This window comes from Bombina bombina, chromosome 6, assembly GCF_027579735.1.
Source record: "Bombina bombina isolate aBomBom1 chromosome 6, aBomBom1.pri, whole genome shotgun sequence".
In the NCBI taxonomy this organism is placed as follows: domain Eukaryota; kingdom Metazoa; phylum Chordata; class Amphibia; order Anura; family Bombinatoridae; genus Bombina; species Bombina bombina.
Genome location: NC_069504.1, coordinates 355619785 through 355691873, shown reverse-complemented (window position 1 = coordinate 355691873; position 72089 = coordinate 355619785). Strand labels below are relative to the sequence as shown.

Here is a 72089-nt window from a genome sequence, read left to right as displayed (position 1 = left end):
ATGGCTATATATAAACACAGAGATTATATTTATGCAGTAAATAGAATATTGATAATGACCATATGTATTAATTGATTATTACCATATTAAAATTATAATATAAAGCGAGGTATAAAAATATTTAGATTAATTAATATTTAATTAAATCGTCTGTATCCTGGATATGGTCACAATATTATTAGGAATTAACTTTAAATAAAATGAAATAACTATCAAATATCACAATTTAATGTTACTAGATAGAACAATTTATAATTAGCCTGTAACATTAACCAATTCGGCATATGACTTATTTAACAACGTTTAGCTAGCAAATATCAAACCTAATGAAATTTCCAGGCGGTATAATTTAGCTATCTAACCAAAATAGTCTTATATGACTTAAATAATCAATCAGAGCAATGTATACCTTATTAACAATTCAATATATCAACCAGTACAGCATTAATAAGTCTCTGGAGACCTGTTGGCTGTGTAAAAATCAGCCAGCTCGCCAGCTTCCAATGCTGTTATGGGCTTCCGATCCAAAACCCATTCTTGAACTCTGGCTGGGCACAGCTGCATAAATTGCTCCTTCACAATCAAATCTTCCAGCTCCTCCATAGTGGCCACTTTTAATCCTCTGACCCACTGTTTAAAGGCTGTCATCAAGTTCCCAACAGCTGCAGTATAGCTCTCTGACAAACCTTTCTGCAGAGAACGGAATTTCTTCCTGTACACCTCAGGAGTAAGATTATATCTCCTCTGCAGAGCAGCTTTAATGGAATCATAGTCCTGATCAAACTCTGGGGGTAGGTGAGCAAACGCCTTCAGTGCAGGACCTTTCATGCCAGGGGTAAGGTACTTGGCCCACTGCTCCCTTGGAAACTGGAACTGTCTGCAAACTTTCTCAAAGCTACGCAGGAATACATCCACATCTCCATCTTTTACCAGGGTGGGAAAATTCTGCTAGGTAACTCAATCTCTATATTTACATATCTAGAAACTTTTAGTTTCATTGGGAGAATCAGTTTGATATCATATATGCCATAGGTTGTCATATTTACCTTCATTTAAGGTTATAACAGTTTTAACACACATATGTACATAATATACCAATGTCCTTTCAGTGACCTGGTCAGTTTTCGTAATGAAGGGCCTGTTTTGCATCATGCATTCTATTGACAGCCTAAGCCATAAACCCTTTCCTGTGTATTTTCTGAAACTAAGAGCTTGAGTGGCTTTATGACTCAATGCATACACAATAACACTTGGTGGGGCTATTTAGGAGGCTTCTGGCACTTCAAAGAAAATACAAACACAATTCTTCTTGAAAACAAATAACTGTTTTGAGTTCAAGCTACACAAAGTTGACTCCTTAGCAGCTGAGTCCTGAGATATTCGTGACAAGGGGTGTTGGAAATAAAATGGAAACATTTTAGGAGAGATTTGGAAGATTATGATAGAGCTATAGATACTGATGAGGAAGATATAATGGATGTAAATTATAAAAATGTGAATGTATTCAGCAAGAAAATAATAACGGAGCAAAGTAACACACCTAATAGCTCTAATAGAATCGTAAAACAGAAAGATCAAGGTAAATATAAAGATGATCCAGCAACACATAAAAAAAAATAGAGATAGATATAATGATATACAATATGAAGACCACCATAGGAAAAAAGAGCACTATTTGAGAGATGAAAGATATGAGAATGATAACAGCAACACATATGATAATGAAAGAAGAAATTGGTACACACATGAAAATACTCACTACAATGGAAGAAGAGGTAGACACATAGATTATTTTGATAAGAATACAGATTATAGACATAGACACAATGGTATGAACACCAATAGAGAATTTCACGGGAGTAGTAATTATCAATATAGAAGAGATCACAAATATGGGTACGATAGAAACAAAAATAACTTTGGGAGAAACAGGAACCATCACACTCACTATAGTAATGGAAATTGGAATACACAAGAAAGGTGGACACAACATCACAAAAGTAATCAACAAACACGAAATGAGTGGAAAGATCCCTATTATCAGAGGGATGACCAATATGATTCACAATATAACAAAAATTCACAGAGGAGGAGACAACAATATAAACATAATTTTATGCTTGTCGGTTCCAGTAAACCCAATCTTCTTGACGGCACTCTTATTCTTTCTCTTCCCCTTCCGTTCACTATTTTCCTCTTTCCTTTCCTCCTTTTCTCCTCTTCAAGCATACGCAACGTTATTACATCACTAATTGCGAATACATCGCCTGAACCAGAGGCGTAACTAGAAACCACAGGGCCCAGGTGCAAGAATCTAAGAAGGGCCCCCCCCCCCCTAAAAAAAAAAGTGACTTTGATACATTTTTTTTTTTTTTTTTTTACATTTAACACAGAAAAAAAATGTGAATCAGATTACATGTCTGCAAAAGGAGGTACCCTGTGATAACAGTCTGTGAGATGGTCTGACCCCCTATTACTGAATATAGTGACACTGTTTAACCCACCAGTACTGTATATAGTGATCAGTGACACAGTCTGTAACACTGGAACCAATTAGCTCAGACAATAAGCAAAGTGATATTACTGTAACACTGGCACCAATTATCTCAGACAGACAATAAGCACTGTGATATTACTGTGACACTGGCACCAATTATCTCAGACAGACAATAAGCACTGTGATATTACTGTGACACTGGCACCAATTATCTCAGACAATAAGCACTGTGATATTACTGTGACACTGGCACCAATTATCTCAGACAATAAGCACTGTGATATTACTGTGACACTGGCACCAATTATCTGAGACAGACAATAAGCACTGTGATATTACTGTGACACTGGCACCAATTATCTCAGACAATAAGCACTGTGATATTACTTTGACACTGGCACCAATTATCTGAGACAGACAATAAGCACTGTGATATTACTGTGACACTGGCACCAATTATCTCAGACAATAAGCACTGTGATATTACTGTGACACTGGCACCAATTAGCTCAGACAATAAGCACTGTGATATTACTGTGACACTGGCACAAATTATCTGAGACAGACAATAAGCACTGTGATATTACTGTGACACTGGCACCAATTAGCTCAGACAATAAGCACTGTGATATTACTGTGACACTGGCACAAATTATCTGAGACAGACAATAAGCACTGTGATATTACTGTGACACTGGCACCAATTATCTGAGACAGACAATAAGCACTGTGATATTACTGTGACACTGGCACCAATTAGCTCAGACAATAAGCACTGTGATACTACTGTGACACTGGCACCAATTTACTCAGACAATAAGCACTGTGATATTACTGTGACACTGGCACCAATTTACTCAGACAATAAGCACTGTGATATTACTGTGACACTGGCACCAATTTACTCAGACAATAAGCACTGTGATATTACTGTGACACTGGCACCAATTTACTCAGACAATAAGCACTGTGATATTACTGTGACACTGGCACCAATTTACTCAGACAATAAGCACTGTGATATTACTGTGACACTGGCACCAATTTACTCAGACAATAAGCACTGTGATATTACTGTGACTCACAGTAATATCACAGTGCTTATTGTCTGAGATAATTGGTGCCAGTGTCACAGTAGTATCACAGTGCTTATTGTCTGAGATAATTAGTGCCAGCCCAGTGTCACAGGATATATTGTTTTAAATCACAATTATATATATATATATATATATATATATATATATATATATATATATATATATATATATATATATATATAAATATATATATAAAACATTTGTTTAGTTTAGTGCAGAGATACAGAAATGACTCATTCACCTTCCTTAGACCTACAGGCTCAGGTAAGAAAGATATAGGCCCCCTAGCCCCTGTCACAACTTCAAGCCTAACAGCCTTAATATATACACAAAGGTCAATACTCAGGCACTGCAATATTCATTACGGGGGCAATTTAAATGAGCAAAACCATATATTGCAATAAAAAAAATGAGAAATGTTTTATATATTTCACTATAATTAACTGGTATAACAATTCATTGGGAACACAGAAAAGGCAGTATTAGCAATACTGTATATATGACTTTAGCTTCATATAACAGAAAATTTAGTAAAACCCACAAAAAAAGCAAACAACAGACTATAGGAATGTATGTAAAGTTTTTCAAAGGACGTTTAAGAATTGATTTTCACAGACCTTCATGAAAGCGAACGATCTGTAGCCAAAGCAAAAAATAAAACATAACGGCTAATTAATTCTATATTGATGATGAGTGTCTGCAAAATTTATTTGAAAGTAACATTTTTTTTCTTTATCATATCAATTCATGTCTTGTGCAATTAAACAATATCACATTAGTCTGAGTAATTCTATAATTAAAGGGACATGAAAGCCAATTTTTTTCTTTCGTGCTTTAGAAAGAGCATGTCATTTTAAACAACTTTCTAATTTACTTCTATTATCTAATTTGCTTCATTCTCTTGATATCACTTGCTGAAAAGCATATCTAGATATGCTCAGTAGCTGCTGATTGGTTGCTGTACCTAGAGGCCTTGCGTGATTGGCTCACACATGTGCATTGCTATTTCTTCAACAAAGGATATCTAAAGAATTGAGCAAATTAGATAATAGAAGTAAATTGGAAAGTTGTTTAAAATTGCATGCCCTATCTGAATCATGAAAGTTTAATTTTGACTAGACTGTCCCTTTAAGATGTTTAAATTTTCATACACTGCATTCATAAGTGAACATTCTGATGATCATTTTTACTTTGACTATAAGTTTCTTAATTTAAAAAGTGTAACTTAAGCTACATATTTGTTACGTTTACAAAAAAAAAAATAATTGTGAATATTAACCCACTGCAGTGAGTATGGGCAGAAATATTAATTCTGAATGTATGTGCCATTCAAAAAAGTGTAAGGGCTCGATCATAATTCTATAAAATGTATTAGGGTTGCACCGATACCGATACTAGTATCGGTATCGGTACCGATACCAAGTATTTGCATGAGTACTTGTACTCGTGCAAATGCACCGATACTTAAACCGATACCTCCACTTCCTACCCATATGCTACCTTGTGGCGTTTTTTTCAAACTGCATGTTGCCATTTCATTTTAAACTGGAGTGGAGACTAAACTAAAAATTGTTTACTACTGTTCTGCCAATACAAATTGCTGTTATTTGTATTATTGTAGGAGAGATCACTGTACCTCGTTCAGACAAACCCCTGAAGTACTGGGCAGTTAATAAACAGATTTCCAGCTCTGGCTAAAATGGCCCAAAAAATATCTTTCTGCCCCATGCAGTATGGTGGAAAGTGAAAGACTGTTCAACTTAGAGTTGAACCTCCATACAAATGTCAGATTGATGTTATATTACAGCCCTACAACCCAATTGCATCACCCCTTTAAATTTAATATTTTATTGTAATATTTTGTATTTATAAACATGTTCAGTAAACTTTTGACAAATAAAACTGTTTTATTATTTCATAATGTCTTTTGAATTACAGTCCTTTATAATTATAAAGAAGGAATCTTAAATAATTAGTCTGTATTGTGCTTGGTAAACTGTCACATTACATTTAAAAAAAAAAGTATTGGTAATTGGTATCAGCGAGTATTTGAAAACAAGTATCGGTATTTGTACTCGGTCATAAAAAAATGGTATTGGTGCAACCCTAAAATGTATGTAATATTTTTCTACAGAAATTCACCAATGTCTATGCGGAATTTTTGTAGAAGAAAAATCATTTGATATTTTTTTTTCTAAAGTATAATAATCAACCCTACAATGGGTTGATGCTACTAAATTTAAAAAAGTGCAAAAATCTTGTGCTGTCCAATGATTGTTTGGAATACCTCTCTTGAAATGTCCCTGTGAAAATTATAGAACCATTATCCTACAACAAACATGAGGTTGATCGCAATCTTTTATAAAAACGCAGTCTGAGCCTGGACTGAGGTGCTCACTGCTCATCATCACAATGTCACCGTCCGTGCCCCCATGCCGCGGCATCCCTCCCTCAGACTGAGCAGCAGAGCAGGTGGCCAGGTGCACTCAGGCAGCTGAGGCAGCTAAGCATACGGACCGGACCCCGGACCCGGTGTGCTTACCTGAGAGGAGTCGGATTTCCAGGACCACCACAGACAGAAGTAGGTAGTACTTGTCCAGACCAGTGCCCAAGGAGGAGGGACTCCCACTACTGGAACCGCCAGGACAGTCACTCACAGGAGCAGGTCCCCAGATGTTTCCAGTCCCCACCGTCGACAGTCTCTCCTGCTACTGACTGCTGCCTGCACCGCACGTGCAGTCACGAGACTGCAGTGCCAATGTTGTTGAGATACACATGACGTGCGTGCAGTGCAGCTAGTCAATCAGGACTCAGGAGCAAGGAGGAGCCTGTAGGGAGAACTAGTCAGTCAGATTCAGTGCGCAGTCGCACCCGGCCCACCGCGCAGCAACACAACATGTCATGCCTGGTGATGGTGACAACAAACTGTCTGACAAACTAGAATTGTCTCACTCGCATCACTGGCATGTGCTGCTGTGCCTGGCTGCCCTAGTGCGGCAGTGTGCCCCCTATATTAAAAAAAAATATTAATAAAAAAAAAAAAAAAACACCTGCTTTGTTGGGCCCCCCCTGTTTGGGAGACCTGCTGGGCCCGGTCGCAATGGCGACCTTTGCATCAACGTTAGTTACGCCCCTGGCCTGAACACTAGTAGTATGCTTCTATGTTATTCACTGTTAATTCTGTAAAATTATGTTGACTATTGTTTCAGGAAGCTGCGACTTCCAGTTTGTACCTCATAATTTGACAATAAAGTCTATATTTAAAAAAAAAAAAAAGGCAACACCCCAATCAATGGGAAATTAGTACACATAATAGATTTAGTTCACTGACTGAAGACAACACAACCACTGACAAACCATTACAAATGACAAAAGCAAGCACATCAAAAGTTTTTTTAGAAGAAGGCCCAATCCAGTCACACGACCCTCCAAAAGGAAAAAGAAGACTAGAGGAGGTAGAGGAACGGGAACCAGAAAGTGCAAAGAAGGCAATAAAGAAGTCAAAGTAAAACAAGGGGTATCTTCGATCTTAGTAAAATAGAATTAAACCAAGAACAAACATCAATATTAAGCAAGGGTTTGTAATTTGCTCCTGCTAACAAACTAAATAGGTTTGAGACTTTAATTAATGTGAACCAACTGACCAGAAAACTAGCCCTAAAAAAATATTTCATAAAAAACCCAATTATGGATTCTTTAAACCATAACTCCACGTTTATACACACCAATTTAAAACAGAAATCGAGTTTTTTTCCAACTCAGGAAAAAGGGAGTGCGATAGAGATGTTTGAGAGAAAAGTGAAGGAAGACATAGACAAAATAGATACGAATAGGGAAATTAAATGGAATATGACTAAAAAAGAAAAGTCGACCCTTAAAGGACTCAAAGAGAACAAAAACATCATCATAAAACAGGCAGATAAGGGAGGAGGGGTTGTCATTATGGACACTGACAAATATCTTATAGAAGCATACAGACTACTAGATGATACAGTAACATATAAAAAAATTAAAAACAACCCGATAAATAAAATGAAAAATAACCTTGACAGTATGCTGTCAGAAGCAAAAGAAAAAGGAATAATTAACAACCAAGAACTAAAATTCCGAACCATAGAACACCCTAGAACACCTGTGTTCTATTTTTTGCCAAAAATACATAAAGATATTTTAAATCCACCAGGACGCCCAATAATATCGGGGATAGACTCACTAACCTCCAACCTTTCACAGTATGTGGATTTCTTTCTTCAGAAATACATAAGAAATATTACATCACACTTAAAAGACATGAAACATTTCCTAAATATAATAAAAGATATTGAATGGTGTGAAAATTATATACTGGCAACTTGTGACGTCAGTTCCCTATACACCTGCATAGAGCACACTCAAGGGTTAGAAGCTACGGAAAAATATTTAAAACAAGATCAAGATATGAATTCTACACAAAAAAAATTCATTTTAGATTGTATGGCCTTTATTCTATGTAATAATTATTTCAAATTTGATGGAAAATACTATCTGCAACAAAGAGGTACTGCAATGGGCACGAGATTCGCACCCAGCTACGCCAATTTATTTGTGGGACTGTTTGAAGAAGATTTTTTAACTACAACTCCCTGGGGTGCGAATCTCGTGCTCTATAAACACTTCATAGATGATGTATTTATCATCTGGAAGGGTGACCAATAGTTATTTTCCCAATTCATAGAAGATCTAAATAGCAATAACCTAGGACTAAAATTCAGTCATGAATCTAGTAAAGAACAAATCAGTTTCCTAGACATAGAGATATCTATATTAGACAATAAGATTAACACCACCACATTCTTTAAAAAAGTTGATGCCAATAACTACATTGAATATAACAGCAGTCACCACGAAATGTGGAAAAGAAACATACCAAAAGGGCAATTTTCACGAATTAGACGAAACTGCACAGACATCGTAGACTATGACAGACAAGCACTAATTCTACAAGAAAGGTTTTTAGAGAAAGGTTATAATGAAACAAAAATTGTGGACACTAAAAATAAAGTCAGAGACATAGACAGAGAGAAACTACTGGAAGACAAGAAGCAAGGACATATAGAGGAAGGGGAATCTGATACATTCAACATACCATTTATAACAACATACTCAGCACAACATAAACAAACACAAAGCATCATAAAAAAACACTGGCATTTAGCCAGAAGTGATCCAGTTATAGGGAAAAGACTCAAATTTACACCAGATATAATATTCAGGAAAGCCACAAATTTAAAAAATATACTTTCACCAAGTGAATACAAACCTAAAACAACCAATAATCTAGTAAATTTAAAAGGGGTAAGGATAACAGGTTTTTTCCCTTGTCATGATTGCAAATCTTGTCAATACAGTTCCAAAACAAACTCAATAAAATCAACAAGTAACAACATGGCATATAAAATTAATGAAATCATAAGATGCACAGACAATAACATTATATATATATATTACAGTGCTCGTGTAAGTTACAATATTTGGGTCAAACGAGCAGATGTCTCAAAGAGCGAATTAGGGAACACATTCAATGCATAGAACTGGGAAAAGATAATACTAGATTGTATGCACATTTCAAAGAACATCATAATAGCAATCCAAAGGAATTAATATACTGGGGGATAAAAAAAGTAAGAGAGGAAGATAGAGGAGGGAATATGGAGAAGAAGTTACTCCATAAGGAAGCTGAACTGATTTTTAAAATGGGAACTTTGTTCCCAAAAGGATTGAATAGTGAACTGGACCTCAATTCTATCATATAGATACATAACACAATAGAGATCTTTATAAAGAACAGCAAAAAGAAATGCAATACAAAATGTATTAGGCCCATTAAAAGTCCAAGCCCATGTATCATGGAAGTTAGGGATAGACACTAACAAAAGACATTCAGTATAAGAGTAGGACCGGCACCTTATTTAAAGGCATGTATAAATGTATTCATAGACCAATACAAACATCAATAAATTCTATACTCAAACTATACATTCCCATTTAAGAGTTTTTGTTCAAGCTCAGTATTATACTAAGTTAGGACATTGAGACACTAAATATATCATTTAGAGAAACATGGTTGCCATTGAATCAATTTAGAATAATAAATTTAGATCTAGTCCCTTTATGTGGAAAACATTGATACAACTAAACATTTCAATATAACCACAACAGTATGGAATTTTCTAAGACATTTCTTATGATAAATAAGGAACAGACAAGCATGTCATAAGATCCCTAAGGAATGATACAAGTGTTAACATAATTTATGATAAACCATATAGACATATGCAAAAATTCAGATGAATTTCCATAAAACGTCAATATTATTGGTTAACCAATACACACATAGAAATGAAAGGACATTAGGTTTAGATCTGATAATATTAAACACAACACATTGGTCATATAGTTTTTTATATATTTTTTATATATTTTTTATATATTTTTATATTTTATACGTATACTCTATGTATGTAATCAATTAACTTAATCAACTATGAAGTAAAAAAAAAATTAACAAATAAATAATAAATAAAATATGGTTACATCAACTTTGCTGTATACAAAATAAGTTCTTTATGTACATTTGACTCAGGCGTAAACTCATTTATATGGGTAATAAAGAAAAAGTCCAAGTTTTTTATGACATTTTAAAAAATAGGCTATTAAAATAATCCAAGTTGATATGATATTATTTATAACAGTGGTTTTAACAATCGAAATTAAGAGTCTATATATACTTTTTCAAAAAATTGTAATTATGAGTCTATATATTATTTTATAAATTGGCAAAACAAAGGATAACGAAAGAACAAAGATTGTGACAAAACAACCATCAGGCAAAGAAAGAAAGGCATCTAAGGGGTTAAGCAAAAAAAACATGGAAGACGCTTCAAAAAGGCCAAAAGCCGTCCAATCAGGTATCTTGAGAAAGGCGCAATGCCGAAACGCGTAGAAACCTGATTACGATTTGAATTTTGAAAGAGTGAGCAGTGAGTAAAGCCACAAAACAGCCAAGCTCCAGAGGAGTTCAGTGTCGGTTGGGATACGTCTGAATACCCAGTGAGACGACCGGTTAGCACAGAGACTCCCAAAGACACAAGCGGTGTGGATCGAGAGGCTCACAGCACCCAGAGGAAGTCCCGCTATCGGGAAACCGACCACCAACAAAGATCAGAACCCATCAGTACAGCCGGTAAACGGGGGCTGGGAGACACAGCACTCCACTGGTTTTTCTGTACAACGGGGAAACAGCTCGACAACAGTGCACTGTTCAACAGGAGGAGCCCATACATGCAGCGGGAAAACGTATGTAATAAACTGAAAGTTTAACTGCTCAAATTTTATAGAACAGAGGATGCAAAGTAAAAGATACAATATTGCATAATAGTATGAACAGCAAGGCGAATAATCGCTAATATTGTCACAACAGAAGTATCAGTTTGCCTGTCTGTTTTTTCAAAAGAAAAGAGACTTAACCTATGGGAAGTGATTAACCCCATTTTGCCTCAATCCAGACACATAGGAAAATGGACATTACTGTGTCATTACTATCTAAGCCTATTCTAGGGCTGTGTATACTCTTGCTTAGACAAGTTTAATATTGTATAGGAAGATTTGTTCATCTGTTTAATCGTTTATTGCCACTGTTTTTATATAGTATAGACTCATTCAAACTTTTAAGCATCAAGATTATTGATTTTTTACTGGCCTAATTGTAGCATCAATTTATCAACACCGGTGTTTAGCATTTTTAGTTTGAGGATGTTATATACAGGGAGTGCAGAATTATTAGGCAAATGAGTATTTTGACCACATCATCCTCTTTATGCATGTTGTCTTACTCCAAGCTGAATAGGCTCAAAAGCCTACTACCAATTAAGCATATTAGGTGATGTGCATCTCTGTAATGAGAAGGGGTGTGGTCTAATGACATCAACACCCTATATCAGGTGTGCATAATTATTAGGCAACTTCCTTTCCTTTGGCAAAATGGGTCAAAAGAAGGACTTGACAGGCTCAGAAAAGTCAAAAATAGTGAGATATCTTGCAGAGGGATGCAGCACTCTTAAAATTGCAAAGCTTCTGAAGCGTGATCACCGAACAATCAAGCGTTTCATTCAAAATAGTCAACAGGGTCGCAAGAAGCATGTGGAAAAACCAAGGTGCAAAATAACTGCCCATGAACAGAGAAAAGTCAAGCGTGCAGCTGCCAAGATGCCACTTGCCACCAGTTTGGCCATATTTCAGAGCTGCAACATCACTGGAGTGCCGAAAAGCACAAGGTGTGCAATACTCAGAGACATGGCTAAGGTAAGAAAGGCTGAAAGACGACCACCACTGAACAAGACACACAAGCTGAAACGTCAAGACTGGGCCAAGAAATATCTCAAGACTGATTTTTCTAAGGTTTTATGGACTGATGAAATGAGAGTGAGTCTTGATGGGCCAGATGGATGGGCCCGTGGCTGGATTGGTAAAGGGCAGAGAGCTCCAGTCCGACTCAGACGCCAGCAAGGTGGAGGTGGAGTACTGGTTTGGGCTGGTATCATCAAAGATGAGCTTGTGGGGCCTTTTCGGGTTGAGGATGGAGTCAAGCTCAACTCCCAGTCCTACTGCCAGTTTCTGGAAGACACCTTCTTCAAGCAGCGGTACAGGAAGAAGTCTGCATCCTTCAAGAAAAACATGATTTTCATGCAGGACAATGCTCCATCCTACATGTCCAAGTACTCCACAGCGTGGCTGGCAAGAAAGGGTATAAAAGAAGAAAATCTAATGACATGGCCTCCTTGTTCACCTGATCTGAACCCCATTGAGAACCTGTGGTCCATCATCAAATGTGAGATTTACAAGGAGGGAAAACAGTACACCTCTCTGAACAGTGTCTGGGAGGCTGTGGTTGCTGCTGCACGCAATGTTGATGGTGAACAGATCAAAACACTGACAGAATCCATGTATGGCAGGCTTTTGAGTGTCCTTGCAAAGAAAGGTGGCTATATTGGTCACTGATTTGTTTTTGTTTTGTTTTTGAATGTCAGAAATGTATATTTGTGAATGTTGAGATGTTATATTGGTTTCACTGGTAAAAATAAATAATTGAAATGGGTATATATTTGTTTTTTGTTAAGTTGCCTAATAATTATGCACAGTAATAGTCACCTGCACACACAGATATCCCCCTAAAATAGCTAAAACTAAAAACAAACTAAAAACTACTTCCAAAAATATTCAGCTTTGATATTAATGAGTTTTTTGGGTTCATTGAGAACATGGTTGTTGTTCAATAATAAAATTAATCCTCAAAAATACAACTTGCCTAATAATTCTGCACTCCCTGTATGAGATTTGGTTTTATCTACGTATTTACCTTAGATTATTAATAAATTGTTTTTTAACTACTTTACAACAACCATTGTTTTTTATACTACAGATCTAATTTTGTGAATAAGGTTTGTCCTGTTTTTTTGCATATAACAATCAGCACTCACTAGGAGGACACCTCCATTTTTATTATATACCACTAAAGTCGGAACGGCATTTATTTCCACCACCTTATGCAAATTCAAGTTACATTCAAACTTTGAGAAAGTTTTAAAGGTGAGCAGAGTTCCGCACAGACCAGGTTAGATAATCACTCTTCTACATATCTCTAGAGGTAAAGGAATGTTGGTCTTTTAATGAGAAAAGGTGTGACAGGGGGAATACGTGCAAATATAAACATGTATGCAGATATTGTGGGGGAACGCACGCTGGGGTAGATTGTAGATGGAATGGTAATGGAAATTTTGGCAGAATGCCTCTTCCTGGGCGCGGTGGCGCCAACAGTGGCACAACAATGGAGCATGGCCAAAACCCCGCTGAAAGTAGGTAAATTGATAAAGGAACTAGCAGAATACCCCCTAGAGGAGGAAAGAATTATATTAATAGAAGGATTGAGCAAGGGGTTTATGGTACCAGTTAAGGGGATGGTTAAGGCAGCTGCTCAAGCTAGGAATTTGAAATCAACAGAATTCCCAGAAATTTTGGGGAAAAAATAGAAAAAGAAATAGACTGGGGTAGAATGGCGGGACCCTTTAGAGAAAAACCCTTTGTAGATTTGGTAGTGTCCCCTTTAGGTGTGGTTCCCAAAAAAAGAGAAGGGAAAATATAGAATGATACATCTGTCATACCCTAAAGGAAGCTCAGTAAGTTACGTAATCAATAGAGGGGATGCATCAGTACAGTACCAGTCGTTTGACAGCCCTTTTAAGATAGTAAAAAAATCGGGAAAGGGGGCCCTTATGGCCAAAATTGACGTGGAATCTGCTTTTAGACTGCTGCCGTTAAACCCGGATAGCTTCAAGCTAATGGGGTGTAAATTTAAGGGGTCCTACTATATAGACAAATGCCTCCCAATGGGGTGTTCTATATCATGCGCAATTTTGGAGAAATTCAGTTCCTTCCTCCACTAGCTGTTTGTAAAACGATTTGGGCACAAAGCAGTGGCCCATTATCTAGATGATTTTCTGGTAGTGGGTAGGGCAGAAACTGCCGAGGGCAAAAAGATGAAGAGGGGATTGGAATTAATGTTACAAGAATGTGGGGTTTCAGTAGCTGAGGAGAAATCGGAAGGGCCGGGGACGCGATTGTCATTCCTAGGGATACTATTAGATTCAGTAAAAGGGCAATGCGAGCTCCCAAACAATCAAGTCAAGAAGGCTAGACGAATGATTGCGGAAGCGTTAAAAAGGAAAAAAGTGTCACTAAGGGAATTACAGAAACTATTGTGAACACTAAATTTTGTGTGTAGGGTAATCCCGGTGGGTAGGATATTTAAGAGGAGACTCAAATTGGGTACAAAGGGGGCTAAGCGAACAGAACACCTGATTAGGATTAGCGCAGAAATGAAGGAAGATCTCAGGATATGGGATTCATTTATGTTAGAATTCAATGGAGTAAGGATATGGGAGGAAAAATCGGTAAATGAATTGGATGCGGTGGGTAGTAAGGGATTCGGGGGCTTACCTCCAAGGCAGATGGTGCGCAGGGGAATGGCCTGTGGCATGGAAGGAGATGGGTTGGACAAAGAATCTAGCGCTGCTGGAGATATTCCCAATTATAGTCGCAATAGAACTGTGGGGCGGCCTATTGGCAAATAAGCGAATAATATGCTGGTCTGATAATATGGCAGTAGTGGAAATAATTCACAACCTATCATCATCCTGTGGCCCAATTATCAAATATCTTAGGTACTTTGTACTGAGGTGCCTTAAGCACAACATATGCTTCAAAGTGAAGCATATACCGGGATATAAGAATGTAGTAGCAGACGCACTGTCACGTTTCAAATGGGAGACATTCAGGAAACTAGCTCCTGGCACGAGACAGAAGGTTGAATGCTGCCCTGTTTTTCTCTGACAGATTGGCAGCGGATAGATGGAATCAGAGAGTTGGTCGAGAAATCAGTGGTGCCGAAAACCTGGGCTACATACAAAAAGTGTTGGATGCAATGGCAGGAATTTAAGAAAGAAAATCAGGCTAGAATTGAGAGCGCATTTTTGGAATGGTTATGGGTGTTAAAACAAGGGGGGCATGAAGAAAGGACAGCTAGGTACAGTCATAGCAGGCATATCGTATTTCACAAAGTTATACGAGGTGGTAGATCTAAGCGGTTTGTGGTAAAAAAGATAATGAAGGGCTGGAACACAGGGGGAAAGAGTGGTAAAGGATTGCAGGGAACCAATAATGGAGGATAGATTGGGAACTATGGTATGGGTGTTACATGAGGTTTGTTTTAACAATGATGAGGTCCTAGCATTCAGAGTTGCATTTTCATTGGCTTACCATGGAGCGTTAAGAATAGGAGAACTGTTAGCCAAAAACAAAAAGCATAGCGAGGGGGGCCTGAGGCTGGAAGACATAAGATTGAGCGAGAATGGGGTATTAATTTTAATTAGGAAATCAAAGACGGACAGTGCTGGGAAAGGAGCATGGGTGTCAATGCAGGCAACAGGGGGGATAGCGTGCCCAGTTGCATTCGTAAGGGAATATACGGCATCAATAAGGAGGGTCGTGTTTGATTAGGCACAAAGATGGTGCTAACGTTACAATTCCAATTCAGGAAGGTGCTGGAGCATGTAGTGAGGAAGTTAGGTTGGGAAAGAGCTTACTTCGCCCCACACTCATTTAAAATAGGGGCAGCAACTAGCGCGGCAAGCAAAGGATGGTCAGGTGAACAAATTAAGAAAATGGCAGATGGAGGTCTGCAGCGTACAAATCTTACATAAGATTGGAAAAGAGTGGGGAATAAAAAAGGGTGGATTGCGAAGGAGCATATGTATGTGTATGTTCATATACAGATATATGAGGGTTTGTATGTCTATGGGTATATAGAGCCAACAAAATGTGTCACTTATGGTTATTGAATGGTTTTGGTTATATGTTCAATGTTGTTTTCTTTATTCAATTGCAGGAACAGCACTAAGAGTTTGGGTTGTAGGGCATTCATACATACATTGGGCACACATAAGAGCAGAGAAAGTAAGGCAAGGAACACACTTAGGCTTTACACATAAGGAGGCCAGTATTAGGTGGATTGAGAAAAGAGGGATGAAATGGAACAAGTTAGTCGGTACTATACAGCAAGCAAGACAGAGATGGGGTCGGCCAGATGTACTAATTATTCATCTGGGGGGTCACGACATAGGATCATTCCCTCTGAGAGAGCTAGAAGAAAAGGTAAAGGAGGTAATGAGCTGGTTAGGCATAGCATGGCAAGGCGTAAAAATAATTTGGTCAAATATGATCTCAAGGATGTTTTGGAGAAACACAGACACACAAAGAGCAGGATACGGGTCCAGAAGAAAGATAAATCAAATAGCAGCCAAGGCACTGAGAAGTATTGGGGGTCTAGTAATGGAACACCCGTTGATAGCGGCAAAGAGGGAGGAGTTATTTAGACCAGACGGAGTGCATCTCAATGACACAGGTAACGATCAGTTCCTACAGGACATCAGAGCGATGCTGGAGGATATGATGAAGGTATGGAAAGATTAATAAGGGTAGCTAGTAGGTATTGGCGAATAGAGGGTCTCTTTGTTGGCGGTGAAATTGGGGTCTGGCACGCGGGCGGGGTATCTGAGGGGTGGGGGATCCTGTGGCATACCTCATCCTAAGTCGTGATTCGGTGGTCTAACTAGGGGGTGTTCTATGCTGCGGGTTCTCTCCTCCCCTCTCTTACTCCGCCACAGGGGGCTATTGTGGTCTGACCCCTGTTGCGTGGGCCCAAGTTCAAGTCTGGTGCATTGTTTGTTATGGAAAATTGATTCAGATTTAGGGATATGTTATTATCCCATTTATTAATATACAAATATTAAAGTGACCTTTCCAAATTTCGCCAAAACCAAGTTGTCAGTGTCTTTATTCAAGGGTGGCCAATATGGCAAGGTATGGTTAAAGCGTAAGACGCATGGTGGTGTTCATTGAAGTAATAGTTTATAATTATGGAAGCTACATGGAGCCTATAAGACCTTAAGCAAATGTGTATATATGTATCCATATGTTTTGCATAGTCTTTATTTAACCTAGTCCTGAACTATCATGCGAATACCATTCTTTTCTATATGATAAGCTTTTCTGCTTTTCTAGTCATCCAACAATATATACTATAGGGTTAATCTGTTCACTCATTGGCCTTAACCAATGAGGTTGTTTTTAGCCTATTTTAAGTATGGTACACACCTGTTTAAATTATTTTCTATGATTACGGTCTGATACGACCGAAACTGGTCAGACTTTTTCTGTCCTCAGATTTTACCCTACATAGCAGCATGTTGATGCATAAAGTTTGTTAGTTTTAACTTTGATCCGGACTAAGCCTCTTTGGATTACCTTTTTTTTTTATACTTTACGGAGTACAGGGACTCCGATCCGCCCCTTCTCCTTAGTCCAGGATCCTGGGTCTGTGATAGGAGAGCCAGAGCCTCGTTTTGGAGCTGTTGATGAAGGGATTCTGCTGCACGCTGCACCAATGCTTCTGGATGAGGATGTCAGCTTGTGAGCTGGGAGAGGAGAATAGGAGACAGAGTACACCGGTCGAATCCAGAAGGTTTGTGTAAACCACACCTTCATCTACCTCCCTCCCTCCTTACAAGCTGGTAAGAGCTTTATGCATCTTTGTGGAAGTTGTGGTTCTATGCACATGCAGAGGCAAGCTGTTATTGTATTCCCTACATCTCAATACACACTTGGACTGTGACATCACCAAACAGTACATATTCTTGGTATAAGAGAGGCACTCGCATCAGTTCCTGTTTATGTTACATTTAAGAGGCAGTTGTTTTTATATTATTTGCCTGGATTTTTACACCAGATTGAGTTTTGTAAATTACGTTACCAATTACCAGTAAACCACTAACTCTTTTCTCTGCCTTTATTAAGTCATTTTCCCTGACATTAGTGGTTTGCGTATTACAGCCGGCACCCTCCTTAAATCTATTATATAGACCTAGAATAATCTCTCTCAATATCTCTCCTGATAGCGGATACAGAAGCTTTCTTCTCTATCAAAGAGACAGATGACGATGACTTTGAAACATTGGAATTGCAGGATGTTTTTGACCAGGGCACACCCAATACCAAACTTGGAGACTTGTTCCAAGATATGGAAAATCTTAAAATAAAGGAACAGAAATTAAAAAGGGATAAATGGACTTTTTCTGTCCTCAGATTGTACCCTACATAGCAGCATGTTGCTGCATTTTTGTTTTATGGATTACCAAAAAAAATTGTTGTTTTAAGCCTCCTTGGATTACCTCTTTTTTGATGTTGGGAGGTATAATAGGAAATGTAGGATATTTAAACATGTATGGTGCATATCAGATGTTTAGAATGGCTTAAATTTGCTATCTGAATGCTTTTCCTCCACTTCTTGTAGACCAGGTCTTCCCTTTTTACTCAATACATTTTTACGTGACCCTGGGCATATAAAATAGGTATACAAATCAAATATTTACTGATAATGAATCATACTCATACTTGCCCCTTCCATGCTCACTTTCCTGCCCCTTCCATACTTCCCCATTCACACTCATACTCCCCCCTTCCATGCTCATACTCCCCCCTACCATGCTCACTGCCTCTTCCATGCTCCCCCTTCATATTCATACCCCCTTCCATAGTCATACTCCCCCTTCATACTCATCTTTCCATGCTCATATCCCCCTTTCATGCTCACTGCCCCTGCTCCTTCCATAATCCTCCTTCATATTCATCATACCCCCATTCCATGCTCATACCCTCCATTCCATACTCATACGCCCCATTTTCATGCTCATACTCCCCTCTCCTAACATGCTCAATGCCCCTTCCATACTCCCCCTTCATATTCATACCCTCCCTTCCATACTCATACTCCCCCATTCCATGCTCACTGCTCCTTCTATACTCCCCCTTCATATTTACACCCCCTTTCATTCTCATACCCTGCCTCCCATGCTTATACCCCCCATCCACCTTTCAGTGCTCAGACTAACCCCCCCCTATCCTTTCAGATCCTTCCTCCCCTTGTATGACCATACCTGCCTTAAGCAATGTCTCTCAGCTTATCATGTCGGACAGACATTAATAAATTGGCCCCTGAGTGTTAAAGACCCAAAAGCAAAAGCAGATAGTGAGACCCAGTTTAAGAAGATGTGTTCTAGACCACTGGTTTTCAAACCTGTCCTCAGGCCTCCCGAAAAGGTCAGGTTTTCTGGATTACCTTGGATGAGGGCAGGTAAAATAACCACGTTTACTAAGCAGCTGATTATTTCACCTGTGCTCTAATTCAGATATCCTCAAAATGTTGCCTGTTAGGGTGGCCTGAAAACCAGTGTTCTAGACTGACTGCTGACATGTTTACCTTTTGTTACATGTAAAGCATACTGCAGTGGCCTATTTAAATTGGAAGATGAAATGCTAAAGCTTCTGTAAAGGGGAGTAATACCACAAACTCAACAAGACAACTGCAGACCACAGGTGACAACTAGAGGTTTTTGGTCAACTTCTGCAAGTTCCCAGGTAGAGAAATAAAAAAATATAAATATAAATGCAGTAACTATATTGCTGGAAAGCAGAATAATACCGCTAAAAGAAAATAGTAGGAAAAAACCGTACTGTATAAAACCACAGGCACTGGCCTATATTCAGTAAGTGAAACAATTGTTTCATAATGCAAAAACTCTCCAATATTTATCTGTCAACAGTCTTGGTAAATCAAGTCCATGGGCTTATGTAGGAATTGGATAGATATTGCACTATAAGGTTAGTATCATTGTTTGTGTATTTATTGTAAGGAATTCTTCAGACACACCTTTTGTTACTACTGTTTGACTCGTTTAAAACTCTCTTAAAGTGAATGTAAATTTTGATGTGAAAGTGCCCGGTTTTTAAAGATTCCATTAAAAACAGGGGCACTTTAATTCATCATAATTTACATTTCACTTGTTGTGAAAAAAAAAAACCTTTTAAACTTGACAGCCCTTCCAGCTTCCCCCGGTCGTCGCAAGCCATTTCTGATTTTAGAACTGATGGATCGGTCATCCTCCAATCACGGCTTCCCATCCCGGGGAATCAGTGTCTGATTCAACGCTGTGATTGGAGGAAGCCGGATTCCTCATTTTAGACCCAGGAAGAGGCTTTGCGACGGGTGGAGGAAGCTGGAGCTTCTGTCAACATTAAAAGGTAAGTATTTTTTTTTACAACACAAGTGAAATGTAAATTTTGATGAATTAAAGTGCCCCGGTTTTTAATCGAATTTTTAGCACTTTATCATCAAAATTTACATTCACTTTAAGTCCTGTAACTATCAATGTTTAGTGCATAACAGATGAGTGTGTAGAAAGTGCAAGATTTTTTCATAAACTGAACATTAAAGGGACAGTCTACAACAGAATTGTTATTGTTTAAAAAGATAGATTATCCCTTTATTACCCATTCCCCAGTTTTGCATAACCAACAGTTATATTAATACACTTTTTACCTCTGTGATTACATTATATATAAGCCTCTGTAGACTTATCTAAGTTCTTTTGACAGACTAGCATTTTAGCCAACCAGTGCTGACACCTAAGTAACTCCACATACGTGAGCACAATGTTATCTTTATAGCACACATGAACTAACGTCAGATAAGAGGCGACCTTCAAGGGCTAATAAATTAGCATATGAGCCTACCTAGGTTTAGCGTTCAACTAAGAATACCAAAAGAACAAAGCAAAATTGGTGATAAAAGTAAATTGGAAAGTTGTTTAAAATTACATGCCCTATCTGAATCATGAAAGTTTATTTTTGACTAGACTGTCCCTTTAAAGGGACTTTCTAGATAAAACTGAAATGCATTTTATTATGCTTTAGTTTTGAGTAGAAGCATTTTTGCAATACACGTTTAGCAAAAGTGTTCCTTGTAAAAGCTTTCACATTCAGCATATTTATCATTTTAAACAGCGTGTCTGCTAAGATAGCCAGTGGTGTCTTGTATCATGTAAGCTTTATCGGACACTGTTTAAAATTCTGATGATGATGCATTTTAACCTCTTCAGATCCTGGAATTTCAGAGAAAAATGTTCGCAGAGAACCAGAGAATTTTTAGCATTTTTGCTATCACTTCATTTAAACAGAAATAGAGCCTTGGTTTTTTGATTTACCTATCAAAGCTATATATTTTTTAATAGACAACACAGCATATTGATCTAGGCCCATTTTGGTATTATCCATGCACCCTTTTGCCGCCAAATGTGATCATATAAAAAAAAAATTAACAAACTTTTGGGTTTCTCACTGAAACTATTTACATACCAATTGTGCGTTCATAACACAAATGGTTGTAAAAGCTTCTCTGGGATCCCCTTTGTTCAGAAACAGCAGAAATGCATGGCTTTGACATTGCTTTTTGATAATTAAAAGGCCGCTAACAGCAGCTGTGCACCACACTTCTGAAATTTCCAGCAGTGAAGGTGTTAATTAGTTAGCTGGCAAAAGTAATAGTATTCTAGTGTAAAGATTACCCTCTTATCTTACACCTCTTACACCAGCTCCTCCCACACACACACACACTTTTCACCACCATTTTAGGTACTGGCAGACAGTATTAAGTTTTAGGACTTTTTCATTTTTTATTATTATATAAATTTTCTGCAGTGTAGGACCTTCCCTTACCCTACCACCTCCCTGATCCCTCCCAAACATTTTTCTAACCACTCCCCCCTCCCAATGGTCTCCATCATCTGGGTTTCTGCCAGTACCCAGTTTATATACATTTTTAAAATGATTTTTTGTATATATTTATTAATAAAATAAAATGTTTTCTGTAGTGTAACGAACCCCCCTCCCCCTCCTTACCTCTCTCTCAAAGCTATGGCTGTGACACACTGCAAGCGGTGCAGCGTAAGGCAAACCAGCTGCTTCGCGCCGTGTCGCATCGCTTCTGAAGTTCAAATATTTTTAACTAAGCGCTCAGCTATGCAACCTAGCGCGGCTGAGTGTGCAGAGATGAAAAGGCAGGACACACTAAGCACGCACAGCCGCATTATCACGCTGTGCGCTGCACTGCTCTCAGTGTGTCATAGCTTTTATACTGTAAGGCTCATATCTCCTTTGCTGCAGTGTAGTGGACCAATTCCTTCCTTTCTCTTAGTAAAATATTTTCTGTAGCGAAGGGAACCTTCCCCTTCCTCCCCTCTGGCAATGGGCCTCCCTCATTTCTACAGCAGATACAGACAGTGTCACTGTCTGTCTCTGCGATCTGGCTTCATATGGTAAAGGGAGCACTATCAGTACACCATACATATGAAGGCAGATGCCTTCTGCACCCGGCTGCAGTCTAAGCTAATAGTCAGGACTACAGCATGCGCTACTGTGTAGGATGTAGATACTACGTCAACACAGTACACTGGGAAAAGTACTGTGTGACGTAGTACCTTCTTAAATCCATATGGCGCAAGGGGTTAAAAGGAGATTAACCCCCTTTTTGTATAAAGGTTTTGCTTGTCCACACTCTTGTAGAGACCAAAAAGCTTATCATGTGACCTACAGTGTTTTTAGTTTTTTTTCAAAATAGTGCAAATTGCTTAAATCAGCTACTGATTTGCAGCCAATATCAGTGTTTTTCAACACCAATTATAAAGCACCCCTAACAGGCCAGATATTCACAAGATTTTAGCTAGATTACAGGTGAAATAATCAGTTGATCAGTAGCCATGGTTACCTACTCTCACTATCAGCTGATTATTTCACCTGTGCAAGGTATAATAAAAATCTGGCCTGTTAGGGGTACTTGAGGGATGGAGTTTAGAAACCCTGTCCTATGTTTACAGGATTTGCTTTGGGGTCTTTAACACTCAGGGGCCAATTTATCAACGTCTGTCCGATATGATACGCTGCTGAATGCCAACAGATTGCACAAGCAGTTCACCAGAACTGCTAGCAGGGGGTGTCAATCAGCCCAATCAGTATATGCCTCAGAGGCAGCGGACCAGAGCAGCGATCTTTAGACCACTGCTTCATAACTGCTGTTTAAGCCCCTAAAGGCTCACATGGAACCAGGGACCTCGAGCTCCATTCGCCCCTCAGCCTGAAACAGTGATAGTTTTACTAGAAGCATTTTTGTTAATACAAGAGTATTGTATACAAATGCTTCTAATTAAACCTGAAATGCACTGATATGCATTTTATTTGACATTTTGACAGACTAAAATGAGTAGAAAATATGTTACTTTTATAAAAACAATGTACACTGTTATATCTTTATTAGATTATATCATTTGCCTATTATGTTGGAACTATGCAGGTCCACCTTAAGCGGACAAAGGGAGAGTGCCGTGACTTAGACATGGGAGGGGTTTGCAGCTGAATGCTAGCTCAGGAGCAAGGGGGATTCTGGATTTGCTGTGGATACTGAGTCTGGCAGGACATTGGTATGCTCGAGTCTATCGTGCATATAGAATGAGGTATTAGACCCCCCTCCTTACTGGTAGGTAGACGCTGGCTGCTCTCAGGATTTGATACACTCTGTCGCCAGTAATCAGAGAAGACAAATACCCCCCTCTGTGGCCACAAGAGGAAAGTGCCTGTGTGCCAAGCTTGTTACCCGTCTAGTTGTAGGTGCCCCTCATAATTATGGAGCGCTGCTTCGGAGTGGAATTGGAGCTGGAAAAGGTGCTGCAGCGGTTCCTGAACTATGGGGAGAGCAGCCGGAGAAGCCTGGAGCAGCTTCTGAGGTCTGTCACTGAACTGAAGGAGGAGCTAAGCAGCCCAGGTACTCAACAGCCCCCACATGGTTTGTATTAGAATAACACTGGCAGTGGAATTGTTTTTTCCAATTAAAAAGATGTTACAATGACAAATTCTGATAATGGGGGGAAGTGGAACATGTGCAGTGTTAACCCTCTTTTCTTGTATTGAACAGGATCCAGAGCCCTGGCTCTGTAACATTCTATACAATGCAGCAGTTTATTCATAACTGTCCCTAATTGGCTTCATTTAAGAAATAAACTGTATTTGAGGCATTTCAGTGAGTGTGATCCTTGACTGCAAGATCGTGCAAATGTTACTGACAAATTAAGTTTGAACTAATTTTAAAACATTATGCAGGTTTTTATGAAGCGCAGTGCTTAATTGCTCATATACAATGTGCATGTGTGGCCAATTTATATAGTGCTGTTTGACACTATATTTAATTGATTTCACTGTGAGTTATGCCCCACCTTGTTATTTTCAGTTGACCAATTGCTTATAGAAAATAACTAACTCTAATTTGCTGAATTATCTGAATATGGGATATCTCATATGAAATTAGTTTAAAATAAATACCAACATATTTTGAAATGTAAAATATATAGCAATTGTTTGCATATCCCACCCTAATTCCTATTCTCATGTTATTCAATAAAAAATATTCTTAGTATTATTTATAGTAGATGATAAAATGTATTTTTTTGTTCCCTTGCACTATCTTGCAATATATCCAGAAAATGAGCAGAAAAAAACCCCATCTAACAATAAAAATTAGATCAATATACAAAATTCTGTTTTTACAAAGGGGAAACGAACCATTTGAAAAATGTATGGCTGTGTCTGTCCAAACTTATATTTGCAGTGAAAATATTCCTAAATTGAATTTCACAAAAGGTTCTCTATTTTTGAGCAGCTAACCTAGTTATATTTATATAAATTCTTGATTATTTTTTTTTTAATTGGCTAAAGGAAACAAGGATCTGTGAGCCCCTACAACATGAGGCTAGTGAATCTGCCAGGTGATTTGTTATTTGTAGGAGGATTACTTGACAGCAGTAAGGACCTGAAACATATTATCTGAATGGTGGGACTTTTTTTTTCCTCTCTCAAAGGAAGGCTCATATGATATATTTCTATGGTTAGGGTGATGAGGTCCACTGTAGTGTAGATTCACCAGAAAACCCAAGATAGGACCAATACTGAGTGGTATTTGTCACAACAAAGACAGTCACATGACAGCTGAATAAAAACAGAACCACTAATTTGAAAGAGCTGAATTGCTGCTTTAAAAAAAGAGCTCACATGACCCTCTGTGTATTGTAGGAGCAACAGACTGCCCACAAATTTCCCCCATCACACATGGTTTGTTAGGTGATCACTGTTGCCATAGTGACTAGCTGACAGGCAAATGACAATGTGATTTCCCCCGTTGAAAGAGGGTCATTTTTGTCTTTGAAAAGATGTCATTTGGGGTGCTAGGAATCCTTTTAGAGCATAGACATTCTACCAACTCACATAGCAGATAGGTCATTGTGATTTTCTACGGCAATCACCTGTCAAAACATGAAAGGGACTCTTGGATCCAGTGCCCCATACAGTAAATAAATTAGGTTCCTTTTTATGGCTTTCAGCCATCATTGTATAGAGAGGAGTCCCCTCTTTTTAAAATGGGGTCTCAAGCCGTCTTTCATGGGAGGTGATAGGGGCTCTAAAATTAAAGTGCCACATCACTTACAATTCAAAAAGGGGTCTCCTCTCTTTCAAATGAGGGGTTTCATTCTATTTTAGTTAAATCAGAGGGGACGATAAGGGCTTATTCCTCTAAGGCAAACAAACTATGAGGCACCTAAACTCGAATCAAAATGCAAAATTCAACTAAATAAATATGAATTGCTCTGAATTTTGCTGAACTCTGTCCCTATGTGCTTTAAAGTTTACCCAAACCCTTCCTTTGGGTTTCTGGCAAATATTCAACCTTAATTAATTTCCAACTCCCAAAGTTGCTGCTAAATTAGTACATTCAATTACAATTCTCTTTTATCAGTGTTTCCACTACTCGACCATAACATTTGGGTGTGCACAATTTGACCACCAGTTAAAATATCAAGGTTTTAGGGAGTAAAACCCGCCTTTACTCTTATCTGGTGCTTTGCTCTACATTGATGACATAACAACAACTTGGAATGAGTTAAAAAGTCTGTTATTGATATAATTGCTTTTTTTGCCATAAAAAACAAAAATTGATTTATTCCAATTTGGCAAGTGAGATTAAAAGTGAAAGCAGCTGTTCTGTACTTGAAGCAAAATAAAATAGAACTGTAAGGCATGAAGTGGCTTCCTTAAAATCCTTTAAATAATATATACTGCAGGGTCAAGAAAATGCTGCTCTGAAGGGTAAGACTTTAGAACTATGCCAGAATAATGTTAATGTACTGTAAAGGACCCCCCCCCCCTCTCAAATCTCAACTCAGAGCAGAATGACCCTGACACAGAAGCTGCTCTGTAAGTACTATGCCCAAATAAAATCTAGCTCCTGGCCTTAAAACTCCCAAGTCAGCTACATACCCAAAATAGACCTAATTTGAAACCATGATCTTTCAAACTCTTTGTCCGCCCAGTATCCATATCAAACCAGAGATCACCTACCCTGTCAGCTCCATGCACAAATCAGACTTCAGCTCTGCCCCTTCAGAGAGTAGGAGAAAGTTAAGAGAAAAAGGAGAGAAAGTAAAGACATTGAGACAGTGGTGAGAGAAAGCGAGTGAAGACCGAGAAGATTTTATTTATATAGCTAAGTTGGTAAAATGCCTAGACTACAAAAAGCCTGTTCAAAGGTCACAGGTTCAAATCCCGGCAGGGCCGACTCAGCCCTTAATCTTCCGAGGTCGATAAAATGAGTACCATTAAATTGGGTAATAACAACTATTAATATTCAGCTGCCGATTTGGTTCATTTCGAGAGCGAGCGCTGAAAAGCGCTTTGAGTCCCACTGGGAGAAAGGGGGAGAAAGGTGCTATATAAATAATAGTAGTTATTATTATTATTATTATTATTATTATTATCATTATTATTAAGAGGAGAGTGAACATGAAATAAAGGAGAGAGTAAAGAAGTGAAGAAAGTAAACAGAGAGAATGAGATATTGTGTGTGTGAGTGTGTGTGTGTATATATATATATATATATATATATATACGGTATATATATCTCTCCTATAATATAAAAGGCCAAGTGTGTTTGTCCGAAGCTGTCGTGCAGTAGAGACTGCGCGAGGACAGACGCACCTGGCCTTAAACAGACTAACCTTCTGGCACCTGGGGCCGACCAGGTGTGACAGGGGCGGGGCCAGACGTGGCACGGGTGGGGTCGGGTGTGACGTGGGCGGGCTATGCGGCTGTGAATTGTGAAAGAGAGAGCTCAAAAGAGGGGGGGATAGAGACAGCAAAAGAGAGGGGGTTTGGAGAGCAAAATAAAGGAGGGAAAGAGAGTAAAAGAAAGAAGAGAGAGCAAAAGAGAGGGAGAGAGAGCAAAAGAGAGGGGGAGCGAGACGGCAAAAGAGAGAGGGAAAGAAAGCAAAAGAAAGGGGAGAGACAGCAAAAGAGAGGGAGAGAAACAGCAAAAGAGAGGGGGAAAGAGAGCAAAAGAATGGGGAAAGGGGGGATAGAGAGAGCAAAAGAGAGGGGTATAGAGAGAGCAAAAGAGGGGGGGGGGGAGAGCAAAAGAGGGGGGGGGGAGAGAGCAAAAGAGGGGGGATAGAGAGAGCAAAAAAGGGGGGGGGGGAGCAAAAGAGGGGGGATAGAGAGAGCAAAAGAGGGGGGGGGGGAGCAAAAGAGGGGGGGGAGAGAGCAAAAGAGGGGGGGGAGAGAGCAAAAGAGGGGGGGGGGGAGCAAAAGAGAGAGGGAGAGAAACCGCAAAAGAGAGGGGGAAAGAGAGCAAAAGAAAGGGGAGAAGGGAGATAGAGAGAGCAAAAGAGAGGGGGGGATAGAGAGAGCAAAAGAGAGGGGGGGATAGAGAGAGCAAAAGAGAGGGGGGGATAGAGAGAGCAAAAGAGAGGGGGGGATAGAGAGAGCAAAAGAGAGGGGGGGATAGAGAGAGCAAAAGAGAGGGGGGGATAGAGAGAGCAAAAGAGAGGGGGGGATAGAGAGAGCAAAAGAGAGGGGGGGATAGAGAGAGCAAAAGAGAGGGGGGGATAGAGAGAGCAAAAGAGAGGGGGGGATAGAGAGAGCAAAAGAGAGGGGGGGATAGAGAGAGCAAAAGAGAGGGGGGGATAGAGAGAGCAAAAGAGAGGGGGGGATAGAGAGAGCAAAAGAGAGGGGGGGATAGAGAGAGCAAAAGAGAGGGGGGGATAGAGAGAGCAAAAGAGAGGGGGGGATAGAGAGAGCAAAAGAGAGGGGGGGATAGAGAGAGCAAAAGAGAGGGGGGGATAGAGAGAGCAAAAGAGAGGGGGGATAGAGAGAGCAAAAGAGAGGGGGGATAGAGAGAGCAAAAGAGAGGGGGGATAGAGAGAGCAAAAGAGAGGGGGGATAGAGAGAGCAAAAGAGAAGGGGGGAGAGTGAGAGAAACCGCAAAAGAGAGGGGGAAAGAGGGAAAAAGAAAAGGGAGAGAACAAAAGAGGGGGGAAGAGAGAGCAGAAGAGGGGGGAGAGAGCAAAAGAGGGGGGAAAGAGAGAGCAAAAGAGGGGGGAAAGAGAGAGCAGAAGAGGGGGGAGAGAGCAGAAGAGGGGGGAGAGAGCAAAAGAGGGGGGAGAGAGCAAAAGAGGGGGGAGACAGAGAGAGCAAAAGAGAGGGGGAGAGAGAGAGAGCAAAAGAGGGGGAGAGAGAGAGCAAAAGAGAGGGGGAGAGAGAGAGAGCAAAAGAGGGGGGGAGAGAGCAAAAGAGAGGGGGAGAGAGAGAAAAAGAGAGGGGGAGAGAGCAAAAGAGGGGGAGAGACAGTAAAAGAGGGGGGATATAGAGAGCAAAAGAGAGGGGGGGAGAGAGAGAGCAAAAGAGAGGGGGGGAGAGAGAGAGCAAAAGAGAGGGGAAGAGAGAGCAAAAGATAGGGGAGAGAGAGCAAAAGAGGTGAGAGAGCAAACAAGATGTGGAGAGCGCAAAAGAGAGGGGGAGAGAGAGAGGGCAAAAGAGAGGGGAGAGAGATCGCAAAAGAGAGGGAGGAAAAGAGAGGGGGAGAGAGAGAGCAAAATAGAGGGGGGATAGAGAGCAAGGGGTGGAACCGCTGTACTGTAAAAAATGGCCCGTGTACACGGGCTTTAGGACTATATATAGATAGAGAGAGAATGGGCAGCATGTAGAACAGGATTCCGGTGTAAATCCCACAGTATCCACAGCAGCAAAGTAAGCCAGCACCAAAGATAATGAATATCACCTTTTATTGTAGAAAAATCATAAAGTTTCGGCCCCAGCAAGGAGGTCTTGGTCACATGAAGCAAGTCTCCCAGGCCTCCTTGCTAGGGCCAAAACGTTATGATTTTTCCACAATAAAAGGTGATATTCATTATCTTTGGTGCTGGCTTAATTTGCTGCTGTGGATACTGTGGGATTTACACCGAATCCTGTTCTACATGCTGCCCATTCTCTGAATTTACTTGTGGCTGTGCACAGAGTGGTTGTGGTTGCTGGTGAGTGCGGATCTTACTGCAAATATATATATATACACACAGGGCTCAACATTTCAAGTTCTAAACTACTAGCCAGGCCAAAATGTAACTCGCCACTGATCCCAACAGTCACCTGCCCACACCACACACCCTCTTTTTATATGTTTTTAGCCATTGGGAAACACCTTATTGTTCAGTAATCTTTTATATTTTTTCATTTTAAACCATAGCAAATAGTCATTTTAATACAGTTATTAAAAATATATGCATTTGCTGTCCATTTGGCAGTGTATAGATATTGATTTAAAGGGACACTGAACCCAAATTTTTTTTCTTTCGTGATTCAGATAGAGCATGCAACTTTCTAATTTACTCCTATTATCAATTTTTCTTCGTTCTCTTGCTATCTTTATTTGAAAAAGACATCTAAGCTTTTTTTGGATCAGAACTCTGGACAGCACTGTTTTATTGGTGGATGAATTTATCCACTAATCAGCAAGGACAACCCAGGTTGTTCACCAAAAATGGGTCGGCATCTAAACTTACATTCTTGCATTTCAAATAAAGATACCAAGAGAATGAAGAAAATTTGATAATAGGAGTAAATTAGAACGTTGCTTAAAATGTCATGCTCTGAATCACAAAATAAAAAAATTGGGTTCAGTGTCCCTTTAACATTTACCAGCAAGTGGAAATTTTGAGATAAAAAAGATTTTATTTTCTATCAAGGTGAGGAATTTAGAATCAGCATAGAACAAATTGCCAACATCAACTTATCTTAGGAGTGGAGGGGGGAGGTAGAGAGGGGGTTAGGAAATACTTAATGTAGGAAGCAATGAATTAATAGAATCTGACCTGAAAACGTATAGTATAGGCCTCTGAGAGATAAGAAGGGTATTTACCAATTTAGATCATATTATATTATTATTACCTGATCTACAAGGATATAGAGAAAATATTAAAGTTTTCTTTATCTATGTATTGTACACACAGAGTAAGATATTTTGACGACTGTTTTATACTGTAAAGAGATGTTTTGAGATATTTGTAAAAATGACAAATTGTTAATAAATATTATAAAAAGAAAAAAAAGAAAGAAAAAGAGTAGAAAATTTGGAGAGTGAATAAAGAGGGTAATGAAAGGAGAAGAGGGAAATAAAGAGAGACAGAAAATAGAGAGGAGGAGAGAATGGAAAGATAGTGTACAAAGACAGAAAGAGGAGAGTGGAGAGAGAGAGAGAGAAAAAGAATAGAGAAGTAGGAAGAGACAAGAGTGAAGAGGGAGACTGGAGAAGGAGAGAAGAGCAAGTATAGAGGGAGAAGAGTAAACAGAGAGGAGAGTTAGAATAAAGAAAGAGAAATTGGAGTGGAAAAAGAGAGGGGGGAGAAAGAGAATGGCAATTGAAGAGAGGGAAGGTGAGATAGAAAGTAGAGAAAAACAGAAAATAGGGGAGAGGAGTGGAGAGAAAAGAAGAAAGCAAAGAGATTAGAAAGAGAAGATAGTGTTTATAGAATAGAAATGGACAGAGAGATAAGGGAAACATGAAAAGAGATTGAAGAGAAGAAGGGAGTGGAGAAAGTAAAGAGGAGGGAAGAGAGAAAATGAGAAAAAAAGAATAGGGGCAGAATAGGAGAGAGAGAGAAGAGAGTGCAGAAAGAGAATGCAACTAGTAAAGGGCATATGTTTTTATTTTTAATCATTATCAGCATTACAGACAGGATTATACGCTGAAGCTCCCTCAAACACGCTATCCCATGCTCCTTGCTTCTCTCCAAGCAGCGTGTGGCTAATTCTCACACCCTCAGGTTCTTCAATTGATCACACTTACCTCTACTTTCAGTCACACCTGCATATGTCTACTGACTGTGTGCGATTTACACGGCGCCCCATAACTACCCTGCATGATACGCATATAACAGGAGTGCTATTTAGACATGCAGGATAGGAGGGGGGTGAGCAATATAACCCCTCGGCCACTCCTCTCCTCTTGCAGATCGCCAGTCTGGGTTTCCTAAAGAAAACAATTGAAAAGTATTTAAAAAAAATAAACAACAATGTAAATTTTAATGAATGAAAGTGCCCCTGTTTTTTCAATGTAACCCTTTAGTGACCACAGCACTTTTAAATTTTCTGACCGATAAGGACCAGGGCTATTTTTGCGGTGTAATTCCTCTTACTCATTTACTGTACAAACAAATATTAGATACCGTTTTTCTCGCCATTAAATGGACTTTCTAAAGATTCCATTATTTTCATCATATCTTATAATTAACTATAATTTTTTTTATAAAATATGATGAAAAATGGGAAAAAAACACACTTTTTCTAATTTTGACCCCCAAAATCTTACACATCTACAACCACCAAAAAACACCCATGCTAAATAGTTTCTAAATTTTGTCCTGAGTTTAGAAATACCCAATGTTTACATGTTCTTTGCTTTTTTTTGCAAGTTATAGGGCAATAAGTACAAGTAGCACTTTGCTATTTCCAAAACATTTTTTTTTTCAAAATTAGCGATGGTTACATTGTAACACTGATATCTGTCAGGCAACCCTGAACAACCCTTCACATGTGTATAATTTTTTTTTTAGAAGACAACCCAAAGTATTTATCTAGGCGAATTTTGGTATATTTTATGCCACCATTTCACCGCCAAATGCGATCAAATAAAAAAAATCGTTAACTTTTTCACAAACTTTAGGTTTCTCACTGAATTGATTTACAAACATCTTGAGCAATCGTGGCACAATTGGTTGTAAATGCTTCTCTGGGATCTCTTTGTTCAGAAATAGCAGACATTTATGGCTTTGGCATTGCTTTTTGGTAATTAGAAGGCCGCTAAATGCCGCTGCGCACAACACTTGTATTATGCCCAGCAGTGAAGGGGTTAATTAGGTAGCTTGTTGAGTTAATTTTAGCTTTAGTGTAGAGATCAGCCTCCCAACTGACACATCCCATCCCCTGATCCCTCCCTGACCCCTCTCAAACAGCTCTCTTCCCTCCCCCACTCCACAATTGTCACCACCATCTTAAGTACTGGCAGACTTTTTTTTATTTATAATATATATATATATATATATATATATATATATATATATATATATATATATATATATATATATATATATATATATATATATATATATATATATATATATATATACACACAGAGTACAAAGCAGTTATATATATATATATATATATATATATATATATATATATATGCGTGTCCCTGCTTGCTATGTGAGGAATATTGCATGTATATAACCATAGTCCTAGACAGGGATTCTTTGGCTTCCCTTCTTATATTATCAATTCCCCTTTTGGCATCTCTAACTAATTGCCTGTCTATAGCAGTCTCACACAGACTTGATAGCTATTTTTCTTTTAATTATTTATGTATGTTTGTCTTGTTTACACACCCGCTATTTGTGGATTCTTTAATTATATATACCAAGTACATTTTTATCTGTAGTGGTATTTTTCCCCCTATCCTTGTGTATATACTATTCTCACAAGTGAGTGCTCTATTTACTAAATTCTCTGGTAATATCCAGTCTCTCAGTGACCTTGCTTGACACTGTGTCAGGCACAAATAAGAACACAGTTGCTCACAACATACCACAGTTTCTTCTCCTTATTTACCTTCCATTATAGTTTCCACTTTAGTTTTATGACTAAAGACTTGTTTGTCCTCCTGTCAACCTGTTGACTTGGTGACATCACAACCTCCCTCTCTTCTACCCTAGTCCTATTTTTACTTTGTCAGTTCAATGCTGTCAATTCAGAATAAAGAAATTATAATTGCTTTTAATTTGTCGTCTGCATCCCAGTTTGAACTTGAACGTAAAGTTTTAATTTTCTATACAAAAATTATATTTTGCACATTAGGGTTAATGTCACTTTATTTCTTTTTTTTTTTTTTAATAATGTCAGAAATATAGTCTGTTTATTACTGGGACAAATAGTCTTGATCCTTTTTATTTTTTTTTTTTTATTTTTTTTTTACAGCCATGCAAGGAGTACCCCTGTCCCCTGCTCTTTCACTAATGATGTCCCAGCGCTGCCGTAAAATCAGAGAAACAGTCCAGAAGTTGGCGTCGGACCACAAAGATATGCACAGTAGTGTTTCCAGAGTAGGGAAAGCCATTGACAGAGTGAGTATATTTCTTAGTTAATAGATTACTCCCCCCACACTTAGTAAAAAAAAAATTGATAAGTAAAATGGAAACTTGTTTAATATTTATATGCGCTTTCAGATTCATTAAATACAAATTTTGGGTTTCATGTTCCATTTGACTATATGTTTAACTTGCTTAAAGGGACATAATACTCATGTGCTAAATCACTTGAAACTGATGCAGTATAACTGTAAAAAGCTGACAGGAAAATATCACCTGAGCATCTCTATGAAAAAAAGGAAGATATTTTACCTCACAATCTCCTCAGCTCAGCAGAGTAAGTTCTATGTAAAAAGTTATACTCAGCTGCAGGTAAAAAAAATGAAGAAATGAACAGCAGCCAATCAGCATCAGCAGTGCTGAGGTCATCAACTCTTTTACTGTGATCTCATGTGATTTCACTTAACTCTCATGAGATTTTATAGCAAACTTCCTTTAAACTGAATAGGGAAATAAGATGAGAGTGCACGTAAGCTTGCTCCTTCCGCTGTCCCGGGACAGACATATTGATATGCTGCTTAGAAGTCCTTTACAATGGGATGTGGCTACTGAGGAACTTTTGAGGTAAAATATCTTTCTTTTTTACATAGAGATGTTCAGGTGATATTTTCTAGTCAGCTTTTTACAGCTATGCTGCATCACTTTCAGGTGTTTAAACATTTGGGTATTATGGCCCTTTAAGAGTATCCTAATTTTAATGTGTTTTTTAAAAGCATTATCTGCCAATATTTAGATTTGACCCACATATGGTTTGGAAAGACAGGAACTGCTACTGATGAAATAACCACTTTCTAAGCATATTTGTACTGAAGTGTGACAAGCAGGCCGCATTGGGTTACAAAACATTTCACAACATATACATTTTTTAATTTGCTCTAATCACAGTCAGTTAAATAGAATGGGATTTTTAAACAATTGGCAGTAATGGCAATTTGTAAGTTGTGTCTTGTTTGCTTGCTCTGCATAAAGCAGTAAACATGCAGAGAGGTAAAGAAGCGAGAAGTGGATTAACAAAATAGGTAGTAGATAAAAACGCTCACCATTATTAGTCAAGGACCATACCTGAGTATTGGGTAAGTGCTTTTAATTGATTTTTGAATAGTTCCAATGCACAAACGTTGATAGGATGGGTGAAATGCCTTAAATATATAGAGGTTTATACCTCCATGTATGAATAAAGAAGACAATAGACTTAAAAGAACATTATACTTAGCTCTGAAAACAGAATCCTCACAGTTGCTTACCTGTTTCAGGGACACCCTTTAAATGGGCTTATCCTGAAGGAAGAGTAGAGCCAAATATCACCCAGTGACAATAAATACAGGTATACTGACTTTACAGAGCTTCGCTAATACAGCGCTTTGTGGAGCTGAAGTTAAAACTCCAAGGATTTTGAAACAGTACTGTATTCATCATAATATTGTGAGAAAAGTGACTGGCACCATGTTGATTTTGAGCTGTTCATTCTGTTTACAGCATTACAGTGCACTATGTGTCTCAGTGTTGTAGTCTGGCAAATTTTACTACAGTAATTGTCACTATTTTACAGGTACTGTACAGTTTTTTTTTTTTTTTTAAACTTTATTTATAGTCCAGATTCATCACAACATGAAAGATACACGTACAGAAATAACATGATCACAGATAAAAGTACAGTGGATGCAACACCCCTCCTACCCTACAGGGCAAAGCAATATCGCTACATATAACATAAAACAACATCAAGCAAAATGTAAGAACTATACCGTTCTGAACCCTCTGCTCAGGGGGTGGGGGGGGGTATGGAGACCTCCCTGCACAAATAATCGGGTATATGTTGGTGTAGCATAGTGTAAGCCATATTTAGTCTGAATGTAAGGGGGGGGGGGGGCAGGGAGGGGGGCACCATCTGCCAGATAAGTTCTCTTCAAGAATGAACATTGAATTACGAAAGGGGTGGAGTATTCTGTGTCTTAAGGAAGGAGAGATATGCAATAGGTAGGGTTTCCATTTGTGGACAAAAGCTTTGATTCTCTTGTCTAGGTCTCCCTGCACATCAGCCTGTTCTAAAAGAATTTGGGCTTTCACTGCGTTCGTCAATTTCTTAAAGGGAGGGGCTTTGGTTGATATCCAGTATTGTAAGATTAGTCTTCTGGTAAGCAGAATCACAGAATGTAAAAATTTCTGGCGCCGCGGTACAACGCCCATGTCATGCAAGAAAATAACATTAGAACCACATTTACACGTAGGATTTTCTGGAGCCAATAGCTAACTTTGCCTCATAATCTCTTCAGTTTAGGGCAGTCCCACATAAGATGTGTAAGATCGGGGGATACAGCTGAGCACTTATTGCATAAGCCCACTGCTTGTGGAACCCACTTGGTTCTTAATTTCGGTAGGATATATGTTTGGTGGATTAGTTTAGTATGTGCTTCTCTCGAGTAAGCAGAGAGTGTGGCCTTGTGGACTCTTGAAAAGCTTGTTATGATCTCTTGTAGGGTGATTGAGATATCCCTCATCCCCTGCCATTTAGCGTATATTGTTTGCATGGCGGACTGCTCCAGGTGGGCTGTAATCCTATTGTAGATGTGTGTGATGGAGTGGGACCCTTGTTTTGTGATGCTGCACAGTCTGTCTATGTTGGAGTTTGTGATCATGGGCAGGTCAGTTGAGATAAGAGCCTGGACATAATGTCTGCATTGAAAGTAAGCAAACATAGAGCCGGAAGATATGCCATAAATGTCTTGCAGGCTATGAAAGGGGAGCATTTGAAACATAGTGGGGTTAATTATTTGTGCAATAGAGGTCAAGCCTTGGGTTCTCCATTGTTGAAAGGGCCGTGTGGTTTAGCTGGGGATACATTTTGGCTTTCCTTGTATGGGCAGATATCTGGTCACCCTCCTATTTAATCCCCAGAATCTACACTGTTTATTCCATGCTCTCAAAGGGTCTCGAAACAGTATGTTTTGAGAGAGGTGATGAGGGAGAGTAGACAGGTCGGCATGCGGGAGATAAGCTAGGTGTAGTGGTGCTGCAATGTCAGATTCCACAGAAGGGCAAAAGTAATCAGAGCCAGTTAGCCATCCCAGAACTATCTTAGCAAGCGTCGCCCAGTTGTACCATTGTATGTTTGGAAATTTAAGACCACCTGCGTAAAGTGGCATAGATAATTTAGTCGTGTTGATCCTATGTTTCTTTTGGTTCTATACAAAAGAGGCAAAGGCGGATGAGAGAGTTTGTATGTCTTTGCTATGGAATAGGAGGGGAAGCATTTGTAAAGGGTATAAGATCTTGGGCAAGGCTATCATTTTCAACAAAATGGGAAAGAGGAAGTTCCCTCCATCCTCGGATGAGGTTTTGTAAGGTGGCTATGGCTTTAGGTATGTTAAAATGATAGATACGTGCGGGATCAACATGTAGGTGAATGCCCAGATTTTTAAAGGAGCCCAAAGTGATTTTAAGATTCGTGTTACAGAGGTTAGTGCCACTTTTGTTTTAAAGCCATGTCACTTCCGATTTGTCAACATTTATTTTATATCCGGTAAAATTGCCAAATCTCACCAAGATATCTATTAATTTGGGTACGTTCAGAGCAGGGTTGCTAATATATAGTAGGAGGTCGTCCGCGAACAGGGAGAGGTGTAATTGTTGGGTGGGGATCTGGAGGCCCGCACAATTTTGACGTATATAGCACGCCAACGGTTCAATAGCCAGATCATACAAGAGAGAGGATAGTGGGCAGCCTTGCCTCGTCCCCTCTCAAGTCTGAAGGGGGAGGACAAGCCATTATTAATGATTAAGGACGCTGAGGGCGTGTGGTAGAGTCGTTGTATTGCTTCAAAGAAGTGGCCCGTTATACCAAATTTCATCAGGGAGGTGTATAGGTGGTCCCATTCCACCCTGTCGAACGCCTTTTCGGCGTCGACAGAAAGCAGACATGCATCTGTCAAAAGGGTATCCGAGGGGTTATTGCGAGGGTGATGGTAGTGTGAAATAACTGCAAGCGTTTTCCGCAAAATGACAACCGAGGAGCGTTGCTTAACGAACCCAGTCTGATCCGGGTGTACTAAGGATGGAAGGACCACCGCTAATCTATCAGCCAAGATTTTTGTAAACCGCTTGTAGTCCCAGTTCAGTAAGGAGATCGGTCTGTAAGACGAGGGCAGAGTGGGATCCCTATCTGGTTTTGGTATGACACAGATGCTAGCATCCGTGAATCTTGGACCTGGGTTTAAACTGTCCTGATAAATATTCAGAAAATAATATTGCTAGGGTAGGTGCTATTTCAGTACTTAAGATTTTGTAGTGCTCTGCGGGGAGACCACCTGCCGCTTTGCCTAACTTGGCGTGCTTAATGGCGTTTATTACTTCTTTCGCATGAATGGGGGCATTAAGGGAGATCTGCTGGTCCTGTGTTAATATGGGGATGGCTATATTGCTCCAGAACAGATGTTGATCAGGCTCTGAGATATCTTGCTTGGCGTATAGCTTAGTGTAGAAGGACACAAATTATTTTGTGATTGTAGGAGTGTCCGTACGGAGGCCCCCCTCCGATACAATCGCTGGAATGTTAGATTTAGGTGTAATGATTTTAACCATGTTCACCATGAGCTTGTCAGCTTTTTTCCCATACTTGTAGAATTTGCCCTGCCGTTGTACCGCATGTGCATTGTCTAACATTTGTATATGGGTGTCCCTTTCTTGCTTTAAGTTATAGTAATATTGTCGAGTTTGACATGTAGGGTAACGCAAATAGGCATTGTACGCTTCCGAAAGTTTTTGAAGCATTTGATTGGTTATTTTTTTTAGCTTGAGCTTTGTGATGTGCAGTGTACGCTGTGATCCTACCCCTCAGTACAGCCTTCGAGGCGTGTCTAAAGAGATCTGGCTTGTGTTGATGTTGTGCATTATCTATAGTATAGTCTAGCCAATAGGAAAGTAATTGCTGGCGAAAATCAGTGTTATTATAGAGGTAAGAGGGGAATCTCCACGTTTTACGTGTGCCATCTGTAGGATTGGAATTTTGCATCAAAGAAATAGGTGTGTGTTCCGAAATGGTGATATGATGTATTATGCTAGAGGGAATAACAGATGTGAGGCCAGGGGACGTAAGGAAATAGACTATCCTGGACAAGGTATGGTGTGTTTTGGACATGCATGTGAAATTTCTGTCTTCCGGATTGCGTAGCCTCCAAAGATCCACCAATCCCAAGCCCTCCCTAAATCCCAAAGCCAGTTTAGCTTCGCTTTTTTGCCGTTGATAGTTAATACGCGGAATCTGGGAGAGCGAGGGTTCTACGAATCTATCCAGTGGTGACATTTGTGCCATATTAAAGTTCCCACCAATTATGGCTGGGAACTCGTTTTGCCTTGTGAGATGTGTCTGCAAGTGATGCCAGAACTGGGGGGAAAGAGGGTTTGGACCGTAAACATTACAAAGTAGATATGTTTCAGCGGCTATGTGAAGACTGGTAATTATATATCGCCCTTTTGCGTCTACATATGTATCGGTGAATGTGAGTGGAAATCCCATTCTGACTAATATCGCCACACCCCTTTTTCTACCCTCTGTTGATGTGTTCAGAATTTGCCCTACCCATCTAATCTTTAATTTATCATGCTCCTCTTGGGTCAAGTGGGTCTCCTGAAGGAGCGCTATGTCAGCCTGTATTGAATACAAAGGTATGGCTTCTGCATAAAATAGAAATACACAAAGACATCTGTGAGGACTGACCGTGAGTGCAAAACAATCCAGTATTTATCACTAACAGACATATTGTGTTTAATCGAAAAGGGGGACTGGTGTCTTGCTTAATCTTATTTGTGGTGAAGGATAAGGACAACCCAACTCCAAAGCCCAAGGTGAAAGTTGGTAGAGGTATTGGCGCTAAGAAGTTGGGCAGGAGGGTCCCCACACGTATGTGTAACCTGGAAGTATAACCCAGAATGTTAATCAGTGGAAGAACAGCAGTAAGTCTCCGAAGTGTGTAACAAAACAAAGTGGTCAAAACGTCACACAAAGATAGTTGTGGGGACTGTCTACATGCTGTAATTTATCCTAAAGTATCCGCCAATGTGTGTGCTGTCACTAAGCTAGAGGAAAGGTCACTATCCATCCTAGAACTAGCTGCGGAAGGGAACAGATACAATCTAACCCCGGATCCCATGGTAGCGGTCGGGAAGTATAGTCGTGCTAAGAGATATAGAATAAAGGTATTGACACAAAAAGGTAATATTAGGGGATAACCTGCAGCATGGGGTAGTGCAATAACGATAAAAGAGAAGACAGACATTAATACCCTCATCAAGGGCACTTGTGAAGACTGCCCTCGTGTGTTAAGTAACCCTGAGGTAGGTGCTAACAAGTTTGATGTCTCTAATCGGTCGGGGGCATCCCTGCCTAGTTCAGAGCTGGCTTTGGTGAGGGGCAGTAGCAGTCGAGCCACAGAGCCTAAAACAGCAGATAGTAAGTGTATGTGTCCTGAGAAACATGTGACGACGTCCCCAAAGCAGGAGTGTAACATCAAGGTGCAACCTATAATATAAGATAGTGCGGGAACAATAAAAAGTCTCAACATTAAACAGAAAGGAGAATACATTGATACGTTGCATAGAGACATTTGTGAGGACTGTCTACATATTTTGAATATATCTAAAGTAGTTACTGACAAATATGTTGTCTCTGGTCGAGAGGGGGGTTCACTATCTAGTCTGGATCCGGCTATGGGAAAAGACAGAAACAATCTAACCCTGGAGTCTAAGGCTGTGATTGGTAGCTATAGTTATGTTAAGAGATATGGTAGTGAAACATCTGCACAAATATGCAACAGTAAAGTGTAACCTGCAACAGAAAACAGTGCAATAACAATAAAAGCATTCTTGCCCCTTGTCTCACTGCCCTCCCAACATGGGAAGTCAGGGGAGAATGTGTAGCTTTGTTACACAGTTACCAGGGTTAGTGTCCAGTACATAGACCCCCAGAGTATCCGCGGGCCCAGAAGGCTATCCAGAGGATATTCTTAGTATAGGAGAGTCCCTGAGACATTAGTCTCTCCATATTGAGGCAAAAACAGTGATGGAACTGTCTGTCTCTGATCAGCGGACATCGCCTTGACCATCCATATCTAGGTATGTTTGGAGTTCCTTGGGGGTGCGAAAGAATTTAGCTCCAGTAGCTGTCTGCAATCTCAGCTTGGCGGGGTACAGCAGAGAGGCCTGTCTCCCCTCTTTATACAGGCGGGAGCACAGCGGGGCAAAATCTTTGCAGAGCTTGGTCACTTCCGTGGAGAAATCTTGAAAGATTAGAAGTTTCTTCCCTTCAAAAACCAGGTCTCCTGTGTGGGCTCTGTATGCTCGTAGCAGAGCAAATTTTTTTGGTAATTGAGACATTTGAAGATTACCTGATGTGGCCGAGAGTTTGTTGTTTCCAGGCCATTGTCTGGGCCTATACGATGAGCTTGCTCCACATCTAGAGGTAAATGGTCTGGGTTCATTTTCAGCAGCTTAGGAAGTTTTAACGTTGTGAATTTTAGCAAGTCTTTGTTCTTGACTGTTTCGAGGACCCCCACCACCCGAAGATTATTTCTCCGGCTATGGTTTTCGAGGTCGTCTACCTTTTCTTGCAGCGCTTGGTTTTGGCGTAGGAGCTGCCTCACTGAGGCGGAAGTTGATGTCTGTCTGTCCTCCACATCTGATATGCGTTCTGCTTGGATGATTCTTGTAGAGAATTGGCGTACCTCGCTAGTGAGAGTGTCTACCCCTGCCTGTAGGGACTCCATTTTCGGCAGGAAAAAAGATTTAAGTTCCTGAAGTAGGGCAGAGGAGTCTGTAACGAGTGTGTCTGAGGCTCTAGGGGAGGGCGGGGATTCAGCATGTACTTCAGTTGCAAGCCGCTTCTTGTCTAATTGTTTGTTCCTAGAAGCCATTTTTCCTGCCAGCGAATTAGAGATGGGTGCGAAATACTGATCTAGCCTCATGCAAAACTTGTGTTGGGTTGCTGGCAATAATAAGAAAGTTCAATCTCAGAAGCTGCAGAAGTTCAATGGATGGCAGTGCAGGACCGTATTTACACACGTACAAGGCCTCTCCCCAGCAGGCTAAAACAAATGTAATTTATGCTTTACTTTCCTCCTTCTCCCCTCTTTGCACAGTTCCAGAATAATGAAATGACCAGTTCTATAGATTAAGCCCTATGAATATGTATATAGATGGAGTATTCAAGGGCTGTGCCTTAAAAAGTTTACAAATTGGAGTCTCTGTGTGTAGGTGACTGTGGAGTAAGTAAGCTGCTTGTACAATGGGGGGCCAAGCACAGGACTGCAAAGTTTAATATGCTGCTTTCTTGTAAGAATCACAGTGTTCTATGCATTAGAGAATCTATGTGGGGCTGCAATACCCCACAGGGTCGCGTGGAAGGCTTTTGTTGTCAGGCAGGGATTTCACTTCCTATTGTTTTCCTTTTCCCTTTATCAGTTTTTGTTGTTTATGGTTAAATGTGACCAGCTCCGTGATCTGTATTGACTCATCCCTTCTTCAGCCACTTTCCGGCCGTGAATGCGTTCTCCTGCTAGCTCCGACAGAGCCGTTATGGTTGTCTGGGCGAGGGGGCCCGTTTCAAGATGGCGCCCGCAAACAGTGCTTTGTTGTGCACAAGTGTCTCCCAGGGGCAAGGGCGATATTCGGCCCTTCACACTGCTTGGCCGGTTGAGGCTTATGTTTAGGTAGAAGCCCAACAAGGCAGTTGTGTGGGAGGGCTGGCTGGCAGTGAAATTTATCAGTTTTTTAGAGCCTGAAGTGCGGAGCTCTGCTTCTTTGCTGCCAGTCGGATGCTCCGCTCACCGGAAGTCCCATATGTAGACATTTTTACCTTACAATGTTTCTTTAAATATTACACTGCTACATAGTGAGTAAAATCTATAACTATTAATTTTTGCCCTATATTTTGAAAGATATTGCTTGTACATAGATGTTGCTTATACTTTTAATACATTTTAAAATACCATATTTTTTCTAATGTATCACTTCTCTTTACTTATGAAAACTTGATGTTCACCTGATAAGTAATTTAACTTTTGCTTACCAGTCTCATTGAGGTTTTTCCATCTTCACCTGTATAACTGCTGAGTATTAAGTTTGTAACAAATTCTTAACATATATACCGGAGGATGAAATGTTTCACAATTGGCAGTGGATGATTGTTATGTAAGAAACACAGCCGGTGTTCTGTTACATTAGCCAATTCCTCAAATTAGCCAATTCCGTCACTTCCGGTGACGTAAAATCACCTGTGCGACTGCAAATTCTTTCACTACGCATTCGCTTCACCGTGTCACCGCATTCTCCAGTGCATCACCACATTTTAATCGCCGCAAGTCTGTCAGATCAGCCAAGTCTGACCAAACATTGAATCACTGTGCATGCACTCCACAGAAGAAGTTAATCTCTACAACAGAACTGCTTGCTAAGCAGACATACTATATATACGATTATTATTATTATCGGTTATTTGTAGAGCGCCAACAGATTCCGCAGCGCTAACGATTTATCCCATCTTCACTATATATTTTTTTTGCCTCTGCCTGGAGGGTGCAAGGGGGGCAAAAGACCACCTAGTAAACATCATTCCCCAAGATTGTCCGTAATAGGCGGGATCAGACTGATATACTACAGGAAAGTTCTACTCTGTGAAAAGCATTACTGGGCTAAAAAGAACAGGCTAACAATGTTATTGAGCTAGTTTTTTGTTCCTGTAAGTGCGCTTCTGTCTGTGTGTATTTGGGTTCAAGGGAGGTGCCCCGCCAATACTCTGGGATTCACCCCAAGTGAATCTTGGTGAATGAGGTTTACAACGTGGGATTTTCCACCCCCTCGAACCCCCCAGGCAGAGGCAAAAAAAGAGAGTGAAGATGGGGGTATTGCAGTGCATCATATATATGTTTGATGCAGTGACTCGATGAAGCGCATGTGCACTGAGAGAATTTGCAGTGAGACAGCTGAAGTGACGGAATTGGCAAATCGGAGGAGTTGGCTGATCTGCCAGAACACCGACACAAAGCCCCTGCCAAATGCTATATGACTACAATCAAGTGATCCCATAATTTAAAGTATTTGTTTTTCTTGATTGCATAGACAGAAAGATAAGAATAAAATGTTTTTAAAAAGATCATTATCAGATTGAATAATTTTTGCTGGCAGAATTTTGAGGCTGAAGCATGTGCGGTTGTGTCAGATGGAATTTGGGACTCCAGAGAGAAGCAACAGCTACTTCACAGTGCAATTTTGGAACATCTATATCAGCAGGGGCTTTTGACGGTGGCTGAGGAGCTTAGTCAGGTATATTGAGATTATATATTTGTTTCTATTGGATGTATGTGTTTATATAATTCTATATTTCCCCCAGCACTTTGCTTTTTATTCTTCTCTTTTTTTTTCTCTCTCTCAGGAATCTGCTTTGTGTATTGACCCAAATTTTAAGCAGCCATTTTTGGAGATGAATCAAATACTTGACGCTTTGGAAGCACAAGATCTCAGACCGGCCTTAGAGTAGGTATCAAACTATCTCAGCATAAAATGTTCTTTCTTCTTAAGAGCACATCAGAATTATTCTTTGCTGTTTTCTAGATGGGCTATTTCACACAGGCAGCGCCTTAGAGAGTTAAACAGCTCTCTAGAGTTTAGATTGCATCGGCTACACTTCATTAGCCTTCTGAGTGGGGGACCACATAAGCAAGTTGAAGCACTAACGTATGCTCGGCATTTCCAACCCTTTGCCAGTTTGCACAAGAAAGGTATGAACATCCTGTGGAGTACTTGTAAGAGAGGTTATTGTAGATCTGGTGTGTGTCATTATTTGTTTAGCAAGTCACTCTGCTTCTGGTTAAGATATCCAGGAAATGATGGGTAGCCTTGTCTACATTCGGAATGGGATTGAGAACTCCCCTTACTCTTATCTGCTGGATGAAGATCAGTGGTCAAGCATTAGTGAGCAGTTCACACGGGACGCATGCTGCTTGCTTGGTCTGTCAGTGGAGTCCCCTCTCAGCGTTTGGTAAGAAGAATTAAATGGGAACATATTAACAGATATGATATTGTAAAGTGGTGAAGTTATATATTTTTTTAATTTGCCCAGCTTTGCTTTGGGTTGCATTTCACTCCCGGTACTGAAGAACATTAAAGCAGTTATTGAGCAAACACAATGCACAAGTGTCTGGAGCCACAAGGATGAATTGCCAGTAAGTGTCTGATGATCATGTTTGTCAGCAGTATATATTACAGAACACCACATAACAAGTTCTCTATTTTACTAGATCGAGATAGACTTGGGCAAGAAGTGTGGGTTTCATTCTGTGTTTGCTTGTCCTATCCTGCGCCAGCAAACGTCTGACTCCAATCCTCCGATAAGGCTGGTCTGTGGGCATGTTATTTCCCGGGATGCTCTGAACAAGCTAATCATTGGGGGAAAGTAAGTTTTTCAGAGCTGTTTGTGTATAATGTAGTACAAATGTTTCCATTTTCTTAAAGGTTATTGAAACAAATCTTTACATTTACCACAAAGTACTGTAACTCAGAATATTGTAAAGCAATTAACAAGATAGCATATTTATGGCTGCACAATTCAGTTTTGTAGTTTTTCAGGAAAACATTGTTGGTATTTAATATAATCCTGCAACAAAATTTCCAGAGCTCCTATGGCTGGGTCAGACTTGCACTTCCTTGTTAGTGTAGTAATGGAATTATAGACTAATACCTTTAGCATCATCACTTGACATTATCATGGAAGTGAATAGTGGTAGATTTGTGGCAGCTTAGAGCTATATTTTACTTTTATGAACAAAATATGTTGCTGTCAATGCGTCTGCAAAACAAGGAATGTTAAAGCCATAATCAGAGGTAATGGCAAAGGAGGGCCCAATGGCACTACTGTCAATTAACTGGGAATAAAGTAACTGTAGATAACTAAGAAGTGCTTACAGTATCTTCTTCCTAGGTGGTATCTAATTAATAGATACTAGGTGCTGTGTACTAATCAACATAGAAAAGCAAAAGGAGATGGCACTCTCCACGGTTGTACACATAGATAGCACTCAAATTCCCAGAATAGTAAAATGGTGGATAGAGTTACAAGCGACAAATGCACTAGGTGAGTATTAAAATATAACTTTTATTGAGACTTTAAAAATTAAAAGGACAAAACAATTAAAAACACAGGAATTCTCTTAACTCAAATTAGAGCTACAGGAGAGTTACTAGAACTAAAATCCCTGTTAAAGGTGCACTGTGTACTCAAAGATAGCGTTAGTCTAGAAAATATAGATCCAGGGTCAACTATTGATCCATAGATCCTAGACTCAATGGCAATATATTGGTTATTGAGACACAGAAAGTTGTCATGAATGACTAGATGCTTGATTGACAGTTATCAGTAGTTAAAGAAAATGATTATGGTATATTGTGGTATACCATGTACATCAACAACTCAGAAATATCTTATCTGCTATAAATATATATTGTTTATCAATGGTTAATAGTTTGAGAGGAATTATAAATTACTAGATAGTCTACTGGACTTTATTCATTATCCTGTACACTATATCAATCATAGACAATTGTGGTCTGAGTCTGTACTTGCTAATGCTATATAACAATATTTAGTTTAGGAATAGATATCCTAGAGTCCTAGTAGTGAATATTATGATGGTATTGAGTTGTACAGTGCCAAAGTTATGCCCAGATAAATAAATACGGTTATTAACTGGATATACAATCAGAGTAAATTATATGTACTGATAATACTTAACTAGTATAGTGTATGGTACCTCTGCAATGACCTAGTAATATTGGTGTATCTTTATTAAATTAGTCTTGGCTGGTACCCCCTATAGTATAATGTAAATACTTAAAGTGATGTACGGTACCTTGAGATTGCCTTACTGATAAATACTGGCTACATTTCACTAAATCATTCACACTGTATATTTACTGGGTATCACATAAGTATACTGAAATTAGGTCAGTTATTTTATTTGTCCTCTAAACAAAAGTATTAACTTAGGTCATCAAATTCTAAAAAGCAGATTAAGTTCCGGAGGTTAAACGCAAACACACAATTAAATAAGTTGATTTTGACTATGTCATATATAGCTGAGACAACTGATGTGTGTCTCTAGGGATTGAGTGTTTGTTATGTCAGTATTTATCTCTTATCAGTAATTTGACCGATAACTAAAGTAAAGAGAAATTAAACTATCAAGTTATAAATTAAACGGCATAAGTCCTGAATGCATACGGGCTTATCCGTTAAACAACAAAGTAACCTAGTTTTAGTAACAATATTTCTCCTGCCTAACGCACACGTTTTTACACTGGTAATAATTGTAGTCTGCTGCTCATAAGGTTATTAGATTAATTCTAAGTCACACTGTGACAATTTAAGAGCAGGCTGTTTGCTACTTTATATTTGCTATTATTCATAACTTTTAAAGTTCCTGCAATTTAAAAAACCAAACTATCAGGAGCCCATTATCTCCCAACCTCCCCTGACATGTTTCGCCGAGAAACTCGGCTTTCTCAAAGGGTTTACGGAGGTTCTCTTAAAGGGAAACTCAATCAAAAATAAACTTTCATTATTCAGATAGAGCATGCTATTTTAAACAACTTTCCAATTTACTTCCATTAACAAAATGTGCACAATCTTTTAATATTTAAACTTTTTGAGTCACCAGCCCCTACTGAGCATGTGCAAGAATAAGTGTGTATGCATTTGCAAATGGCTGATGACTGTCACATGGTACGTGTATGCATTTGTGATTGGCTGATGGCTGTCACATGGTACAGGGGGAGTGGAAAAAGACATACCTTTTTAAAATTGTCAGAAAAAAAATCTACTACTCATTTGAAGTTCAGACTAAGTGCTATTGCATTGTCTTGTTTTCTTGCATTTGTTGATTATGCAAATCTACTGTGTTGACTGGTCCTTTAAGGCGGGTATTTATGCCTAGTGAATCTGTCTGATTGGTAGGACAGTTTTTCAAAACAACGAATCATGGGAAGTGTTTCTTTTATTGTATAATTAGTGAGCTCACTACTCATTGGATGTTTATAAACACTGGATGGTCTAAGCGTGATATATCTGTCAGTTCAAATATGACATTATGAGATCATTAGTTTTTAAGCTGTTACGTGTTTACTATCACATGCTGCCCTTGTAAAATGTTTTAAACATTTCATTGACTGCGGGTATGTGCTGATACTAATGCTGATAGTAACTATACACAGAATCCTCATCTCGGTATAATAAAACACAATGTAGTGCTCACATTTAAACATTGAGATCAAAATTGGCTGCAATAGCTACCAGCTTGGTGATACATAACCTAATGTTGTAGCCAATGAAACAGTATTATAATCCGTTTTACACATCTGGAAAGTTGTAAAAGTGTAGAATTTACATTAGATTGACTGACAACACCATAAAATCCCGTACTGTGTTAAAGTCAGCGTGACATAAATGTTAAAAAGTGATCAGCTCGGATTTCATATGTTTAGATGAATATAAAGGTAAAAAAGGAATAAGTTATTGGAACCGATCTATACTGTTTCAACTGATCGTAATCTATGATAGTGCAATGTATTGATGATAGCACTGCATTAATACTAAGTTACTATTGACTTAGATTTTTATCTTAGAATAAGATATGCTGAGTGATGACTTGCCTGTGAGTAGCAAAGGACCAAGTCCATATATATCTACCAATATAGAGGTAAACAAGGAAAATAAAGGACTTATCAAACACGAAATACTAGAAGTCCGGATTAATATGTCATACAGTAAAAGTTGAAACTAATTATGTTAGAAAGAGACTTAGAAATAGGTGATAATATTGAAGGAGTCAATATGCCATAATAGGTAATAATTTGTGCGATTTGTGCTAAATCTTAACCTACGTGCTTATTGAGTTACAATATAACGATAATAATACTGGTATTATAAATTCTATACATTCCTGCTGTGTGAGCCGTATTTCCCTATTAATATTAGTGGTTAAAATAAAAAGTTAAAAATATAAAAGTTTATTTGAATAAATATAAAAAATAATAACAAATAATAAAAGTGGCTAAGAGATGGACCTATTATTTAGTGTTGATATAATACAGATCATACGATGAAATATGGTTTATATACTAATAGACCCATAATATGTAACATCTAAGTGACAATCCATAACTGATATTTTAACTCTTAGAATCAGTTAGTTAAAACAATTTAGTGACATAGGTTTCTATCATAAATATTGTGTCTACTAATTTATATTAAACCTACATACTTAAGTAATACCACCATATTTGGCAAAATAATTTATAGGTGTTAAATTGAACCTCTGTGCAAAAATAAAATTATCTAGAAATAGTGTAAGTCCCTAATATTACTTTACCAAAGTAACTGTTGTTATACGATGTGATTATAAGTGAAGGAATGACAAGTGATAAAATTGGGGAATAGAATTTTTTTTTTCCTTGTGATGACTGAAAGCTGTGTATAAAATTATTATTGAAATTATTATAAACAAAATCTAATTAACTGTAATAAAACATTTGAAATATAAAAGACAATAACTAAATGTGTGTATTAAGAAAGGGTTTGCTCTTAAATATTAAAATATATGAAAAATCATATTGCCCTTCAAATATTCTCCTCTTATCTCCTGGAGTCAATTGACTTACATTGTCTATATATATATATATATATATATATATATATATATATATATATATATATATATATATATATATATATATATATATATATATATATATACATATAGTCCCTATTATTAAATTTACAACATAATTATAAATATGTAAAGTAATTATTATGTTCATTTAATCCTGCTGGTCGAACCAAATTCATTAAGAAAATCCATCTACTTTCTTGTTGTAATAGATTTTTTGTTAAATCACCCCCTCTTATTCCTAAACTTATTTTTATTGATCCCTGCACAAGTAAGTGTACCAGTTCTGCTCTGGTGGTGTCGCCAAAAATGATAGGCAACTGAGGTGATATTTTTGTTGTCTTGCAGGTCTTTAGCAGCATTTTTGATATTACGCAAATGTTCTTGTAAACGTGTACGGAGTTTACTTGTGGTCATTCCAATGTAAATTTTCGGACAGCCACATTTGATCATATATATATATATGACTCCTGATGAATTACAACTGATGTAAGTTTTGATATCATGCGATTTGCCAAATCTGTCCTGTATTTTTGAAATTTTAGCTATATGTTTACAGCTACTGCATGTGCCACACGGGTAAGAACCCCGTACTGTTTTTGTATTATTCCTTCTTTTCTTTTCTTCAAAGTGACTCGGACTGACCATATCCTTTAGGTTTTGGCTTCTTCTATAACTTACATCCACTCTGTTGCCCAGAAATTGTTTCAGTGCAGGGTCAGATTGTAGTATTTCCCAGTGTTTATTGATCACCTCAATAATTTGTTTGCTATTAGAATTATACGTCAAGATGAGTCTGGTTTTTCCATTATTTTTTTTCCTTTTTGGCTGCAATAATTCTTTTCTCGTAGTTAAGCGTGCTCTTTACTCGGCTTTCTTTATTGTGGTCTTACTATAACCTCTTTTCTGAAGTCTCTCTTCTACTTCTTTTGCTCTTTGAATAAAGCCTCTTCAGAGCAATTACGCTTAGTTCTCAAGAATTCGCCAATAGGAAGCGATTTAATGGTACTAGGTGCGTGGGCACTTGTACTGTAAAGCAATGTATTAGTGGCTGTAGATTTTCTATATAGATCCGTCCCAATCTGACCATTTGGTTTTTTGAAAATTAACAGATCAAGAAAAGGCACCTTGTCTTGACTTGTATGGTATGTTAATTTTATATTTAGGTCATTATTGTTTAGTTCCGTCAAAAATTAATCTAGTTTGTCTTTGGTGCCTTCCCAGATGAATATAATGTTGTCTATATATCTCAGCCACATTGGGATGAACTTTGAGTATTCATCATGATTGTCCGAAAATACAATAGTTTGCTCCCACCAACCTAGGAATAAATTTGCATAGGTTGGTGCGCAGGCTGTGCCCATTGCTGTTCCACGAATTTGAAGATAGTATCGATTGTTGAACACAAAGAATTGTGATTTAAGGTCTTCTTCGGATGACATGTCAAGATAGTATCTGACCGCCTGTAAGCCTAGTTTATGGCTTATACTCATATATAGAGCCTCCACATCCGAAGTGACTAGCCAGGTGTCATCTTTTAACCAAATGTCTTCCAAATGTTGTAAGGCTTCCATGGTGTCTTTAGTGTATGATGGTATTTGAGTCAAGAACTGACGTAATCTACTGTCCACATATTTGCTAGCTTTTTCTGTTAAGTTGTCTATTCCTGACACAATTGTGCGTTCGGGAGGGTGTTCTTTATTTTTGTGGACTTTAGGTATACAGTAAAAGGTAGAAATTTTTGGCTTTGTTACCATAAGAAATTGCTTTTCTTTAGCTGTTATGACACCATTTACTCTTGCATTCATTATTAAGTTTTGATATTTGTCTTGAAAGTCTTCTAGGGGACATGACCAGAGCTTTCTGTAACAGGTGATATCTTTCAATTGCCGTTCTGCCTCTTGCATATACATATTATTAGGCCAGATCACTATGTTGCCGCCTTTGTCGACCTGACGTATTACTACATCATCCCATTCTTTAATTTCTGCTAAGGCCTGTCTTTCCCCTTTGGATAGGTTAGTCGTTGATGAGTGGATTGCTAGTTGTGCAATTTCAGTACAGACAATTTCATAAAAAATTTGAATGCAAGGAGCATTGGAAAGTTTAGGTAGATAGTTGGATTTATTATTTAAATTAGTATGCCAATTTGCACTAATTGGAAGATCATTTTCAGATAATAGATCCTCTAAATCTTGTTAACTGTTTCTATCTTGTGTAGACAGATTTAACGGGCTTAAATCCACTTCAGAATTATCAGTTGAATTGTTTTGTTTTCTAAGGAGCAGTTTCCTAAGAAATAAATGCACATCTTTTATGATTTCAAATTTGTCAAGGTTGGCATTTGGGCAAAATGATAAACCCTTAGAAAGTAAATTTACATGATCTTGAGATAGGTTTATGATTTTTCATCCTCACTTTAAAGAAAGGGCTGGGTGCTCGTTTGTAAGGTTTCGCAGTTTGATGTTTGTCCTTGTTGTTTCTTACACGAGATACCCTTTTGTTTGCCCCTCCTACCTCTTCTGGTGGATCTGAGTTTAAACTGTCCCCTTCTAAAAAATCCTTTCGTTTACGAGTATTCATTGAAGTGGAGCCCTTAATAGGTTTAGAGGAGCAAGATGGTTCTTCACTTGCTGTGTCTATATCTTCAATATCTGTGTCCGATATATCACTTTCTATAATTTGTACTCTGCTTGGAGCATTTTTGGAATTGTTGGTATTAAATCTTTTCTTACTTTGGTAGTCATCCAGGTCTCTCTTGAATTTCCCTGTCTTAGTTTGTTTAATATCAGATTCATATTTGTCTAATTCATGTTGGTATTTTGTATGACGATTCAAAATCTTTCAGACTTTCAAATTATTTTAAATGCTCGTTTTGGGTAGTTATGATATCCTCTAGTCTGTCATATTCAGATTTGTCATGTCTTATCAGAATGTTCATTAACTTGTTTGAACACTCTGATAGAGCCTCTTCCCATTCGACATTAAAGGGACAGTTCACCCAAAAACTTTCTCCCCTTTAAATTATTCCCAATGATCCTTTTTACCTGCTAGAGTGTATTAAATTGGTTGCAAGTGGCTCCTTTACTCCTATTTCAGCATTTGAAATAGCTGATTTAGCTTGTGGTTTCCCAACCTATACTGAAAGTTTTGATACTGGCGTATACGCTATTGACAAGCCTAAGTAAATACAGCCAGCAGAAGAGATTACACCCTCAGTGGGGGGCAGGATAGTTAAGTAATAAAATGATAATTTTCCATTGTTCTCTCTATGTATTGAGTTGGTGTTTCAGACAAATATAAGATAAGGAAGCAAGTCTGTGTACATAAAAGTGATAACATAATGAGATCTGATATTACCTGAAGCTCAACCCATTGTAATAGGCTGTGGTTTCAAAGCACAAAACCAGCTACTTCAGATACACAAATAAACCCAAAAATGCAATTTCTCAAATATTTTATACTCTGCAGTTGGTATAACAAGTCATTTAAAATACATTTATGGAAAAACAATTTTACAGTGTACTGTCCCTTTAAGATCTGGATTTCTGAATTAAAACGCAGGGAATAGTTGAATTCTGAGACCTCGTGGAATCAAATTTTTTTTCTAGATACTTTTCCAAAAAATGATGGTTCCACCACACCTTATCCTGTTTGTATAAATTTTTATGTAGCTCTCTTAGCATTTTATCTAATGTATCAGAGTTTACTTTATTTGTCTCTAGTGGTGAATCGTTGAAAACTTCTTCCAAATCTGTTAATCTTTTTTTCTGTCTTGTGACTCTATCTAATTCCAATTTAGTAGTCATTATACTGGATTAATTTCCAGTTCAGTGTGCTCTATTGGTAAAACCTAGTAAATAGGCTGAAAACTTTATGGCAAAGGAGGGCCAAATGGCACTACTGTCAATTAACTGGGAATAAAGTAACTGTAGATAACTAAGAAGTGCTTACAGTATCTTCTTCCTAGGAGGTATCTAATTAATAGATACTAGGTGCTGTGTACTAATCAACATAGAAAAGCAAAAGGAGATGTTTTTAAAACAATTAAAAAACAATTAAAAACACAGGAATTATCTTAACTCAAATTAGAGCTACAGGAGAGTTACTACTAGTTATTTTCTTTTATATTTCAAATGTTTTATTACAGTTAATTAGATTTAATTTATAATAATTTGAATAATAATTTTATACACAGCTTTCAGTCATCACAAGGAAAAAAAAATTCTATTCCCCAATTTTATCACTTGTCATTCCTTCACTAAAATTTCATCACTTATAATCACATAGTATAACAACAGTTACTTTGGTAAAGTAATATTAGGGACTTACACTATTTCTAGATAATTTTTATTTTTGCACAGAGGTTCAATTTAACACCTATAAATTATTTTGCCAAATATGGTGGTATTACTTAAGTATGTAGGTTTAATATAAATTAGTAGACACAATATTTATGATAGAAACCTATGTCACTAAATTATTTTAACTAACTGATTCTAAGAGTTAAAATATCAGTTATGGATTGTCACTTAGATGTTACATATTAAGGGTCTATTAGTATATAGACCATATTTCATCGTATGACCTGTATTATATCAACACTAAATAATAGGTCCATCTCTTAGTCACTTTTTATTATATGTTATTATTATTTTTTATATTTATTCAAATAAACTTTTTTTATTTTTAACTTTTTATTTTAACCACTAATATTAATAGGGAAATACGGCTCACACAGCAGGAATGTATAGAATTTATAATACCAGTATTATTATCGTTATATTGTAACTCAATAAGCACGTAGGTTAAGATTTAGCACAAATCGCACAAATTATTACCTATTATGGCATATTGACTCCTTCAATATTATCACCTATTTCTAAGTCTCTTTCTAACATAATTAGTTTCAACTTTTACTGTATGACATATTAATCCGGACTTCTAGTATTTCGTGTTTGATAAGTCCTTTATTTTCCTTGTTTACCTCTATATTGGTAGATATATATGGACTTGGTCCTTTGCTACTCACAGGCAAGTCATCACTCAGCATATCTTATTCTAAGATACAAATCTAAGTCAATAGTAACTTAGTATTAATGCAGTGCTATCATCAATACATTGCACTATCATAGATTACGATCAGTTGAAACAGTATAGATCGGTTCCAATAACTTATTCCTTTTTTACCTTTATATTCATCTAAACATATGAAATCCGAGCTGATCACTTTTTAACATTTATGTCACGCTGACTTTAACACAGTACGGGATTTTATGGTGTTGTCAGTCAATCTAATGTAAATTCTACACTTTTACAACTTTCCAGATGTGTAAAACGGATTATAATACTGTTTCATTGGCTACAACATTAGGTTATGTATCACCAAGCTGGTAGCTATTGCAGCCAATTTTGATCTCAATGTTTAAATGTGAGCACTACATTGTGTTTTATTATACCGAGATGAGGATTCTGTGTATAGTTACTATCAGCATTAGTATCAGCACATACCCGCAGTCAATGAAATGTTTAAAACATTTTACAAGGGCAGCATGTGATAGTAAACACGTAACAGCTTAAAAACTAATGATCTCATAATTTCATATTTGAACTGACAGATATATAACGCTTAGACCATCCAGTGTTTATAAACATCCAATGAGTTGTGAGCTCACTAATTATACAATAAAAGAAACACTTCCCATGATTCGTTGTTTTGAAAAACTGTAATACCAATCAGACAGATTCACTAGGCATAAATACCCGCCTTAAGAGAACCTCCATAAACCCTTTGAGAAAGCCGAGTTTCTCGGCGAAACATGTCAGGGGAGGTTGGGAGATAATGGGCTCCTGATTGGTTTTTAAATTGCAGGAACTTAACTTTAAAAGTTATGAATAATAGCAAATATAAAGTAGCAAACAGCCTGCTCTTAAATTGTCACAGAGTGACTTAGAATTAATCTAATAACCTTATGAGCAGCAGACTACAATTATTACCAGTGTAAAAACGTGTGCGTTAGGCAGGAGCAGTATTGTTACTAAAATTAGGTTACTTTGTTGTTTAACGGATAAGCCCGTATGCATTCAGGACTTATGCCGTTTAATTTATAACTTGATAGTTTAATTTCTCTTTACTTTAGTTATCGGTCAAGTTACTGATAAGAGATAAATACTGACATAACAAACACTCAATCCCTAGAGGCACACATCAGTTGTCTCAGCTATATATGACATAGTCAAAATCAACTTATTTAATTGTGTGTTTGCGTTTAACCTCCGGAACTTAATCTGCTTTTTAGAATTTGATGACCTAAGTTTATACTTTTGTTTAGAGGACAAATAAAATAACTGACCTAATTTCAGTATACTTATGTGATACCCAGTAAATATACAGTGTGAATGGTTTAGTGAAATTTAACCAGTATTTATCAGTAAGGCAATCTCAAGGTACCGTACATCACTTTAAGTATTTACATTATACTATAGGGGGTACCAGCCAAGACTGATTTAATAAAGATACACCAATATTACTAGGTCATTGCAGAGGTACCATACACTATACTAGTTAAGTATTATCAGTACATATAATTTACTCTGATTGTATATCCAGTTAATAACCGTATTTATCTGGGCATAACTTTGGCACTGTACAACTCAATACCATCATAATATTCACTACTAGGACTCTAGGATATCTATTCCTAAGCTAAATATTGCTATATAGCATTAGCAAGTACAGACTCAGACCACAATTGTCTATGATTGATATAGTGTACAGGATAATGAATAAAGTCCAGTAGACTATCTAGTAATTCATAATTCCTCTCAAACTATTAACCATTGATAAACAATATATATTTATAGCAGATAAGATATTTCTGAGTTGTTGATGTACATGGTATACCACAATATACCATAATCATTTTCTTTAACTACTGATAACTGTCAATCAAGCATCTAGTCATTCATGACAACTTTCTGTGTCTCAATAACCAATATATTGCCATTGAGTCTAGGATCTATGGATCAATAGTTGACCCTGGATCTATATTTTCTAGACTAACGCTATCTTTGAGTACACAGTGCACCTTTAACAGGGATTTTAGTTCTAGTAACTCTCCTGTAGCTCTAATTTGAATTAAGAGAATTCCTGTGTTTTTAATTGTTTTGTCCTTTTAATTTTTAAAGTCTCAATAAAAGTTATATTTTAATACTCACCTAGTGCATTTGTCACTTGTAACTCTATCCACCATTTTACTATTCTGGGAATTTGAGTGCAATCTATGTGTACAACCGTGGAGAGTGCCATCTCCTTTTGCTTTTCTATAATCAGAGGTAATGTCTTCTGCTTCATCACATGGAGAATAGGCAGTACTCACTCTTCCTGGTCTGGAGATCAAAACAAGTGTAGTTTCCATTTAAGTAAGGAGAGCAAGCTGACTTTGTTTTCCTGATGCAGGATCTGGGTGGGTATACAGGATATATCAATAAAACTGCAGCTTATGTTGATACAAGAGCATGCTCACTAGCCTTCATTAGCCACAAACACATTAATATGCTTTTATGCTGTTTCATCGTGAAAATAAATATTATGGTTATAAAAGTGATTTTCTTTTTTCTGAACAAACTGATAAATATTCCCTATGTCCATTTGTCCCTCTAGGCTAAAGTGTCCGTACTGCCCTATGGAGCAGAATCCAGCTGATGGCAAACGCATCATCTTCTAACATCCAAACAAAATCAGACTGTCTCAAACGCAGCAATGTCACTTTTGTACTAGAAAATACTCAAGCAATTTACCATAATTACTATGGTTATTATTTTTGTTTTTTTGCTCTACAATCAATAGTTGATATAAATAATGTTTTTAAGAGGAAGGATCTGGATCATAGTTCTGCCCATGTTTAAATAACTTTGGCCAACAAATGAATGGAGATAGTCCATGGACACAAACTACCAATCATTTTAAAGTGTGACGACTTCAGGACTGGACAGAATTATAGCTGAGAAGTCTGAGCACTACCCTGGATAGTTTTTTTTATATTAAAAGTACATAGTCAAATCACTTTTTTTTTATAGTGTATACAAATAAAGTATGTTTTAATTTAAAGGAAAATATATTTCCTTTTGAAATCGGTTATTGCAGCTTTCTTAATATGGGTTAGACCCATAACAGAGCAGATATATATATATATATATATATATATATATATATATATACAGTATACATACATACAGTTGTATGCAAAAGTTTAGGTACCCCTGATAATTTCCATGATTTTCATTTATAAATAATTGGGTGTTTGGATCAGCAATTTCATTTTGATCTATCAAATAACTGAAGGACACAGTAATATTTCAGTAGTGAATGAGGTTTATTGGATTAACAGAAAATGGGCAATATGCATTAAAACAAAATTAGACAGGTGCATACATTTGGGCACCCTTGTCATTTTGTTGATTTGAATACCTGTAACTACCTAGCACTGATTAATTGGAACACACATTTGGTTTGGTGAGCTCATTAAGCCTTGAACTTCATAGACAGGTGCATCCAATCACGAGAAAAGGTATTTAAGGTGGCCAATTGCAAGTTGTTGTTCTCTTTGCCTCTCCTCTGAAGAGTGGCAACATGGGGGCCTCAAAACAACTTTCAAATTACCTGAAAACAAAGATTGTTCAACATTATGGTTTAGAGGAAGGCTACAAAAAGCTATTGCAGAGATGTAAGCTGTCAGTGTCCACTGTGAGGAACATAGTGAGGAAATGGAAGACCACAGGCACAGTTCTTGTTAAGGCCAGAAGTGGCAGGCCAAGTAAAATATCGGAGAGGCAAAGGCAAAGGATGGTGAGAACGGTCAAAAACAGTCCACATACCACCTCCAAAGACCTACAACATCATCTTGCTGCAGATGGTGTCACTGTGTATCGTTCAAAAATTCAGCGCTCTTTGCACAAGGAGAAGCTGTATGGGAGAGTGATGCAGAAGAAGCCTTTTCTGCACACAAGCCAAAAACAGAGTCGCTTGAGATATGCAAACGCACATTTGGACAAGCTAGCTTCATTTTGGGAGACGGTGCTGTGGACTGATGAAACAAAGATTGAGTTATTTGGTCATAACAAGGGGCATTATGCATGGCGGCAAAAGAACACAGCGTTCCAAGACGAACACTTGCTACCCACGGTAAAATTTGGTGGATGTTCCATCATGCTGTGGGGCCAGTGCCGGTACTTGGAATCTTGTTAAAGTTGAGGGTCTCATGGATTCCACTCAATATCAGCAGATACTTAAGAATAATGTTGAGGAATCGGTCACAAAGTTGAAGTTACGCCAGAGCTAGATATTTCAACAAGACGACGACCCAAAACACTGCTCAAAATCTACTCTGGCATTTATGCAGAGGAACAAGTACACTGTGTTCTGGAATGGCCATCCCAGTCCCCAGACCTGAATATTATTGAAAATCTGTGGGGTGATTTGAAACGGGCTGTCCATGTTCGGCAACCATCAAGCCTTACTGAACTGGAGATGTTTTGCAAGGAGGAATGGTCCAAAATACCTTCATCCAGAATCCAGACACTCATTACAGGCTATACGAAGCGTCTAGAGGCTGTTATTTCTGCTAAAGGAGGCTCTACTTACTATTGAAGAGAAAAAAAGAACACAGCGCATCCGCGATTCACAGCATCCTTTTATTCATAACACACAGCTCCACGTAAAATGGCACACTTACAAGATAAAAGATAAAAACTAGCACTTAGCCCACTGGCTGATGAGAAGAACGCCTGTAGTAGTTACCAGGCCGACCTGGACGCCGACCTGGACGCCGACCAGCAGCACCTGGAGTCACAGGAGTACTCCAGTTGAACAATTCCCTTGAAAAAGTCTGCCCGTGAGCAGAGGAAACGCGTTGGGTAAAGGGACTGCTATATGCAATTGAAAATTTGTTACCGCTCTGTGAGACAAGGAGAAGTGTGACTCCAGGTGCTGCTGGTCGGCGTCGAGGTGATCCTTTCTGGTAACTACTGCAGGCAGTCTTCTCATCAGCCAGTGGGCTAAGTGCTAGTTTTTATCTTTTATCTTGTAAGTGTGCCATTTTACGTGGAGCTGTGTGTTGTGAATAAAACGATGCTGTGAATCGCGGATGCGCCGTGTTCTTTTTTTCTCTAGTACAGCTGATCGCTTTGGGACATACATAGCGGGAGTCCCGTGAATCACCGGCTGCTCTGCCTGTTCGTTCAGCTTACCTCACTACATCGAGGATTCTATCAGAACCACAGCTCCTATCATTGGAACCTAACAGCCTCTTGCAAGATTGCAGCTAAGTGTTCTCTCATATAAATATATGAACATCTTGCAATTTTATTGAACTTGGATAACACTGTTTGGGGCTATTTTGTGACTGTCCAATTAATTACCAAGTGGTTTGGACTTTAATAAAGGACATTGGGATTGATATATACTCCTCCGTTGTGAGCTAAAGAGATATATATATATATATATATATATTTCATTAGAGTTTGTGTACCTGTTTAAATATTCTACATTCTGCATCTCATTTGTAAATTTGTGCCTGTACATACCCATAACAGCTACATATAGGCTACTGACTAATAAGGAAAGCTTGATTGTTACTCCCTCAGGCTCATTTAGCGCCGTATTTGTTTGTTTCAATTTCTACTTACTATTGATGCAATATTTTTGTTGGGGTGCCCAAATTTATGCACCTGTCTAATTTCGTTTTGATGCATATTACACATTTTCTGTTAATCCAATAAACCTCATTTCACTACTGAAATATTACTGTGTCCTTCAGTTATTTGATAGATCAAAATGAAATTGCTGATCCAAACACCCAATTATTTATAAATGGAAATTGTCCGATGTGCTTAAACTTTTGCATACGTGTGTGTGTGTATGTATATATATATATATATATATATATATGTGTGTATATATATATATATATATATATATATATATATATATATATATATATATATATATATATATATATATATATACACACACATACACAGTGGGGAAGATCTACCATACATGGTGGATATAATTGTATGTAGAAGCATTAAAGTATTTTTTCATATTTTGCATCAGAATCAAAAAACTACATTGCAAGAGCTCGCCCCTTGTAATGCTTTATCAAAAATATTGTTTATCACATTTGTTATGGCCAATTACAGACCTATGTTAATAAGTTCCTGCACACATCAGGCATGTATTCCAGACAATCTTTGGGTAGTGGAAAAACTACAATTTAAATTAGAGGAAAAACTGGAGGTATAAATGCGAGCAGAGTTTCCTGTGGGAGAGGTCAGGAACAGGGTGCAAAGTCTTTAGCTTCCAGTGTTAGCACAGCAACACTTAGTTGTTGAAGGCATCAAGATGAAGTGATTGATTCATGTTGTCTGGGGATTACCTTTTGTGAGTGAGAGGTTCTTACCCCTTACAAATTTCTTCAGTAGGGCGGGGACCCTGAGATTTCTTTTAGAAACTCATATTTCTTTCCAATGGCAGGGAGAGTCCACAAATTGATTCATTACTGTTGGGAATACAACACCTGGCCACCAGGAGGAGGCAAAGACACCCCACCCCCTACTCCTCCAGTCATTCTTTGCCTAGTGAACTAGGAGGTTGGCGAAAAAAGTGCTCTGAAGATTTCTGGAAGTTCTTTGAGTAGTTTTCCTGCAAGACAGGACTGGAGTTCACAGAGTAGCCATGTAATTCTCTTACTCAGAGTATTGGTGAAAGTTAGCTGCTGGATGTCGCAGGGAAGCTTCTCTATCTTCCTTCCAGCACTTTGTGCTAAAACCCTCTTTGGCAACTAGTGTAAGCTTACACTGCTTTCCTTTCTTCTCAGGTCCCTGTGGATGAAGCTGTCAGACCTGGAAGTGCTGTGTCTGCTCCACAGCAAGACCCTGGAGGGTAAATCCTTTATTTTTCACCTTTGGGGATTTATGTCAGGACTCATATACTCAGGGGTGACCTGGATTGGCTCCTGATTTTCCCTAATTATGGGTCTGGGGATATATATATATATCTATATCAACACACAGAGAAAGTCCAGCACTCACTTACAAGCTCTCAGCTAAGATTTAAAAGCAAAAATGGAAAGGTTAGTCACCGCATCTGGCCAAATGGGACAAGCCCAGAGTGCAGTCCCCTTCTGTGTTTTGTGTGTGTGTATATATATATATATATAATCCAAAGGAGGCACTCTCCGTGATACAATCAAGTGTTTAATATAGAGTGAACGTTTTCGGGGTATAATCCCCGTCCTCAGACTCCTGAAAAAAAAATCAAACAGTGTACACTGTTTGATTTTTTTCTGGAGTCTGAGGACGGGGATTATACCCCGAAAACGTTCACTCTATATTAAACACTTGATTGTATCATGCTAGTGCCTCCTTTTGGATTATTTCTCCAGATACGTCTGAGTGCACACCAGCATTATTTTCAACTTAGTGAGTGCTGGTATCTTTGATATATTTATATTGAGATATTGGGAAGCAGACTTTCTGAGCAGACAGATCTTCCATCCCGGGTAGTGGTCTCTACATCCCGAGGTATTCTGAGATAACTCTCAGGTGGGGAGTTCCGGAGGTAGACCTCACGGCATCTTGTCTCCATAGCAAACTGCCCAGAAACGGATCAAGATATCCTCAGGCTGTGTTGGTTTACGAGTTAGTAGCTCCGTGGAGGTTGAAACTTATGTATCTGCTCTCCTTCCTTGGGTGATCGCCCCCATCAAACAGGAGCGGGCCTCTGTGATTCTGACTGCGGGCCTGTGTTTAAGCCAGTTGCTCCTCCTTGGAGCCTTTATCTTCAAAAGGCTCCGTTTTGAGCCTATGCGTTCTGTTGATATTAAACTTTTATTTTTTTAAGTTTTTTTTTAATTTTTGTTGGCTATTTCTTCTGCTCGCAGAGTTTTAGATTTATCTGCTTTACAGTGTGATTTCCCTTATCTTGTTTTCCATGTGGATAAGGCGGTTTTACGTACCAAGTTAGGTTTTCTACCCAAGGTTGTCTCTGACCACAATATCAATCAGGAAATTGTAGTGCCTTCTTTTTGCCCTAATACTCTTTCTCAGAAGGAGCGTTAGTTGCACAATCTGGACGTAGTTCTGTCTTACAGTGTTTGATGTTATTTGAAGCTAGAAATATTTCAAATTCCTGTGATATGAACTGTGAATCATTGTCTGAGACTAAAGTTTGTCCAAATCTTGCAAACATACTAGAAATAACAACAATGATTTATTGTGTTGTAGTAGTTGACATTTGAACTACTTCTGGCCACTTCAATTGAGCATCCACAGCCACCAAATACATTCGTCCATCCACTGGCCCTTCAAAATCAACATGGATTCTTGTCCAAAGTTTATTCGGCCATGGCCAAGTTTTTGAGGCGTCCCTGCTGGGATTCCATTGTGTCTGTGCACATGCATTGCAAGCAGCTACATAAGAAGCAATATATGTATCCAATTTAGGCCACCAGAAATATTCTCATGCTCTTTGCTTCATTTTTGACTACACCTTGATGTGAGCTGTGTAGTAACTTTAATGCTTATGTTTGCAATAAAGTTGGAATTATCACTCTTGACCCCCATAACAGACCACCAGTAATGCACAATTTCCTTCTTCCTTGTAAAATATGGCTGAAGGTCAGAGCTAACTGCTTTAGGCCTCCCATGTTGAACAAAAGACTTAATTTCTTGCAAGGTAGAATCAGAGCATGTGTAAGTAGCAATCACTTTGGCATTTAGCTTTAAAGGCTGTGGAGGGGTTTGCATGATTTCAAAAGATGCTGTCATGTGATGTACCATTGGTAATCTTGAAAACATATCCACATTTGTATCATCACTGTGGCATTGATACTTAATGGAGTGGTTGTAAGCTGCCAGTTGAAGTGCATAGCGCTGAAGTCGAGCAGCTGTTGTGTTGGAGATATCCTTCTGAGGGTGCAGAATGGACAAAAGTGGTTTATGTACAAGAACAATTCCAGCAAGAGAGCTGGACAGGATACTAACCAGAAAAGCACTCTGCCCTCATATGTATGAGCTTAGTGAATATAAGTTTTAAAATGTATTAACTTCATTAGTTTTATTTAAAAAGGGTTGCACAAAATAAAAACAGTTGCAGCAAGTAAAAGTGGTTTTCAAACTAATGTAGTGAAAATGGTGGATAGTTACAAATTCTTATCCTGAATTGATATCATGGATAGTAACTCCAACCTAAAGAGGATTTGTGGTAAACCTTAATGGTAAGGTATGTTTATAATCTGCTGTGGGCTAACATCCCTGCAAAATTGAGGCCAATCTGTTAGGGGCCACTAATCAGTCAAAGTGTGTACTCATAAATTGTATACCTCACTGAGTGTTATGTGGATACTAAAATAAATTGTACCCATATGTACTCTGTGGTAGAGTACTGCAACAGTAGTAGTATGGCTAGGTATTGATACCTTGTAAGTTACGTGTAGTTTGCACTTATATATACAAATTACTTGTTAGTGTGCCCGTGGGTCACGATTAAATACGTTTAATAATAAGCGTATACAATTCACAGTGGGGATGAGAGGCCTCTCTATACGAGTCTTGCTGTTCGGGAGTTTCTGAAACCAGCTGATTTAGGTTACTGCTGTAATAATTAAATTGCATATACTGCACATACCTGCCTGGTGGCGAGCTTTAGTGTTAAGCCCACGGGCACACTAACAAATAATTTGCATAAGCCTCCTCGCTAAGTATTACACTCCTTTGTAGGTTGCTGAAAATCTTATAACAAAAGTATATTATATGTAACTTTATAATTAATCAATAGCAACCGATACAAAGTTAGTTGCGAGTCATTGGTTACACGTTTAAATACACAGTAACTCCTGTGGTTTCATTTATATACACACACTCCATTCTAGATATTGGGCTGTACATATGACGGTGGAGATATACCGCTAGACTTTGGAGCAATGAATATTCTAATTGTGACCCACGGGCACACTAACAAGTAATCTGTATAAGCATCCTCGCTAAGTATTACACTGGTTTCATTTATATACATACGCTCCATTTTAGATATTGGGCTGTACATATGACGGTGGAGATATACCTCTAATCTAATCTGTGGAGCAATGAATATTCTAACTGTGACCCATGGGCACACTAACAAGTAATTTGTATAAGCCTCCTCGATAAGTATTACACTCCTTTTGGAGGTTGCTGAAAATCATATAATAAAAGTATACAATATGTAACTTTATAATTAATCAATAGCAACCGATACAAAGCTAATTGCGAGTCATTGGTTACACTGTAACTTAACGTTTGAATACACAGTAATTCCTCTGGTTTTAGTTATACACACACGCTCCATTTCAGATATTGGGCTGTACAAATGACGGCAGATATATACCTCTAATCTGTGGAGCAACTAATATTTTAATTGTGACCCATGGGCACACTAACAAGTAATTTGTATATATAAGTGCAAACTACACGTAACTTACAAGGTATCAATACCTAGCCATACTACTACTGTTGCAGTACTCTACCACAGAGTACATATGGGTTCCTTTTTTTTTTAGTATCCACATAACACTCAGTGAGGTACACAATTTATGAGTACACACTTTGACTGATTAGTTGCCCCTAACAGGTTGGCCTCAATTTTGCAGGGATGTTAGCCCACAGGAGATTATAAACATACCTTTACTATTAAGGTTTACCACAAATCCTCTTTAGGTTGGAGTTACTATCCATATCATCAATTCAGGATAAGAATTTGTAACTATCCACCATTTTCACTACATTAGTTTGAAAACCACTTTTACTTGCTGCAACTGTTTTTATTGTGTGTAACCCTTTTTAAATAAAACTAATAAAGTTGATATATTTTAAAACCTATATATGCTAAACCTATACATATGAGTGCAGAGTGCTTTTCTAGTTAGTATCCTGTCCAGCTCTCTTGCTGTAATTGTTCTTGTATATGTTTCTCTCTGATACTCAGCACCTATGCACAATTACATAGTATATTAGATTATATTCTATACATTTAAATAAAGTGTTCCCTCAAAGTAATAAGAGTGGTGCCATTGCTCATCTCTCAAAAGTGGTTTATGATCCGTGATCAGAGTAAAAGGTCTGCCATATATATAAATGTGAAATTTCTTCACAGCCCAAATTATTGCTAAAGCTTCCCGATCAATCTGGGCATAATTTCTCTCAGATGGAGTTAGAGATCTGGACGCAAAAGACACAGGACGTTCAGAACCATCGGGCATAATGTGTTAAAGTACTGCTCCCAAACCATATTGTGAAGCATCACAGGCTAGTACCAACGGCTTTTTAAGGTCATAGTGGACAAGTAGTCTTGATTCCAGAAGAAGTTGCTTAGAGCATTCAAATGCCTGTGTAAATAAGTCAGTCCAGGTCCACTGGTTTTTACTAAAAGGGGGTGTAGTGGATATAGTAAATGAGCCAAATTTGGTAAAAAAAAACTGTGATAGTAATTGAGCAACCCTAAATAATAACATAGCTGGGATACATTAACAGGGGTGGGAGCATGAACCAGCGCTTTCACTTTTTCAGCAGTTGTGTGGAGACAAGTCTTGTCCACTACATGTGCACAATATTCTAAACTCTCACTTTTCCATGTTTATTTTCAGTCCAAATTCCTGTAGCTGCTGTAAAACAGCCTCAACCTTGGCTTTATGAGCAGCATCATTTTCATCGGTGATAAGTATGTCATCTAACATACAGTGGGTATGTGGAATACCTGCCAGGATCTCATCCATTATCCGTTGCCACACTGCAGGTGCTGGGGCAATTCCAAACACCATCCATGTATACTTAAAAAGACCTTTGTGAGTATTGATATTTAACAGGTGTCTGGAGTCTGGATGTACCTCTAACTGTAAGTACGCTTGATGCAAGTACATTTTTCACCACCTGCCAGAGAATTAAACAATTCTTCAATCCTTGGTAAAGGATACTGATCCACAAGTAACTGAGGTTTAAGGGCCACTATGAAATCTCCACAAATGTGAATGTCTCCATTTTTTTTTTGACAGGAACTATTGGGGAAGCCCATTCACTGTTAGAAACTGGAACAACTGTCTAGTTCTTCAATTTTAGGTTTAAGTGCAAATAGTTTACAAAATTGTGGAATAGCATTTTCTATTAAGTGAAGCTGAATCTGCTTGCCTTGCACTAAACCTAGGGTCCCATCAAATACAGTCTTATATTTGTGCTTTAGTGAATGAATCCAAGTAGAATTTGAATTGCCACTTTGGTCCAGTAGTTTGTTAAGCTGTATATTCACCTTTTGCTTGCAGTTCTGGAATTTTATTTTCAAGGCTGTAGATCTGTAATGTGTATAATGGTTTGTCTTCCTCTGAATCTGTATGTGGTTTATCTACTTGCACATGAAAAGCTGCACGTGACTTGCTGCCTTTCTTACTTTTATCTCTGTCTAAGGAACTTCTGCACACTCTCTTTGTATGACCAATCTTCCCACACCCATAGCAGGTGCTGTTCCTAAACCTGCAGGCATTTGCTGTGTGATTTGTGTCACCACATCTGTAACATGCTGTCTGTGGCCTTGTCTAGCTGGATACTGTTTATTTAGGTGCATACTTGTATGAAAACCATCTACTTCTTTTGCCTTATAACAAACTGCCTGTGCTGGGGCCTGGAGCATTTGTGCATCTTTAGTAGCAAGTTCCATGACTGTAGCTATATCTATAGCATGCTTTAGGTTTAAATCATCCTCTGCTAATAGTCTCTTTTGTACTGTACAGTCCATGAGTCCAATAACAAACATATCACGTAAAGCAGTGTTTAACTAATCACCAAATCTGCAGGTACTTGCTAGTTGTTTTAAACTGATCACATATATTTTATTGTCCTCATGCTGCAATTGCTTGCGGGTGTAAAATTTAAAGCATTCTGCTATCTCTAGAGGCTAACGGCTAGATTTAGAGTTTGGCGGCCAAAGGGGTGCGTTAGCTACGCGTGCTTTTTTTCTCCCACACCTTTTAAATACCGCTGGTATTTAGAGTTCACAGAATGGCTGGGTTTTCAGTGCGTTAGGCTCCAAAAAGGGAGCGTAGAGCATAATTTAACGCCACTGGAACTCTAGATACCAGCGGTGCTTACGGACACGGCCAGCTTCAAAAACGTGCTTGTGCATGATATCCCCTAGAAAACAATGGGGCAGTTTGAGCTGAAAACAAACCTAACACCTGCAAAAAAGCAGCGTTCAGCTCCTAACGCAGCCCCATTGTTTGCTATGGGGAAACACTTCCTACGTCTGCACCTAACACTCTAACATGTACCCCGAGTCTAAACACCCCTAACCTTACACTTATTAACGCCTAATCTGCCGCTCTGTACACCGCTGCCACCTACATTATAGCTATGTACCCCTAATCTGCTGAGCCTAACACAGCCGACCCCTATATTATATTTATTAACCCCTAATCTGCCCCCCTCAACGTTGCCTCCACCTGCCTACACTTATTAACCCCTAATCTGCCGAGCGGACCGCACCACTACTATAATAAAGTTATTAACCCCTAATCCGCCTCACTCCCGCCTCAATAACCCGGAATTAAGGTAGGAAAATTCTTGATCGGAACAGCCAATAGAATGCGAGCTCAATCTGATTGGCTGATCGGATCAGCCAATCAGATTGAACTTGAATCTGATTGGCTGATTCCATCAGCCAATCAGAATTTTCTACCTTAATTCCGATTGGCTGATAGAATCCTATCAGCCAATCGGAATTCGACGGACGCCATCTTGGATGACGTCATTTAAAGGAACCGTCATTCGGCTAGTAGGCGTCGTTAGAAGAGGATGGATCCGCGTCGGCTGGGAAGAAGATGGCTCCGCTCCGGAAGAAAGAAGATTGAAGATGCTGCTTGATAGAAGACTTCATCCCGATGATGGACTTCCGACTTCAGCCCGATGATGGATTTCTTCAGCCGCCGCTTGGATCCAGACTTCAGCCCGAGAATGGACGTCACTCTTCAGCCCCCCGCTTGGGCTTGGATCAAGACTTCCGAGGACGGATCGGGGAACCTGGCATGGTGAAGATAAGGTAGGAAGATCTTCAGGGGCTTAGTGTTAGGTTTATTTAAGGGGGGTTTGGGTTAGATTAGGGGTATGTGGGTGGTGGGTTGTAATGTTGGGGGGGGGGTATTGTATGTGTTTTTTTTACAGGCAAAAGAGCTGAATTCTTTGGGGCATGCCCCGCAAAGGGCCCTGTTCAGGGCTGGTAAGGTAAAAGAGCTTTGAACTTTTTTAATTTAGAATAGGGTAGGGCATTTTTTTTATTTTGGGGGGCTTTGTTATTTTATTAGGGGGCTTAGAGTAGGTGTAATTAGTTTAAAATTGTTGTAATATTTTTTTATCTTTTGTAACTTAGTTCTTTTTTATTTTTTGTACTTTAGTTAGTTTATTTCATTGTAGTTATTTATAGGTATTTTATTTAATTAATTTATTGATAGTGTAGTGTTAGGTTTAATTGTAGATAATTGTAGGTATTTTATTTAATTAATTTATTGATAGTGTAGTGTTAGGTTTAATTGTAACTTAGGTTAGTATTTATTTTACAGGTAATTTTGTAATTATTTTAACTATTTTAGCTATTAAATAGTTCTTAACTATTTAATAGCTATTGTACCTGGTTAAAATAAATACAAAGTTACCTGTAAAATAAATATAAATCCTAAAATAGCTATAATATAATTATAATTTATATTGTAGCTATATTAGGGTTTATTTTACAGGTAAGTATTTAGCTTTAAATAGGAATAATTTATTTAATAAGAGTTCATTTATTTAGTTAGATTTAAATTATATTTAACTTAGGGGGGTGTTAGTGTTAGGGTTAGACTTAGCTTTAGGGGTTAATACATTTATTAGAGTAGCGGTGAGCTCCGGTCGGCAGATTAGGGGTTAATAATTGAAGTTAGGTGTCGGCGATGTTAGGGAGGGCAGATTAGGGGTTAATACTATTTATTATAGGGTTATTGAGGCGGGAGTGAGGCGGATTAGGGGTTAATAACTTTATTATAGTAGCGGTGCGGTCCGCTTGGCAGATTAGGGGTTAATAAGTGTAGGCAGATGGAGGCGACGTTGAGGGGGGCAGATTAGGGGTTAATAAATATAATATAGGGGTCGGCTGTGTTAGGGGCAGCAGATTAGGGGTTCATAGGGATAATGTAGGTGGCAGCGGTGTGCGGTGGGCAGATTAGGGGTTAAAAAAAATTAATAGAGTGGCGGCGATGTGGGGGGACCTCGGTTTAGGGGTACATAGGTAGTTTATGGGTGTTAGTGTACTTTAGAGCACGGTAGTTAAGAGCTTTATAAACCGGCGTTAGCCCAGAAAGCTCTTAACTACTGTTTTTTTTCTGCGGCTGGAGTTTTGTTGTTAGATTTCTAACGCTCACTTCAGCCACGACTCTAAATACCGGCGTTAGAAAGATCCCATTGAAAAGATAGGATACGCAATTGACGTAAGGGGATCTGCGGTATGGAAAAGTCGCGGCTGGAAAGTGAGCGTTAGACCCTTTAATGACTGGCTCCAAATACCAGAGGGCGGTAAAAACCAGCGTTAGGAGCCTCTAACGCTGGTTTTGACGGCTACCGCCCAACTCTAAATCTAGGCCTTAGGTAGGCAGTGGTCAGATAACAGGCAGATCAGGTCAGACAGAGGTTTAGCATTAGGTTTATCTGGTGAAATAATGTCCCTGTAAGCTGCTGAGCAATAGTTGTCAGAAACGCAGCCACTTGCATATCAGCTCCTGTTATTTGCTGTACAATATAGCTCAAAACTGTTCAACCCATGTGTCCCATCTGTGCAAATACAGGTAGGTAAGGTGCAAATAAGAGCCATTATAGGGTCAGACCACAGATCCTCGTCGCCAGCTGTTATGTTCTCTGTGTAGTCATGATTAGAACATTGTTGTGTGCTGTTTAGGGTTGCCACCTCAGCCATGTTTTCCTGGACACTTATGAGTTACACATGCTGCAGGGTGTGCAGGGAGGAACAAGTATTGTGTTTCTGGACAGCACTATTCATATCCTCCCTGCACAATGTGTAACTTATACAGTAAGTGTTCTGAATTTTAAGGGACAAGTGGCAACCCTACCTGTTACCTTGTGTCTTGAACATATTACTGAGACTGCAGTAGGTATTTTTATTCAGCTACAACCACATGGCTTCTTTACTAACAGGTTCCTCAGTAAAGCTAAACATGGCTTCTGATGATGTTACAGAGACCCAGACACACCCAGAGGGTGTGGTAAGCTGAGCTTAAAGCTGCAGCACTTCTAACATACAATGATGAGACAATGTTAGTGCAAATATACAGTAAAAGCTGCAGTAATCTTAACACTTTGAAATTCTATCTTCTTGCAACCAAGACTTTTAGACAATCTTCTTCCTTGTTTGTCCTGTACGCTGGTAAGCACAAGGGTCAGAAGGCCACTGCAACTACTTTCTTTTTGGCTGAATAGTGTCATTTGTTTGGCTTATGTGGAAGCTGGTCAACAGCCTCCTGAGACCTTTTCAAAATTTTACCTCAGCTGAGGCTTCTTTTGGGAGAAAAGTGCTTCAAGCGGTGGTGCCATTTAGATAAGGTCCGTCTGCCTTCTTTTCCCTCCCTGTTGATTCTGTGTCCTCTCTAGCTTGGGTATTGGATACCCAACAGTAATGAGTGAATTTGTGAACTCCCCCTGCCATTGGAAAGAAAACAAAATTTATGCTTACCTGATAAATTATTATTTTTTTTTTTTAAGGCAGCGTTATTTCCTTATCTTCTGGCACCTCTATACCCCTGGTGTTCCTCCTACTTTTCCTTATTTGCTCTGCTGAATGACTGAGGGAGTAGGGGAAGTGGGAGGGATACTTATAGCTTTGGCTGAGGTTCTTTACCTCCTCCTAGTGGCCAGGTGTTGTATTCCCAATATTACTCAACGATTCCCTGCCAGGAAAGAAAATAATTTCAGGTGAGCATAAATTTAGTTTTTACCTTAAAGAGACATGAAACCCAAATTTCTTCTTTTGTGATTCAGATAGACCATGTTATTTTAAACAGCTTTCCAATTTACTTCTATTATCTAATTTGTTTTGTTCTCTTGGTATTCTGTGTTTAAAAAGGATACCTAGGTAGGTTTAAAATGCTGATTGGTGGCTACTCATTTATGGCTCATTTTATTGGCTCCCAAATGTGTTTAGCTAGCTCCCAGTAGTGCATTGCTTCTTCTTCAACAAAGGATAGCAAGAGAATGAAGATTTAATAAAAGGTTACAGAAGTTAATTGAAAAGTTGTTTGAAATTGTATGTTCTATCCGAATTAAAAAAGAAATTGGGTTTCATGTCCCTTTAAGAGATGTTTATTTCACTATGCAGGATTGTGTATGTGAAAGTGAAACAACTACTTATATAAGGTCTAAAAAAATACACAATTTAAGGGCTAAAAAACCCCCCCCAAAAATGTTGTAATTTCTCTCCATGCCGACGAGTTTTTGGTCATCAGGCCCCAGAGAGGAGCGCCAGTCTGGAAGCAGATCTAACACAGATACCTCAGAAGGGAATGCTTCTGAAGGTGAAGACAGCTGGGGAAACTCCAGGTAAACATTAGAACTAAGCAACACAAAAAGAAGCAAAATGGCGCCACAGCTACAGAGCTCATACGGCGAGTCCTCA

General features: G+C 38.5%; 1 protein-coding gene across 2 annotated transcripts; it reads left to right on the top strand.

The window, feature by feature from the left end:
- The first annotated feature begins 23403 nt into the window (after positions 1-23403).
- Positions 23404-57470, top strand: RMND5B (required for meiotic nuclear division 5 homolog B). 2 transcript variants are annotated; one of them, XM_053719822.1, is made up of 9 exons: positions 23404-23914; positions 33478-33623; positions 43821-43958; positions 44068-44168; positions 44247-44413; positions 44508-44673; positions 44755-44857; positions 44933-45087; positions 57018-57470. In XM_053719822.1, the coding sequence occupies exons 1-9, from the start codon at positions 23755-23757 to the stop codon at positions 57079-57081; spliced, it is 1200 nt and encodes a 399-aa protein (XP_053575797.1). In that variant the 5' UTR covers positions 23404-23754; the 3' UTR covers positions 57082-57470. The 2 variants fall into 2 exon arrangements, with proteins under 2 accessions (XP_053575797.1, XP_053575798.1); XM_053719823.1 differs by having other exon boundaries at positions 23406-23893.
- The last annotated feature ends 14619 nt before the right edge of the window (positions 57471-72089 follow it).

What these genes read in the sequence shown, in the direction of transcription:
- RMND5B (XM_053719822.1), top strand. Translation starts at nt 23,755, where the DNA reads ATGGAGCGCTGCTTCGGAGTGGAATTGGAGCTGGAAAAGGTGCTGCAG. An exon ending in GATCTCAGACCGGCCTTAGA is followed by an intron (nt 44,169 to 44,246) that starts GTAGGTATCAAA and finishes GCTGTTTTCTAG; the next exon opens with ATGGGCTATTTCACACAGGC. An exon ending in TGCCAGTTTGCACAAGAAAG is followed by an intron (nt 44,414 to 44,507) that starts GTATGAACATCC and finishes CTTCTGGTTAAG; the next exon opens with ATATCCAGGAAATGATGGGT.